The sequence below is a fragment of the Meles meles genome, chromosome X (genome assembly GCF_922984935.1).
Source record: "Meles meles chromosome X, mMelMel3.1 paternal haplotype, whole genome shotgun sequence".
NCBI classification, from domain to species: Eukaryota; Metazoa; Chordata; class Mammalia; order Carnivora; family Mustelidae; genus Meles; species Meles meles.
In genome coordinates, this window is record NC_060087.1 from 102,668,830 (window position 1) to 102,740,918 (window position 72,089).

The window sequence follows — 72,089 nt, forward strand, 5'->3', positions numbered from 1 at the left end:
GAATATTAAAACAGTTATAACTGCATTCCATATGTTTAAAAAATGAAGCAGAGACTTGGAAGATAGGCAAAAGCAAGAAAATAAAAGTAAACAAATGGGACCACATCAAACTAAAAAGCTTCTGCACAGCAAAGGAAACCACCAACAAAATGAAACGGCAACCTACCGAATGGGAGAAAATATTTGCAAATCATGCATCTAAGAAGGGGTTAATATATCCAAAATATATAAAAACTCATACAACTCAGTAAGCAAAAACCAAAACTAAACAATCTAATTTAAAAAATGGGCAGAGGAACTGAATAGACATATGTCCAAAGACATATGAATGGCCAACAGGCACTCGAAAGGAAGCTCAACATCACCAGTGATCAGGGAAATGCAAATCCAAATCACAATGAGTTATCACTGCGTACCTATTAGGACTATCATCAAAAAGACAAGTGATAACGTGTTGGGGAGGATGTGGAGAACAGGGAACCAGCCTGCATTGTTGGTGGGAATGTAAATTTGTGCAGCCAATATAGAAAACAGTTTGGAGGTTCCTCAAAAATTTAAAAACAGGGGCGCCTCGGTGGCTCAGCGGGTTAAAGCCTCTGCCTTCGGCTCAGATCATGATCCCAGGGTCCTGGGATCGAGCCCCGCATCGGGCTCTCTGCTTGGCTGGGAGCCTGCTTCCTCCTCTCTCTCTCTCTCTGCCTGCCTTTCTGCCTACTTGCCTACTTGTAATCTCTATCTGTCAAATAAATAAATCTTTAAAAAAAAAATTTAAAAACAGAACTACAGGGGCGCCTGGGTGGCTCAGTGGTTTAAGCTGCTGCCTTCGGCTCAGGTCATGATCCCAGGGTCCTGGGATCGAGTCCCCGCATCGGGCTCTCTGCTCAGCAGGGAGCCTGCTTCCCTCTCACTCTCTCTGCCTGCCTCTCTGCCTACTTGTGATCTCTCTCTGTCAAATAAATAAATAAAATCTTTAAAAAAAAAAAAACAGAACTACAGTAGTTCCCCCTGAGATAAGTCAGAAAAAATATTTAAAATATATATACAAATGTTTATATATATATATAATATATGCAATAAATATATTTTATACATTGTATAAAATAATTTGTTCATTTATTCAGCAAGTATTTATCACCTACTGTGGTAGACTGAATGTCTATCCAACATAACATCCAAATCCCTAAAACGTATGTCACCTTATGTGTAAAAAGGGTTTTTGCATGTCAGATTAAGGAGTTTGAGATAAGATTATTTTGAATTATCTGAGTGGTTCAAAAATGCCATCACAAGTGTCCCTATAGGAGAAAGGCCCAGGGAGATTACAGAGAAGAAAGCCATACGACAGAAGCAGAGTCAGAGACGTGCTATGCTGCTAGCTTTGAAGATGGAGGGAAGGGGACAGGAGCCAAGGACCTCAAGGAATGCGACTTCAGTATCTACTATTGGAAATGCCAAGGAAACTGATTTTCCCTTAGAGCCTCTGCAGGGTATGTGGCTTGCCAACACTTTGGTTTCAGCCCGGTGAAGCTGATTTCCAGCTTCTGGCCTCTATAACTGTGAGAGAATTAATTTCTGTGAGTTTAAGTCACCAAATTTGTGGTAATTTTTTTTACAGCAGCCACAGGAAACAAATGCAACTATTATGGCTAGACACTGCTCTAAGTGTTTGAGATGATCAAGGAACAAAACGAAGGCCTCTGCCTTAATGGAGCTTAAACTCTACTCTAGTGCCGTAAACAGACAATATACCATATGCATATTAAACAAGTAAATTGATATTTTAAATATCACTGAGGAGGTGGTATCTGAGCAGACTTTTAATTTGTGGTGTTTATTTAAAAAACGAGGACAAAACTAAAATACTGGATACTACCTTGTAAGTTGGGAAAGAGGTGATTATCTAAGTGTTCTAACATCCACATATTATTTGGAAGAACTGGTATTAACTTGAGACTTGTTAAACATACATTCTAACATATCAAGGGTAATCAATGAAAGAACAGAGATAGAATGTATAATCTCCAAATTAATAGTAGGGGAAAATGGAATAAGAAAATAAAATTCAATTTTTTTAAGCTGAAAATGGAGAAAAAGCAAAGGAAATTAGAACAGATAGACAGCAACCAGTAAAATATTAGAAACAAATACAAATAAATGTCACCTCAGAGATGCAAACGGATATAATATGCCAGTTAAAGGAGGTTGTCAAATAAGGCAGAAAGGGAATATCCCCCTAAAATGGAAAGACACTCCTAAAATATAAGAACACAGGAAGGCTGACAGTTAAGCAATGAAGAAATATACCAAGCAAAAAGCCAGAGTAGTTACACTAATGTAAGTCAAAACAGAATTTAAAATGCATTGTTTGGGACTGAGAAGCAAGTCCTTTACAGCAAGATAAAAGGTGGGGCACTGTAATGTTCCTTCCTCAATTTTTGATAGGTTAAAACCAAAGACAAAAAATAACAATACAGAATGTTCAAAGAACCTAGTTAACAAACTTGGTTGGACACTGCTGTGAATATTCACGTACAAGTCTTTTCGGACACTCGGAGCAGGTTTCTCCAATGTGAGGGTGGAATGCTTGATCATAGGGTTTGTATATTTTCAGAGAAGACTACAGATAGAATTCAAGTTCTGTGTACCCCTCTACCTTATTCTCCTTCACCCTTCCCCAAGAGATCACCACGATCCTGGATGTCCTGTTTATTCTAAAGCAATTTCAAAATGTACTAGTTCACATGTTTATGTGTAGCCCTTAAATATTATAAAGTATTATTTATACTTTTAAAAAAGGAATTTTAATTATTTACTTTTTATAAGTTATTTAAAATTTATATAAATGGGGGGGGCACCAAGCTGGCTCAGTCAGAAGAGCATGTGACTCTTGATCTCAGGGTTGTGAGTTCAAGCCCCACACTGGGTACAGAAATTACTAAAAGAAAATAAACTTAAAAAAATAAAACTTATGGGGGCGCCTGGGTGGCTCAGTCATTAAGTGTCTGCCTTCGGCTTGGGTTGTGGTCCCAGGGTCCTGGGATGGAGCCCTGCATTGGGCTCCCTGCTCAGCAGGAAGCCTGCTTCTCCCTCTCCCATTCCCCCTGCTTGTGTTCCCTCTCTCCCTGTGTTTCTCTATCAAATAAATAAATAAATAATCTTAAGGGGGAAAAAAAAAAAAGAATTGCTTAGTTTTAAGATGTGAGCACCTTTGACTTTACAAAACACTACCATGTTGCTTTTCCAAGTAGTTTGTGCCAATTTATATCACCACCATCAAGTTTACATTGCTGATAACTGTCATCTAGTATCGAGACTTTTCCATGTTTGCCAATCTGACGCATGTGAAATTGTACCTGTTTTATTTTGCATCCCTGTGATTAGATTGATCTTATAAATTCACTGGCCGTTGGGGCTTCCTCTTCTATGAAAAGCCTATTGATACTCTTTGCTCACTTTGAGTCTCCTGTTTTTCTGACTTATAAAGTTTGTAATGTATGCACGGTAAAGTTCATTTTGGTGTATACTTCCACGTTGTAACAAATGCAAGGTGAAATTCCACAATTAAGATACAGAATGATTCCACTGACTCTTGATTCCCTCTTACTGTCCCCTTTGTGGTCAAGTGCCTCTCCCCACACCAACCCATGCTAATCATTACTCTGTTTTCTACTCCTCATTTTGCCTATTGCACAATGTAATGTAAAAGGAATTATACCATATGCAGCCTTTTGAGTCTAGCTTTTTTCATTTAACATGATGCATAGGAGAGCCACATTACTGAATGTATTAATAGCATGTTCCTTTTATTTTTTTAAAGTAAGCTCTACAGCCGAATTGAACTCTCAACCCTGAGATCAAGAATCATATGCTCTATCAACATCCTGAGCCAGCCAGGTCCCCCAATAATTTGTTCCTTTATTTTTTTTAAAGATTTTATTTATTTATTTGACAGAGAGATCACAAGTAGGCAGAGAGGCAGGCAGAGAGAGAGAGGAAGGAAGGAGGCTCCCTGCTGAGCAGAGAGCCCGATGTGGGGCTCGATCCTAGGACCCTGGGATCATGACTTTATCGAGCCGAAGGCAGAGGCTTTAACCCACTGAGCCATCCAGGCGCCCCTAATTTGTTCCTTTAAATTGCCAAGCAGTATTAGTATTCCACTACATGTATGTACCAACCACTTGTTTATTCGCCAGCGGGACAGCTTGATTGCTTGAAGTTTTTGGTAATTATAAATGAAATTACTCCATTTACATACAGGCTTTTGTGTAAACATAAGTTTTCATTCCTCTTCGGTAAATTAGGAGTAGGATTTCTTTAACCTTAATTTTAATATGCATACTTAAAAGAGTCCCTTCTTCTGAACAGAGGCCTTACTACATTTATATCCTGAACTCTTTCCATCTTGTTAGCTTGTTTAGTGACTTAGTGCTAATCTTATTTTTACCTTCCCCAACAAAAAAAGTCTTTTTACTTTTAGTCCATGTTTATTTGAATATATGAACATTTCAACAATTAATGTGATCACCATTTCTTCTTGCATCCCACTCAATTCTAAAAAGCACATTTTAATGATCTGCTTTGGAATGATAAATTGGATTAAGTGAACAGAATGTTCTAGTATTATGACAGAACCTGGTATCTCCAAAATACATATTCTTGGATGATAGAACCTAATCATCTATTTCATGTAGGATGCTACACACTGGTCCAGAACAACTGACTTTTCTATTCCACTTCAGCTGTGAAGGAGATGACCCTCTGTTTATTACTGCCTACCTAAGAGACGAGGGAGAAGGCTAACAGATGCCCCCCTGGACCTCACTTCAAGATCCTCGAGGTTTTCATGCTACTTTCGTCTATAAACATTTGACCTGTGTATATCTAATTTCCTCTTAACATAATCAAATGAAAAATTATATTAAGCAGAATACTTAATATTTCTAAACATTTTATGAGTTATAAACTATTTTAAGAGTATTTATAAAAGTCAGACAAAAAGGGGGAAATGTCTGTGGTACCTTTCTATATCATCAAAGCTCCTTAACTCAAAGAGTAATTAGAAACAAATCTTCGAAAAATGCCAACTCCACAGCTCATATTGCAACTAGTGTTTTAGGACAGACATGAAGGTCTGATTCCAGGGAAATTTGCCCTTGTCTTTTTGGGGTGTTATCTTTTTAAAATCTAGCAAATTCCATACTGCACTTTTAAATATAGTAACGGCAGTGAAGGAGTTCCCATTTTTTTCAGACAATTATCTTTTAAAAATGTTTTCACAAGATATTAACATATCAATGATTTAAATAAATCAACAGTGAAATAGATGTGCTTAATAAAAACTGGCAAATGTTTTGTTTCAATATTTATGTACGTGTGTGTATGTATGTATTTATAGTTATCTATTTATCTACTTACTTATGTAGTAGGCTCTACACCCAGCGTGGAGCCTGATGTGGGGCCTGAACTCACGACCCCAATATCAACACCTTACCTGAGATCAAGAGTCAGACATTTAACCAACTGAGCCAACCAGGTGCCCCTGGAAAATGTTTTAAAAAGTAATTTCTGGGGCGCCTGGGTGGCTCGGCGGGTTAAGGCCTCTGCCTTCAGCTCAGGTCATGATCCCAGGGTCCTGGGATCGAGCCCCGCATCAGGCTCTCTGCTTAGCGGGGAACCTGCTTCCTCCTCTCTCTCTCTCTGCCTGCCTCTCTGCCTACTTGTAATCTTTATCTGTCAAATAAATAAATCTTTAAAAAAAAAAAAAACTTCTGGGGTACCTGGGTGGCACAACCATTTGGGTTTCCTACTCTTGGTTTCCACATAGGTCATAATCTTGGGGTTGTGAGATCGAGCCCTACATTGGACTCTGTGTTCAACAGGGAGTCTGCTTCGGATTCTCTCCCTCTGCCTCTCCCCACATCCCCCCATGTGCAAGTGCTAATAATTAAATAAAATCTTTGAAAAAATAACTCTGACATAGAAGAAGAAAATACCTTTATGTACAGCAGGGACTTTTAATCAACACAAAACAGTTAAAATACCTGAAAACAACTCACTCTTTGATAATTATTTTCAACTTAATGCCTTACTGGCTACTTAAAACTGATTTAGGAAACATAAAAGACATTACCTCTATGTCAACGGGAATACAATGTATAAAGATATAATTTGTGACAATAACCACACAACGGAGGAGGGCAGAGTTGTATAGAACAGTTTCTGTATCCCACTGTAGCTAAGCTGGTTACTAATTTATATTAGTTTGTTGTAAATTTAAGATGTCAATTGTAATCTCCTAACCACCAAGAAAATAAGTAAAATGACAGAGAAAAAAGGAATGAGAAGGGAATCAATACAGTGTATTACCAAAAAAACATTCAAACACAAAAGATAGTAATAAAGGTACTTAGAAATAAAAGATGTAAGATGTATAGCAAACAAATAGCAAAATGGCAGTTTTATCAGTCATTACTTTAAATGCAAATGGCTTAAACTCTCTAATCAAAAAAGGCAGAGATTGAAAAAACGGATTAAAAAAACATTAACTATAGTCTGTCTATAAGATACATGCTTTAAAAAAAAAAAAAAAGATACTTGCTTTAGATCCCAAAACATAAAAAATAAAAAATGAAAGAGAAAAAAGGGATAAAGGTATTGCATGCAAATAGTAAGCAAAAGAGAGCTAGAGTGGCTCTATTACTATCAGACAAAATAAACTTTTAAGTAAAAAAGTGTACAAGAGACAAAGAGCAATAATATATATTAAAAGTCAACCCATCAAAAAGACATAACAATCTGTATACATAAACACCTAACAGAGTCCCAACATACAAGAAGCAGAAATTTAAAGAATAGAAGGAAGAAACAGTTCTATAATAACAGCTGAAGACTTCAATACCCCACTTTCAATAATGAATACAAGAAGAAGGTCAATAATAGAACAGAACTTAAACACTATGTACATTCTTAAGTCCACATGGAGTATTCATTCTCCTGGAAAAATCTATGTTAGGCCACAAAACAAGTCTCAATAAATAAAAAAAGACTCAATCATACACAGGATCTTCTCTGACCACAATGAAAAACCTAGAAATCAGTAACAGAAGTGAATAGTTCACAATATGTAAAAATTACATAACACGCTCTTAAATTACAAATATATCAAAAAAGAAACCACAATGGAAATTAGAAAGTGCTGAGATAAATGAAAATACTGTATTAAAACTTAAAGAGATACAGCAAAAATAGTGCCAACAGGAGAATGCGTAACTGTAAATGCCTACACTAAAAAAATTTCAAATCGGGGCACCTGGGTGGCTCAGTGGGTTAAAGCCTCTGCCTTCAGCTCAGGTCATGATCCCAGAGTCCTGGGATCAAGCCCCACATCGGGCTCCCTGCTCTGCGAGGAGCCTGCTTCTTCCTCTCTCTCTCTGCCTACTTCTCTGCCTACCTGTGATCTCGGTCTGTGAAATAAATAAAATAAAATCTAAAAAAAAAAAATCAAACCAATAAGCTAACTTTTATACCTTAAAGAACTAGAAAAGAAGGAGCAAACTAAACTCAGAGCCAGCAGAGGGAAGTAAATAATAAGAGATTAGAGTAGAAATAACCAAAGAACAGAAAAACAAAGGAGAAAAGCAACAAAATCAAAAGTTGGCTCTTTGAAAAGATCAACAAAACAGATAAGCCTTTAGCTAGACTAAGAAAAAAAGAGTAAGCTCCAATTGCTAAAAATCAGAAATGAAGGTAGGACATTACTACCAACCTTACAGAAATGAAAAGGATGAAAAAAATGCTATGAACAACTGTACACCAATGCACTGGATAACCAAGATAAAATCAGCAAATTCCTAGAAACAAAATACTAAAAATGACTCAAGAAGAAATAGAAAAGCTGGAAGATCTATAAGCAAAGAGACTGAATAATTACAAATTTCCCTTAGAGAAAAGCTCAGGACCAGATGGCTCCACTGGTGAATTCTATTAAGCATCGAATTAACACCAATCCTTCTCAAAGTCAGAAGAGGAAACAACAACTTCTTAACTCCTTCTATTGAGAGAAAAGCCAAAGACACAAGACTACTACAGGCCAGTCAATATCCCTTGTGAATATATAATGCAAAAATCCTTATCAACGGGCTCCTGGGTGGTTTAGTTGGCTAAGCATCTGCCTGCGGCTCAGGTTCAAAATCCAGGGGTTCTGGGATTGACTCCCACATCAGGCTCCCTGCTCAGCGCAGAACTTGCTTCTCCCTCTCCCTTTGCCACTTCCCCTGCTTGTGCTCTTGCTGTCAAATAAACAAAATCTTTATTTTTAAAAAAATTTTGTTAATTTATTTGACAGAGATCACAAGTAGGCAGAGAGAGGCAGGCGGGGTGGGGGGAGTAGGCTCCCTGTTCAGCAGAGAGTCTGATGTGGGACTCGATCCCAGGACCCTGAGAGACCATGACCCAAGCTGAAAGCAGAGGCTCAACCCACTGAGTCACGCAGGTGTCCCCAAATAAATAAAATCTTTAAAAAAATCATCAAAATACTAGGCAATCCAAATTAAGCAACATATTAAAAGAATTATACACCATGATCAAGTGGGATTTCTGTCAGGAATGCAAGGGTGGTTCAAAATATGGGTGCCTGGGTGGCTCAGTGGTTTAAGCCGCTGCCTTCAGCTCGGGTCATGATCTCAGGGTCCTGGGATCGAGTCCCGCATCGGGCTCTCTGCTCGGCAGGGAGCCTGCTTCCCTCTCACTCTCTCTGCCTGCCTCTCTGCCTATTTGTGATCTCTCTCTGTCATAAATAAATAAAATCTTAAAAAAAAAAAAAAAAAAAAAAAAAAAAAAATCTTTAAAAAAAAAAATATGAAAACCAATAAAATGTAATACACCAGTTTAATAGAACAAAGGAAAAAAGCCACAGTTGTCTCAATTGATGCAGAAAAATCATTTTATAAAATACAACATTCTTTAATCATAGACAGAAAACTATGAACAGAAGGAAACTTCCTTGGATGCCTGGGTGGCTCAGTCAGTTAAGTGTCTGCCTTTCGTTCAGGTCATGATCCCAGGGTCCTGGGATCGAGTCCTGCATGGGGGTTCCCTGCTCAGTGGAGAGCCTGTTTCTCCCTCTCTCTCTGCCTGCCGCTCTGCCTACTTGAGCTATCTGTCAAATAAATAAAGTCTTTAAAAAAAGAAGAAGAAAACTTCCTCAACATGAATATTTGTGAAGCCCCCATGGCTAGTATCATTCTCAATGGTGGAAGACTGAAAGCTTCCCCCTCTAAGATGAGTAACAAGACAAGGATCCCTGCTTTAGCCACTTCTATTTGACATTATAATGGAAGCTCCAGACAGAGAAATTAGGCAACAAAAAGAAATAAAACACACCCAAATTGGAAAGGAAAGGTAAAATTATCTCTTTGTAGACAATAAAGATTCTATATATAAAAAATCCTTAAAAATCCACAAAAATATGTTAAAGCTGGCAAACAAATTCAGCAAAATTGTAGGGTATAAGATCAACACATAAAAACTGTATATGGGGAGCCTGCCTGGCTCAGTCAGTAGAGCATGTGACTCCTGATCTCAGGGTTGTGAGTTCAGTCCCACGTTGGTGTAGAGATTATTGAAAAATAAAATCTCTTAAAAAACTGCATATGCTAGGGGCACCTGGGTGGCTCAGTTAAGTATCTGTCTTCAGCTCAGGTCATGATTCCAGAGTCCCGGGATCAAGCCCATGTCGAGCCCTGCGTCTGGTGCTTAGCAGGGAGTCTGCTTCTCCTTCTTCCTTTGCCCCTCCCTCTGCTCCTCCTCTCTCGCTCACTCTCTCAAACAAATAAAATCTTCCAAAAATTGTATATGCTAGCAATGAACAATCTGAGAATATAACAGCACCGAAAAGAACAAAATACACAGAATACATTTAGCCAGGATGATTTAAAAGACTTATATGGTAAAAAGACAAAATATCACTGAAAAAAAATTTTTAAAAAAAGATTAATTCATTGTAGAGAGAAAGCACGTGGGTGCACATGAGCCAGGCGAGGGGCAAAGGGACTTCAAGCACATTGCCTGCTGCACGCAGAACCCCACCCAGGGCCCGATCCCATGAGATCATGACCTGAGCTGAAACCAAGAGTTGGATGCCCAACCAACTGAGCCACCCAGGAGCCCCTACTGAAAGAAATTTCTTAAAGACATAAAATGAGTGGTTTAAAAATGTAAAGACATTGGGGCTCCTGGGTGGCTCAGTCACATAAACATCTGACTCGATTTCAGCTTAGGTCATGATCCCAGGGTTGAGATCTAGTCCTGTGTTGCACTCCGGGCTTCATATGGAGCCTGCTTAAGATTCTCTCTCCCTGGGGCACCTGGGTGGCTCAGTCAGTTAAGTGCCTGCCTTCGGCTCAGGTCATGATCCCAGGGTCCTGGGATGGAGTCCCCCATCAGGCTCCTGCTTTTCCCTCTGCCCCTCCTCCAGCTTGTATTCTCCCTGACAAATAAATAAAAATTTTAAAAATGGTTAAAATGGAAAATTTTATTGTGTAATTTATAAACTTTTTTAAAGAAAAGGTTTTAAAAGATTTTATTACAATTAGAGGTTATGGGGCACATGAGTGGTTCAGTCGGTTAAGCATTTGACTCTTGATTTTGGGCTCAGATCATGATCTCAGGTTTGTGAGACTGAGCCCCATGTTGTTTCCATGCTGGGTGTGAAGTCTGCTTAAGATTGTCTCACTCCTGGGGCGCCTGGGTGGCTCAGTGGGTTAAAGCCTCTGCCTTTCGCTCAGGTCATGATCCCAGGGTCCTGGGATCGAGCCCCGCATCGGGCTCTCTGCTTGGCAGGGAGCCTGCTTCCTCCTCTCTGTCTGTCTGCCTCTCTCCCTACTTGTGATCTCTATCTGTCAAATAAATAAAAATAAAATCTTAAAAAAAAAAAAGATTGTTTCACTCCTCCCTCTGCATCTCCCACACCCGCCCCTAAAAAAGAAAAAAAAAAGAAAGAATTAGAGGTTATGACGGAGATGTTTTTATAGCTATAGAACTATTAAATTCTAATGTGTCTCCACAGCATATTATATTCTGTATTAAATATAAAATTTCTACACGGGACATCTGGGTAGCTCAGTCGGTTAAATGTCTACCTTCAGCTTAGGTCATGATCCAGGGTCCTGGGATGGAGCCCTATGTGGGGCTTCCCATGCAGTAGGGAGCCTGCTTCGCCCTCTCCCTCTGTCCCTCCCCCTGCTCATCCTCTCTCAAATAAATAAAATCTTAAAAAAAAAAGGTTCTACAAAAGGCAGGCTAGTTTTGTTTTTTACTATGTTAGATATAAATTCTAGGGATTGGGTTTTTTTCTGTAGTATATTTAAAAAGAATTTTTTTTTAAGTAGGCTCCACACCAGTATGGGGCTTGAACTCACAACCCAGAAATCAAGAGTTGCATGCTCTACTGACTGAGTCAGGCAGGGGCCTCTAGGGATTGCTAAATATAAAAGTATACTACATGTCTGTTCAAAACAAGAAATACCTATTTTATAATAGCTAGGAAAATAACTGAACAAAATGTTATATTTGAATCAAGTGTTTCCAGGTGAACTAATTTTTTCATTATTCAAATATAAAGCAAATTTTTGTAGGAAACTTGTACTAATTAATGAAGCATTAGCAAGGATACCATATAAAGCATAGTTATGTGTCCCATTAGTACTGTTCTTTTCTTTTTAATAAACAGTATGTTTTGGCAAATTTATGTAGACAACAGAACAGAACATGTTTATAACACTTCCTGCTGCTCACAGCATTAAACAGAATGGTCATTAAAATAACAAAAAAACAGCTAATATTAAAAAAGGTTTATGGATACTAAGATTAAAAAAGAAGCTTCTGAAAATCTTGAGACCCAGATGTCTAAGTAGAATAAACTGATTTCCTGAACTGTACACACATGTACAAGGTTAAGAATTTTCCAGAGTATGGCTAGACATCATGGTAAGACTTCAAAAGACTCAGGAACTGGGTTAAAAAAGCTTCTTGATTCCTGGCTTGGTAAGGTCCTTGATGTGCCTCTTACAGTGAGAGTCTATCGCTCAGAAGCCATATTCATAGAAAAGGAAGATCAAGTGCCATTACTGAAATAAAAGTACTAAATCTTTCATTCTTCCCTCAATGTACATCTAGTTTCACATTAACTTTATAGAAACTATTCGACTTTTGAATATTCGAATGAATGAAATCGAATGAAACAGTGTTTATACTTGCACTTGATTTTTCTAAAATATGACATTTAAGAATGGATACTCACCTTGCGAACTCCTGGGAATTTTACTCACCCTTTACCAATACCCTCCTCCACACTCCTATGGCATTACCACCAAACCACCACAAAAATAAAAAAGATAAATTTTTAAAATAACAAAACTGACAGATGTGAATTCACTAAAATCATTAGGAAGATTTAAAGTTCTATGGTTTCACAACTTTCTTAAAATGCTTGGATTTTAAAGATCTTCTCCAGAAACTTTTTTTAAATAAAAGTTTTATTGGAGAAAAATAGAACCACCACGTACACAGGGAAAAGAGCACAAAAATTTAACTGATACAGAACAACTGAAAGTCACAATTACCCAATGTTGTTTGCAATTACTTTTCAATGTCTTAAACAGCTCCCCTCAACTTTTTTTTAAAATTCTTGCCAATTTTTCAGTTGAAACAGCATCAAGTTTTCAAAAAATTAAGAGCCTCAGGGAAGGGACCAGCTTTCAAGATAACAAAAGTGACACCAAGAGTCTCCTCCTAATAGGGACCAATTCTACCTAAAAATGCCTTAAGAGTAACTATTGAGTCTTGTGGAATAGTCTATGTATCTCAGAGACCATCAGGGATGAGTTAGGACATGGACATAAATGGTCCAGTGTAGAGAGGACAAACAGACTAGCTGCATTTCCTTGTCAGATGAGTTCATGCCAGGAAACCAGGGAGAAGCTGAGAAAATAGAGGCAATGGCCGCTCAGAAAGAATTAGGAAGGCATTCTAAATACCACATATTGTTAACAGTGTGCAAGCTGATGCAATTAGAGAGAACCAGGCAATGTTTTTTTATAACAGCTGGTCACAGATCTTGAGAACTCAAGAAAACAATCAATAGTAGACACAAGAGCCAAGTCTCATCAGTCGACGGTTAGGACCTAGGTATTCTTCCAGACGCCTCCAAACAGTCAAGAGAACATACTGCTGCCAAAAGCATCAAAGCAAATCTGATTTTTAAAAAATCCAAACAAAATTTTCTGCTTCTCTTCCAAGATCAGTTCCCTTCAAGGAAAAACAAGGAAGCAAAGCAAAACAAAACAAAACAACCCAACCACCAAACCCACAAAAACAAACCAACCAACCAACACCCCACAGATGCTAAAGAGAAGCCTTTTTACTCACATTACGAATTTGAGTAACAATACTTTTGCTATGTTCCATGTATGAACAATCCTAGGACATTTCCCTGAAAAGTAGATGTCCAGTGGCTATGAGAACTCTTCAAGAAATTTTGAAAGGAGTAAGATCAGCATAATACAGATTGTGAAATTCCCAACTAGGGGGTATATGGTGAAAATAAAGGAAGACCTTTACATCTATGTCTTTAGGAAGTTAGGAGGATGAAAGGTTTATTTAGCAAAATGGAGAGTTGGGGTGCTTCCCAAAAAAACTTTGGTAGAGAAAACAGGAATGCTAAATCCTAGGAAGCTTGTAACAATCTAACAATTGGTCCAAGTTGAAGATAAAACTGTCCAAACAACATTAAAGTCTAAAGGAAATTGAAAACTAGTTGATGAATTTTTGCTCTTATTAAAATTTACAAAACACATGGGTTTTGGTCTCTTTTGCAATATTCATATTGTTTTCATTTTTAGTATCAAGAGTTGGGTTTTTCTCTCCTACCGTGTTCTTCTAGCACAGCTGATCAACAATTTTCTATTTCAGCTATTTTTATAAGTACCTGTTAATCAGAACAGTAAACAGGGCTAAGCCATATACACACATCCCATGGTCACAAACAGAACATCTTAGGATGTGCATATACAAGAGATTATGTAAGCAACTGTCCCTCTACTTGAAAACTTGTTTCCAAATAAGTATTTTTTTAAACATCCCTTTCAGTGTAACAGAACATTACTTAGTAAAATATCAATAGCTATGACAACTTATTTTTCTTTTCAAGGGAAATCACAGAACAGGTGAACAACCAAGTCCAGGGTGGTTTTTCTATTTGATAAATACATCCAGAACTCTGTACAGTAAATAAAGTTTGCATGCAGTTTAAGTATCTTTAAATGACATTTTAAGCAAATAAACCCTTTGCTTCATAATTAATGGTGTATAAGAACCCCCCCTCCTTTTTTAATAGCCATTGGACCTCTTCCCCAGTTCCAAAGAGGAATCATGAAGACCAGGTACTTTCTTAAGAATTTTCTGCACATCATACTAAATAACATGCAAAGAGTTCAACAACATTCTTCTTAAAGGTTAAGTATTAACTCTTTAAATGGGCATGTTAACCACTGAAAAAGTCGACTCAACTATTTCCATTACACTGCTTCATTTGGTCATTGGTAGTATAAAAGAAGTCAAACAACATAGGATCAACAGGTTAGTTTATCCACTGGCTACTGTGTATGATACCAAATATTTGGAGGCCAAGGTTTTATGCGATATAATTGTACTGGTTTGGATTTTCTTTATCTCTTTCCATGTAATCCCGATCAATTAAGGATTCTATTCTCTTCTTAAGATCAGCAGGCTGTAAGAGAAGGCAAATTTTCAGTGTAAACCTTATACACAGGCTCAAGCCATGTACCAATACCCCATTAAAAAAAAAGAAGTTTGGGCTCACTGACTTAATGTATTTAATCTCCCTATTTTTTTAAAGAGAAAAAGTATAATGAAAATAAAACCAGATTAAGAAATGTTTTTATACTATACATATGCTGTCACATCTTGTCATATCATTACACAATACTTTGTTACTTTCTATCTTAAAGAGGTCTTTTGAGGGGCGCCTGGGTAGCTCAGTGGGTTAAAGCCTCTGCCCTGGGCTCAGGTCATGACCAGGGTTCTGGGATCGAGTTCCACATCGGACACTCTGCTCAGCGGGGAGCCTGCTGCCCCCTCTCTCTCTGCCTGCCTCTCTGCCTACTTGTGATCTCTGTCTGTCAAATAAATAAATAAAATCTTTAAAAAAAACTAAAAAAAAAAAAGAGGTCTTTTGAGAACCAGCTCTTCTCTGTACAAATATAAAAGACTACCTTAATCATAACTTCACACAAGGAATACATCACAGTTCGGAAAAACAGAATTGCTATTTAGTTTTGCCAAGAGAGTTTGAGAAGATAAGAAGGCCCTAAATTTGGGCAAAAGCTAGTTCGCAAAGTCAGGTTGCATTTTTATAAATTAAGATAAAAACTGTACTATAGAAAACACTATTTACAAGAATGGTACGACAAATGGTCTGGTAAGTGAATTACCTCATAGTTTAGGTCTCTGTATTTCAGGTTTAATTGTATTTAAGTTTTACCTGTTACCTACTATAAACAAGTGTGGATTTTTGAATCCTACTTGTGGTTGAAAAATTGAGAAAACTTCTAACTTGCTCTCATGATTGCATTCTTAGTTCTTAGAAGACAAAATTTCACTGTCTTTTATATGTAGCCTATAAAAAGAATATAATCTTGCTGACAGAGTTTTTCATAGTGTAAAATGTCACTTGATTCAAGAAGAGTAAAGAGCAAAAGTAGTTTGACGAGGCAGTCAAAAACCAGTATTTATTTATTTAAAATTTTAAAAAGATTTTATTTATTTGACAGGCAGAGATCTCAAGTAGGCAGAGAGGCAGGCAGAGAGAGAGAGGGGAGGAAGCAGGTTCCCTGCTGAGGAGAGAGCCCAATGCGGGGCTCGATCCCAGGACCCTGGGATCATGACCTGAGCCGAAGGCAGAGGCCTTAACCCACTGAGCCACCCAGGCACCCCTAAAAACCAATATTTATTATACTGATCCTTTAACTGCCTCAGTGACCTCTTTGGCTGAAGGTGAAAGGGTTTAAGGCAGAACATAATGGTAAGAGTGTGGTAATGAGAAGGCAGTATTAGGTTTGGAGAAGACAGAAAGCCTGCCTTATTAGCATTAATAGCTACCAAGCACTTACTATAAGCCTCACAATGAACCTATGAGGTAAGTACTATTATCATCCCCATTTCACGAAACATGGTGAAGTGATTTACCTAAGCCCAAAGCTCCTGAGAACCTAAAGAGCCAAGAGTCTATCCAAACTCTACAAAGTACTTATCATCACAAAAGTTTGGGAACCTTCTTAAGAAAACTTGGAAAACGGACCAATAAAACACCACATTGTCTAAACCTCTTTATTACTGGACATTTATACTGGAGCATATCCATTTAAATGACCAATTTCAGGTTGCCAGAACAATTGCTAAACTTTTCAAAAAGATATTTGATGGCTAACTATCTGTAGAGAGTTTTTAATGGACACTTACATAAGCTAACTAGACAGAGGATTAAAATAACCAAATCTGTCAAAATATCAAAGTATTTCAAGAAGAAAAAAAGTAACAAAAATCACAAAGCTCTCAAAGGAAATGCTGTGAATGAACCTGAAAACTTCACACTCATTTAGCAGCTAAACTTTCAGGTATAAGAGCCCTTATAGTGTTCCCCTTTGTTATAGTTACCCACATATGCTAACAAAGGGGCCTTTCTGGGAGGGGGTGTCACATATAGGAGCATGAGAAATGAGTTTTGTCCCTCCAAATGGTCTTGAGGCTTTAATCTGTTTTTAAAAAGATTTGTGTCTGAAAATGTAATGTGTTCTCTTTAATATATTACAAGCTCAATTCAAAAACAAAGAAGTACCTACCTTTACTGGAAATTTCAGCTGGTTGTACACTTCCGAAACAAGAAGATTGTGGCTAAGCGTCTTTCTCATCTTCATAATTCGAACAATTGCAGCATCAATTTGATACTGTCTGTCTTGAAATACTCTTTCTGTAGTGCTTGCTTGTTCCTCAACCTATCAAAAAAGTTTTTAAACTTAGCAACTGTACCTAAAGTGAAACTTGCTTACACAAAACTGTACATTTTAGGGACATGACACCCTATTAATGATTTAAATATACTGATTTATTTTTAAAAACCTTATAAATACAGATGATGACAAAAAAAAACCTACAACAACTCCTTTCTGTCCGAATTACACTGTCCTGTACCAATGAAGTAATGCCAATATTAGTTAACAGAAAAATACCACTTAAAGTTGCCTTTTCAGAAGTAGAGATGGCTGATGGAGCATTTATCATTTACCATTTTCTTTTACTTTATCCTCAAAATCTTCTAAATGTGTCACAATCTTCTAAATGTGACACTTCTAAATGTGTCAAATACTGACCAGATTTCTGTAGGACATTAGCTTATCTGCAAAACAGTCTGACTCCGATCTCTGATTAAAGTATGGTACTAGCTAAGTGAACAAGAGTCAAACTTTTTAAAAATTAATTTTTATTTTATAATACATAAACCAGAAATGTGGTGTTAGTGATTACATTTGTTCAATACTAACAGAAATTTAGGTGTTTATGAGATAGTTTATCAATTTTAATGCTGAAACAAAAATGTCCATCTTTAGGACCTAAGAAATTAAAAGAACAGTTTGGGCTTTTTATAGACAATTTCTTTCTGATACAGCATAAATGTTTTAAAAGAACACAGTACTCTTCTAAGGGAGTATCACACCTTTGATGTGAATGTGAATAAGACAGGAAAACTTGTCTGAGATACTGACTTCTATCCCACATGAAAACTTTTCCTCATGTACTACATTAAACCTTGGAATTGAAACCAAATGGTTTCAGGAAATGCTGCAGATGTTTGTTTCTGTAATAAAAGTCTCTTATAAATTCAAATGGCAAAAAACCCCCAAAACTTCACTTTTAATCAAAGAAATACTAACTAAATCATTCAGAGATTTTACTCAGCAAGTTGGCAAAGATTTAAAAAAGAAAATATCTTTACTGCTGGTGAGGGCACCATTAAGATGGGCATTCTCACTGCTAGATGGGAGTATAAATTGGTCCAGAATTTCTGGAACACAATACGACATCATTTTTAAGACTCTTATAATGTTCATACTCTTTAACCCCAAAGAAGTACTTCCATGAATTCATCATAAAGTCTCAGAGAGATTAAGATGTAGGTACAAAGATGTTTCTTGCAGTTTTATTGACAAGACTAAGAAATTATTAATTTAATTGCTCAACAGGCATTGGTTGAATAAATTATAATGGCCATGTAAAAGAACACTGTGTGGCCATCTGCCATTTTATGAAGATATTTAATGGCACGGAAAACTCTGAAGATTTAATGTTAAGCAAAAAAGCAGAATATAAATCTTGAGTATCAGGCCCAATGGTGAACTCCCCCCCCCCCAAAGAAAACTTCAAGATCAAGTATTGAACTATATTGAGCTAGATACAGGCAAAGAAAATGTTAGTTGGTGGCTGTAGTATGGCGTAAAATCTTCTATATAAATATTTATTATGAACATGTCTAATTCCAGGGCACCAGAACAAGGAGAATGCAAAAGAGATACCGTTTCTTTCATCTGGATTTGATTGATCTTTATCCTGAAAAGTTTGTGTTTGAAATCATCATTACAAATGAACTTGTCACCATCTTCAATATCTTTGCCCTTTGGATTTTTTGCCAGAACTCTAGCTTTGCCACAGGCCAATGACTGCAGTGTTCTCCTTAATTCTCCATCCTCTGAAGAAGAAACAGTGGATTTGTTATTTGTTACTAGTTCATCAACACAAACCACTACATTCACTCCAATCTACTACCCTATCCCTCTATTAAAATGGTTTCCTTTTTCTCCCCAAGGTCACCAGTGACTTCCTCTTTGTCCTAACCAATGGCTTTTTCCCTATGGTCCTCTAAAGGCTTTAAATGATTCCATGTGGATAACTACCAAATCTTCAGAAATAACATCTCACTTCCTCCTAATTGCACATTCAAAAGACATCTCCAAGCATGCCTGGGTGGCTTAGTCGGTTAAGCGTCTGCCTTTGGCTCAGGTCATGATTCCAGAGTCCTAGGACTGAGTCCTGCATTGGGCTCCTTGCTCAGCAGGGAGACTGTTTTGACTTCTACCTGCCACTCTTCCTGCTTGTGCTCTGACAAACAAAATCTTTTTTAAAATCTTACAAAAGATACCTCTACATGGCTGTTTTACTATCATCAACTCCAATATGTCCAAAGTTTAATTCATAATCTTCCCCATAAAACTGTGTCCTCTTTCCACTTGTTAGCCTGAAACTACCAATCCACTCTGGTGTGCAACCCTGGAGTCATCTTTAACTATTCCTTCCCTTTCATCCTTCACGGACCTGGTAGTTACTTCCTTAGAGATAGATGTCTCCTCTCCATTCTCACTGGCCTCATTCTAAACTAAGCCCCCTACCACTTTATGTCTGAACTACCCCCACGAGTTTCTGGACTGGCATCTCTTCAACCTACAAACTGCCCTATTATCTATTGATTCCAGGTAAATTGTCCAAACAAGCCACTTCTATTATGTCTCATACCTGAGACCCTATAGAGCAGGTTTCATCTGCCAGATTTGCAAGGCTTTCCACGATTAGGCTCTATTCATCTTACCTATCTATCTAGCTTTGTAGCTCACTATTTGATGCTGTAGTTAAATACTTCGTGACTCCTGCCCACACGGTGCTCATTCCTAGCGCTAAGCCTTTTCTCCCACTACCTCCCCTAGCAGCTTATGCCATCTCCCTAACTAAAACTTGAAAGCCCACCTCAAATATCACCTCCTTCATGAAGGATTTCCCAATTATACCAGCCCACAGACATCTCCTGCTTCACTGAAATCCTAACACATTCCTAGTCAGCACCACAGATTGGTAACTTACTGGTTGTGAAATTATTACAAACGTCATTCCCCCCTTTCCCCATGATTATGAGTGCTGAGGAGAGGGATTATTCCTCTGTATCCCCCCAAAGCCCTTAACCTAGTGGAATGAACACAGTAGACACTGAATAATGCTTGCTAATTGACTGATTCAACACAAACCTATTCCAGTAGCCTGCTTGATCTCTTCTAAACTGAACTCCTCTCCCTCATTAAACATTAGCAGCACCAGGGTTTGGAAAAGAGAGACCTGGAGTTCTTTTTTACCCTGTTGGAGAAACAGCAGTATTTAGCCATCATTTTTTTAACATACATGAAAATTAATCAAGTATCTAATCTTTAACAGGAAAAACATTTTCAATTAGTGGACTCAGAAACATGGATTAACATTATCCAGAAAAGCCAGTATGTTCAGTGTAGGGTTTAGGTGTGATCCTACCTTAAACAGGAAGGAGGATTGGGTGACCTTTCTACAGGTCTTTTTTTTAAGCCTCATAATTAAAACAGAACAAAGAAGTAATGAAAATTAATAACTCAGCCTTGTGTGTCATTTCAGATTATTTTTCACAAGCAGCAAGAAATCACTATTTCAAATGCATTTTCAACTTGTTGGATTCAAATTAGTCATGAAAAGCTGCAGGGATTTTTTGAAATTAGATATGGGAACTGTTCTCCTTTACACCCACTCTATTCTCCAGCTCCCAGCAACAAGAAGTTTCTTGTTAAAAAGCAGCAATGAGAATTCTGCATCCTCAGGTAGGGAAAGGATGGTTGGAAGAGGGTGACTGGTTTTAGGTTTTGTAGCAGGGCCAGTTCAACCACGAAAAAGATCACATTCTTACGATACACACAGAGCGGTGAAAAGCAGTAACTCTGTCAGGTATTTAGGATAAACTTTAAAATAGCTTAAAGCTTCAAGTGAAGAGGAATGACCTCTTGGTGAGCACAGCACAACGTACACAAAATTGAATCACTATGTTGTACACGTCAAACTAATATAACATTGTATGTCAACTTTAAGCAAAAAATTTTTCAAGGAAAAAAAAAGGATGACTTCAACATCAAAGACAAAGATGAAAACTAGGCTTGGGGAACATCTACTTACCTCTTTAAATTCTGCCTTTAGTACACAGTGCCCTAGGGTTGACTGCCATTGAAGTTTTCTGCCACTATGTTTGCCTAGGTAAAATGTCTTGAAAATCTCCTGAAGTTTCACCATCTGCAAAAAATAGAATACAGCTTCATTTAAGCTCTGTATCCAGTATCACTTTTCACCATTCTTTATATTTACCTCATGTGTAATAGTTTCTGCAAGTTTTTAGTATCGGGTTTTATACCCATTAGCTCCACTGATCACTCTGATGTAAAAGATAATGGTCTCCCAACTACCAAATCTAATGGCATTAACCAGCTTTTATACTCTTTGATCTCTCTGCAACATTTAAACATCCGACTTTTGAAACATTCACCTCCAATGGCTTTTGTGCCTCCAAGCCATACTGGTTTCTTTATCTCACTATTGCTTCTACATTGGTTTCCTTCAAAGGTTCCTCTTCCTACCATATGCAAAATGTGAACCTTTTCCAAAGTTCTGTCTCAGCCCTTTTCTTCTTATTTCTACATTCTTCCTCTTAATGAGGGAGATCTCTACCCCCCTGGCTTCCATGATCATCTCCATGAAAGAGTCTCAATACCTATCTCCAGCTTTAACCCCCCTTTCTAAGCTTCAGTCCCGAGTTTAAGACAGTTCCCTAAAAGTTAGGACGGATTTACCCACTTACTCAGCAATGCAACCCTCAGGTGATAAATGAGCAAAATTTCTGAGAGCTAGACAGAATGATAGTTACAACCTGGGGAACTAAAAGAAGAGTTGGAGAAATTGGCCCTGAACCCAGAAACTTAACATCTTTAACTATGCTCTAATGATATAAGTACGAGAGTCATACGAAAAGAAAAGCAAAATATTAAAACAGTTGGCATTTGGTACTGGTGTGCTTACTGACACGGGCTTTTAGAAAGTATTTATTTTTCAAAGACAAGCAAAACAGAAGCTTTATGTATTTCTATGCTTGTAACTCAAGTCCTCAACAGCAACTCTTACCTCTGGTGGTAAATGGACTTCCATAGGCACATATGTTGGCCAATAACCCATTGTCAGGATATTCACAGTTAATTCAATATTCCCAGGTACATTCTGGTTCTGCATATACTACAATAAGATCAACACATACATTGAGATCTTAAAAATAAAAGTGCGTACATTTCATGTCATATTAATGACCCATTCAAGAAGTTCCCCATTACAAAATTACATGCAAACACTGAGCATCTTTAAAATAAAACGCAACTGGGGAGCCTGGGTGGCTCAGTGGGTTAAGCCTCTGCCTTAGGCTCAGGTTGTGATCTCAGGGTCCTGGGATCGAGTCCCGCATCGGGCTCTCTGCTCAGCAGGGAGCCTGCTTCCCCCTCTCTCTTTGCCTGCCTCTCTGCCTACTTGTGATCTCTGTCTGTCAAATAAATAAATAAAAATTTTTTTTAAATAAATAAAATCTTAAAAAAATAAATAAAAGGCAACTGTCATAAAAGGACTATAAATGAAACCTTTATCAAATATACTAGCTAATATTTTATTACAATGGCACACAAGGATCACATAACCTTGTTAGAAGCATTATTGACTTAATTTATCACTTTATGGCTGGGCTGTTATAGGTAGAATCTCATTCTCCTTTTTTTTTTTAAGATTTTATTTATTTGAGAGAAAGTGGGAGAGAGAGAGCAGAAGAGAGAGGAGGGTCAGAGGGAGAAGCAGGCTCCCTGCTAAGCCTGAAGCGGGACTCAATCCTGGAACTCTGGTACCATGACCTGAGCCGAAGGCAGTCACTTAACCAACTGAGCCACCCAGGCACCCCTCATTCTCCATTCTTTCCCCCCACCACCTGTAGTCCCCACCTTTGGAGACCCCTATGTGACTTGGAACACCTTGTAGCAAACCCCCATTCCTCACCCCACCAGCCAACCCAAGTCTCTGGTTTTTCACTTGCTCCACTGCATGTTTGCAGGGGTGACCTGAAGTGGGGAAGGAAGAAGAAGGGGAAAGGGCAAAGCAGATAAACCCTACTCTGTCACTACTATAGGACCATGATCTTGCTCTTGTGTGGTCCACTCTCAGCTATATTGCCACCATAGCGATATAGTGGTAAAGAAGTCATTACTAGGGGCGCCTGGGTGGCTCAGTGGGTTAAAGCCTCTGCCTTCAGCTAAGGTCATGATCCCACGGTCCTGGGATCGAGCCCGGCATCGGGCTCTCTGCTCCACATGGAGCCTGCTTCCTCCCCTCTCTCTCTGCCTGCTTCTCTGCCTACTTGTGATCTCTCTGTCAAATAAATAAATAAAATCTTAAAAAAAAAAAGAAGTCATTATTAAAACCCTGAGAGGAAAATGTATTTTCACTATTACCTATGCTCTTAAGTATTTCAAAACCACCTTCTACCAACATCTGCAATACTACAGATCTTGCTTTTCATTCTCAATGTCCCCAAAGGCCTTATACAACCATTCTATCACCTCTCCTCCTTCCCTACTGCCAGCTTTAAACATACCAATCACCAAAAGCGACTAAATGCTAGCAAAAGCCCTGTTCTCATGATCTAGCTATAGTTTTTCTTGTCCTGACTTCAGTCAACACATTTTATTTGTTGTTACTCTGGGTAGACATATTGGGAATAAGTTCTGAAGTAGATCAAATACATTTTGTTGGTGATTTTTTTTGCTCTAATCTGAGTATCATCTAAGCCACTATAACGTATTTACAAATACAGGTTTCTATTTATCCTCTTCAGTGCAAATCACAACAAGAAGATAACTAAATATAGTTAAGTTTGAGAAATTAAGAGTTTAACTCACTTTTACCTGTTTGAACTGAATCATGATGTCTTTAGAAAGTTCCATGTCTTTAAACATTCCTTCAAGTTTGCTGGTGAAAGCAGCTCCACATTCTATTAAAGATATTTATACATTTATAATATTTTAAAGTGGTGAAAACAAAGAATTGGATATTGAAAATGAGAAATATAAAACTTACTTTAGCATGAAATATCACAAAAATGAAAAAATCCTTACCCTAAAGTGTATGCCCCACTAATTCAGAGTCAAACTCTTTAATCCTGCAGTAACCTTATCTACTATTTAGGCTTAAGATAAATGGAAATATTTATACAAATAATAAAAACAAGAACAAAGCTTTATTTTTAAAAAAAAACTGCAACAGCTCTGGATATGTACAATAGGTTGGAAACTTCATGAGCTTACTCAATTTACATTTTCATCATATGAACAATGATTAATCAAAGAGGCAATTAAAGAGCAAAAATTAAGCCAACATTTTCCCTCAGAAATCAAAGAAGAAAAGGAACAGAAAGAATGACAATCATACCATGTTTAAGTTTGGACAGCATCGATTTTTCAGCATCTACAGATGCACTCTTCCCAACTAGCAGGCGCTTGGCTAAATCTTTCTTATAGAAGGCCTCGAAAACATCCTTACCTATGTTAAGTAATAAAGTACAACTCATAAGAGTCCAATAAAAAGTTCTGACAAAAATTGCTCCAAAGTGCTTAATAAATCACACCATTACTCCAAGTTATTTAAATTTATACATTTGGCCCAAGTTCATTATGCAACAGACATTAGAGGTAGATACTATGCTGGTTATTTCAAAAGTTCTTTGCTGTAAAGAATTAAGACTGCATTAACTTTTCTTAAAAAAAAAAAAACTTTAGTCAGATGGTGGCTTTAGCACCAATTGAAATTAAAACAAGTAGCAAAAATCAACGCTCTTAATAAATGGAATAAGTCAAAGCAGAGGCAATTAAGTAATATTCCTCAAGTACCCTAATGAATTAAATGCAACAAAAATAATACAATTTTCAATATCTAACTCCCAAATAAATTGTCCCTCCTGATTGACTATACTTGATAGTTTCTCTGCTGAGTGTTCTGTTTCAAAAGAAAAATTTTTAAAAACACTTACCATAGATAAATCTAAATATGATCATAATTTTATCCAACATTTTTTCAAGTTCTTCATCTGTAGCTTCTTTGTTGCCTGCACGAAGCTTTGAATCTACATACTTAGCTAAAATGGGGGGAAAGTTCATTGTTTAGTGACCATATTTAGGGATCATGAGTACCCATAAGGTATCAGACACTATATATACCTGAATAAGAGTGTGATACACTGAGTTTTTCAATGTTCCAGAGGTATACATGCATTTTTTAAAGTCTCTAAAGTCAAGGATAGCAAGTGACTTATTCACTGCCACAGAGCTAATAAATACCAGAGCTTGAACTCAAACCCAAGTCTCCTGGCTCCCATAATGTACTTTCCACTTCCACTATCCTGATGCATATTAAAATGGGGTAGCACTATCTTGGGAGGGGGGATAGTGTATACAGAACCATGCTGGAGTCATCAAAGCCACTGAAGATGGTAAGGAGGTCCAAGATGGCAGCATAGAAGAGCCTGAACTCACCTCCTCCCATGAACACACTCCCAGCTACAGCTACATGGGACATTTCCTTCTGAAAAACATCTGAAAACTGGATGAACTGTTCTCCACAACAAAGGATAAGAGGATCACGTCAAGACAGGTAGGAGAGGCAGAGACCACACAGGTACAGGAATGCACAACAGGGAAAGATTTCACCAGACAGGTGCTTCTCTTGGAGGAATAAGGAGTTGGTGCCTTACTTCAGGCACCCTGGCCCCAGTGATCTGCACCACAGAGAGGAGCCCCTGAAACATCTGACTTAAAAAACCAACAGAACTGATTTCCAGGGATCCCAAAATGCTAAAGGAAATGGAGAGTCCACTCTTAGGGGACCCTCTTATTGCCTGGCTCACCCCAAGACCCAGTGAAAAAACAGCAGTTTGAAAAGGACCTATACTATGTGTGAAAGATACATTTGCCGACCTGAGGGCGTATCAGCTGGAGGAGCAGGATACAGCTAATATGCTCCCTAGAGATCAAGGTGCTGGCAGACACCACCACTGCACTTTCCACATAGCCTGCTAGCTGAATTCAACAATACACTGAAAGGATCATACACCATGATCAAGTGGGATTTATTTAGCGGATGAAAGGATGGTTCAATATCCACAGATCAGTCAACATGATACACCACATTAACCAAATTAAAGATCATATGATCATCAACAGATATAGAAAAAGCATTTGATAGGGCGCCTGGGTGGCTCAGTGGGTTAAGCCGCTGCCTTCGGCTCAGGTCATGATCTCAGGGTCCTGGGATCGAGTCCCGCATCAGGCTCTCTGCTCGGCGGTGAGCCTGCTTCCCTCTCTCTCTCTCTCTGCCTGCCTCTCTGTCTACTTGTGATCTCTCTCTGTCAAATAAATAAATTTAAAAAAAAAAGAAAAAGCATTTGATAAAATTCAACATTCATTTAGGATAAAAAATCTCAACAAAGTGGCTATAGCACGAACATACTTCAACAAAATAAAGGCCATATATGACATACCCACAGCTAATATCATACTCAACAGAAAAACTGAAAGCTTTTCCTCTAAGATCAGGAACAAGACACGGATACCCACTATCTCCACTCTTATTCAACATCGTATTGAAGTCTCATCACAGCAATTAGGAAAGGAAAAGAAATAAAAGGCATACAAAATGGAAAGGAAGAAGTAAAACTGTCACTATTTGTACATGACATGACACTAGAAGAAAACCCTAAAGACCGAGGAGCTATTAGAATAAATGAATTCATAAAGTTGCAGAAAACAAAATATACAAAAGTCTGTTGTGTTTCTATACACTAATAACTATCAGAAAGAGAACTCAAGAAAACAATCCCATTTACAACTGCATCAAAAAGAATAAAATACCAGGGCAATGGATTAAGCATCTGACTCTTGGTTTCAGCTTAGCTCGGGATCTCAGGGTGGGAAAAAGGAATCCCACGTCAGGCTCTGTGCTCGGCGTGGAGTCTGCATTAAGACTCTCTCTCCCGGGGCGCTTGGGTGGCTCAGTGGGTTAAAGCCTCTGCCTTTCGCTCAGGTCATGATCCCAGGGTCCTGGGATTGAGCCCCACATCGGGCTCTCTGCTTGGCGGGGAGCCTACTTCCTCCTCTCTCTCTCTCTGCCTGCCTCTCTCCCTACTTGTGATCTCTGTCTGTCAAATAAATAAATAAAATCTTAAAAAAAAAAAGACTCTCTCTCCCTCTCTTTCTGCCCCTTTCCACTGCTCTCTCTCTCTCAAATAAATAAATCGTAAAAAAATAAATAATAAAATACCTAAAAGTAAATTTTTTGAAAAGATTTCATCTGTTTATTTGAGAGAGAGACAGAGCACAAGCAGGGGAAGAGGTAGAGGGAGAGAGAGTGAAGCAGACTCCTTGCTGAGCAGGGAGCCTAACACAGGGCTTGATCCTAGGACCCATGAGATTGTGACCTGAGCCAAAGGCAGCCACTTAACTGACTGGGCCACCCAGGTGCCCACCCTAAAAATAAATCTAACCAAGGAGGTGAAAGACCTGTACATAGAAAACTACAAGATACTGATGAAAGAAACTGAAGATAGAAAAAGAAATGGAAAAATATATCATTCTCATGGATCAGAAAACTTACTATTGTTAGTATGTCCATACTATCTGAAGTAATCTACAGACTCAATGCAATCCCTCTTAAAATTCCAATGGTATTTTCCACAAAACTATAACAAGTAATTTAAAAGTAGGTATGGAACCACAAAAGATCCCAAATAACTAATCTCGAGAAAGAATAAAGCCAGAGGTATCATGCTCCGATTTCAAACTATACTACAAAACTGTATGTAGTAATCAGTGCTCACTTCGGCAGCATATATAACAAAAACTGGAAGGATACAGAGATTAGAGTGGCCCCTTGCAAGGATGACATGCAAATTCATGAAGTGTTTCATATTTATTTTTTTAATTTTTTATTTTTTAAAAGATTTTATTTATTTGACAGAGAGAGACACAGTGAGAGAGGGAACACAAGCAGAGGGAGTGGGACAGGGAGAAGCAGCCTTCCTGCTGAGCAGGGAACCCGACGTCAGGCTCCATCCCAGGACTCTGGGATCATGACCTGAGCCGAAGACAGATGCTTAACGACTGAGCCACCCAGGTGCCCCACGTTCCATATTTTTAAAAAATAAACAAATTTTTAAAAATCCTACAGTACTGGGGGCTCCTGGGTGGCTCAGTGGGTTAAAGCTCTCTGCTCGGCAGGGAGCCTGCTTCCTCCTCTCTCTCCCTCTCTGCCTGCCTCTCTGCCTGCTTGTGATCTGTCTGCCAAATAAATGAATAAAATCTTTAAAAAAAAATCCTACAGTACTAATCAAAACAGTATGATATTAACATATAAAGAGACATACATATCAATGAATAGAATAGAGAACCCAGATATAGACCCATGCTTATGTGGTTAATTAATTTATACCAAAGGAGGCAAGAATATACAATGGGAAAAAAGCCAAGTATCTTCAACAAATGGTATTGGGAAAACTGGACAGCCACACACAAAAGAATTAAACTGGATCATGATCTTACACCATACAAAAAAAATTAACTCAAAATGGATTAGAGACTTGAATGTCTTTTTAATGGATGGATGAAGACCTGAAACCATAAAACTCCTAGAAGAGAAAACAGGCTGTAGACTCCTGGATATAGGTCTTAGCAGTGTTTTTTTTTCTGAATCTGACTCCAAATGCAAAATAAACAGAGGACTTCGAACTAAAAAGCTTCTGCATAAAGAAGGAAACCATCAACAAAATGAAAAGGAAACCTTCTTGGGAAAAGATGGAATGAAGATATCTGCAAATCATATATCCAATAGGGTATAAAGAACCCAAAATAAACAATCCATACAACTCACTTAATCAAAAAATCCATTAAAAATTGGCAGAGGATCTGAATGTCTTTTTCTAAAGACATACAGATGGCCAACAAGCACATGAAAAGATGCTCAATATCACTAATCAACAAGGCAATGCAAATCAAAATCATACTGGGATATCAACTCACATCTGTCAAAATAGCTACTATCGAAAAGACAAAAATGGTGCTGGTGAAGATGTGGAGAAAAGGGAATCCTCGTGCACTGTTGGTGGGAATGCAAACTGGTGCAGCCACCATGGAAAACATTATGCAGGTTCCTCAGAAAATTAATAGAGCCACCATATGACCGAGCAATTCCACTACGAAGATAATGTGAACACTAATTCAAAAACATGCACACCTCTATGTTCACTACAGCATTACCTACAATATCCGAGGTAGGGAAACAACCTAAGTGTTCATCAGTGGATGAATGGATAAATAAGGGTATGTGTGTGTGTGTGTTTAACAGAATACTACTCAGCCATAAAAAGAATGAAATCTTGCCTTCTGCAGTAACATGGATCTTAAGGGTTTTATGCTAAGTGAAATGAAGAAAGAGAAATAAGACAAATACTATGTGATTTCACTTACATGTGGAATCTAAAAAACAGAACAAAAACAAAATTCAGACCCAAATACAGAGAACAGATCGGTGGTTGCCAGAGTGAAGGGGGTTGGGGTGCCAAAATGGATGAAGGTGATAAAGTACAAATTCAGCTATAAAATAAGTCAGTCATGGGGATGTAATGTACAGCATCGGGAATACAGCCCACAAACATCGTATTAACTCTGTAAGGGGACAGATGGTAACTAGGCTTATTGCAATGACCATTTCACAATACATTCAAACACTGAATCACTATGTTGTACATCTAGAAACTCACATAATCCTGTACGTCAATTACATCTCAAAAAAAAAAAAAAGCCACTGAAAGACCTCGCCCATCCTTGGGGGTGTCCATTTCACACTGATGTTAAGCAATCTTAAACACTACTTATTAAAACAAACCAGACGCATCACAGAGTAAAAGGTAAAATTTGCTAAAAAATTAAAGGGTAAGTAGTAGACCAATGAAATTTCATCCTTCTGGCAGAAGACACTAGACCTTCATCACAGGGTACCTCTCTTTCTGAAATTAAAGGGTAGTTTGGTAGGGAAATCTGAGAAACACTGCTATATACCATAGCCTTATACTACACGGGCCCAGATTATTTAGCTTATTTTTGTCCTGGACGTTTGTCCTTGCAGGCTAGCAACTGTAATTTCTTGCTACCCTCTCTTGTAGCATGAAGTGTGGGGTTCTAGAAGTAGCACCCTGCCCCACCTTTAAATTGCTACAGGCTTAGAAAACAGGTATCCAGCTTAGTATAAATAAGAGCAAATAGGGTTCAATGTACTATCTTATAAAGAACACTATGTTTGACACGTGAACTTGAGATGTTCTTTACGTTGAAGGACTTATTTCTTATATCTACGTTCTTAGAAACTACCTCTTAAGCAACCCCAAATAAATGTGTTAATAAACTACATGCCCTTGTCAAAATTTCAAACTGACTGAAATTTTATGAGTAAAAGAACATTAAATAGCCGGGAAAAAAAAAGACTGGAAAAATACCTATGAGTTCAGCAGGCTTGTTTGGTCTTTTGTTAATGAATGTCTCAAATGCTTCCTTCATGGCATTGATAAATTTTTCATTTTTCAGAAAGCAAATATCAATTATATGGTCAACCTTATCTTTAAAATCCAGCAATTCTTGAACCATGGTTTTATCTTTTTCAGGATTAATTACAATAGTGCTGCCAAATGCCTAAAAAACAAAAATGACCACTTTTTAAAATTGGATTATCTCTGATGAAAACAATTCCCAAATCATATTTTAAGTAGGTATACATATTTTTAAAATTCAAAATATTAGAATAACACTGTTCTGGAAGTCTGGAAAAGAAAAATAAAGTCATTAAACATCCAGACTGATAGCCATTTTTCTATAATCACAAAGGAAGGAATGACCCCTACTGGGTGTACAGCATCACAATGGGGCATTATTATGAGCCTCCAGGCTTTTGTCCCTACTTTTAAAGAAGTCAGGTTTTAATTTTTTTTAAATGGCAATCTGGCTTCAGTTTAAGACTGAAGAAGGGAAAGAAATTTTGGACCCAAAAATGTCCTCTTTTGTCCCCCCACATTCACTGTTCTAAATATTAGAGCTAGAAATCCCATCAGACATCAATAAGATAACTTTTCTTGGAGATCTGTTACACAGCTATCATTCTCATGTTGACTGTCCTCAAAACTCCCATTACTTAAAAAAAAAAAAAAACTTTCTAACGAGTAAGAAATGTTTGCTGATATGTACTGAGTGTATAGATTATAAGACATAGGAGAAAAAAAACGACAGGTTGTTATTACCTTAATGTATTCAATCCACTGCTGCAGGAGAACCTGAACCCCACCTCGAACTCTACTGAAGAGTTGATACAGAAGAGATAAATCTTGAATTCGGTTTTCATCAAGGAGGTTATTCAAACCTGAATTTTCAAACATTTTGGCATTAAAAATAGTAAACAAAAATGCCAGGCATTTTAATGAAAATTAAGTTAAATTATTATTGTGATACTGGTCTAAACTATTACTAGTCTATGAATTTAATATAAAGATTTGTTCTCTATTAAATTCAAACAGGTAAATCACCTTTCCAAATGAAAACTAAATACAGGGAACCTTAGTTTATATAAATACAAAAACAATTCTATAATGCTCTGTGTCACTGGGCATGGTAGCTCGGATGTACAAACCAATTTGTAAAAACTGATTTATTCAAATACACATAATAATTCACTCATATGTGCAGTGGCCATACTATATCTGGCACTAATTAGTATATACATCACTGTATTTTAGAGTACTGGATATGGTCTGTAGTATTTCAAAAACCATGCATTAATAAGCCAAGTTTGAACAATATTCAATGTATCTGATTTTCAGAATGAACTAATAGTATTCTGCATTAAGGTTCTAAAATATACCATTTTATATAAAAGAAAAGATGGCTGGACAGAAAGTAAGGTTTCTGCCTCTCTCTGGTATTGTCAAAAGAAAATTCAGGGTTGACCCTTACGATCACTCAGGATTAGAAGTGCTTGGTTTTGTACGGAGAGGGTGGTTGGGTTACGGAGATTGGGGAGGGTATGTGCTATGGTGAGGGCTGTGAAGTGTTTAAATCTGGCGATTCACAGACCTATATCCCTGGGGCTAATAATATATTATATGTTAATAAAAAAAAAGTTTAAAATTTTAAAAAAATATAGCAAAGAAAAAAAAAAGTCCTTGCTTTTATACGAGTACACTTTAGTGTAATAAGAAATTCTTTTCTCTACCGTGGTCTTACAAATTAAGTCAAGAATTCCCACATTCCCACTTTTGGGTTTTTTTACTGGTGTTAGTGGACCCCTCTCATTTTCAGTTCTGGTATCTTTAAGTTAAGCCAAGAACCATCTCCTCAAAGTTTACCATTTATACACGGGGAGAAAGGGTTATGTCCTTTCTCAGAAAAGCAGACACAAGTATCAAACTTCTTAAAAGGGTAATCCTTAAGAATTTTTTTTTTTTACTTATTTGCTGCTACCATTTTAAAAGTGATCTCTTTACAAACTGGTCAATTACCTTTCTGAAGAATTGCAGTTAAGTGTTCACCTAGAAGTTGTTTTTCTACAGTAGCAATTAATGACTTCCTACAAGGAAAAAAAGTTTAGAATTACTGACATTTGACTTTCCTGAAAATTTAAAGTCTTTCCGGGAGTGGGAGGGGAACAAACAGCTTGCTGCTGCTGCACCTTTTTTTAAGGAGAGAGCACAACGGGATGCCTGGGTGGCTCAGAAGGTTAGGTGCCTGACTCTCGGTTTGGGCTCAGGTCATTTATCTCGGGCTTGTGGAACTGAGCTCCCACATGGTGCGCCACACTCAGAGGGGAGTATGCTTGGGATTCTTTCTCTTCCTCTCCCCCAGCTCTCTCTAAAATGGATAAGTAAATCCTTAAAAAAATAAAATAGAGAGATGGGGGGAGGAGAGGGAGAGAAAGAATCCCAAGCAGGCTCCACGCTCAGCGCCTGAGCCTGACTCAGGGTTCCATCTCATAATGACATCATGCATGACCTGAGCCAAAAGCAAGAGCTGGGATGCTTAACCAACTGAGGCACTCAAGCACCCCTCAAATAGCTTGTGTTATGTTAATTTCAATATCCTTATCCTATGTTTAAATGTATTGGTGCTCAGAGTTACTCTACTTATACCATAAGAAGGGGGGGCGCCTGGGTGGCTCAGTGGGTTAAGCCTCTGCCTTCGGCTCGGGTCATGGTCTCAGGGTCCAGGGATTGAGCCCTGCATTGGGATCTCTGCTCAGCAGAGAGCTGCTTCCCCCTCTCTCTCTGCCTGCCTCTCTGCCTACTTGTGATCTCTCTCTCTCTCTGTCAAATAAATAAAATCTTTTAAAAAAATAAGTATTTCCTTCCATGGTCTTGCTGTGGCTGGCTTTTCCCAAGTTTCTCTGCTTTTATTAGGAAAGTAGTTATCTGTGCTGCTTATAGGAACTCCTTGGTTGGTAATATTTAGGAAAGAAAAGAAACAGTTTCTCCTCCAAACATCTACTGAATTTTAAACAGCCTTAAGATTTCAAAGATCACATCAGGTTCTAACACAATTTTTTTTTCATTTTTTACAGAAGTAAGCTCTACCCCCAGCATGAGGCTTGAACTCATGACTCTGAGATCAAGAGTCACATGCTCTACCAACTGAACCAGCCAGGCACTCCTCTAATAATACATTTTTAAATTTAAGTATTTTATATTTAAATTTTTAAACACATACACATACACACATTAGATTTACTTGATTAAATCTAATTAACTGGGGAAAATAAAATTTGCATTGAGAAAATAATTGTTAAAAATTGAAGTACCTTAAGTGATTCAACAACACTGGTTAAAGTCTATTAGGCTAAGCATATAATACTTACTGGGTGGTCTGATCTAAGTAAGTAATAAGTCTGTCTGCTTCTTCTTCTAGACGTTTGTTAACATGGTGAAGATATTCAGGAACCTACAAAGACAGTTTTTTATATTATTGTTTTCCTCCCCATAAATCATTCAGAAAATGTCAAGTCCAAAAGATCCCGGGAGCAGCCCTGTCCAATGTGACACAGCTGAATCATATATAAAATTTTATATAGTTTATGATCCAGAATTATAGCCTTTAAGAAGAGAGAAAAGAAAGGAGCACCTAAGTGAGAAAAAAGCATCACAATGTTGTGAAGATAAATGCCAAGGGCAGCTTATGTTCTAGAATGTAAGGTCTATCGTGAGACACAGTGGATTTATTAATCATGATTTTTAAATACCTCTCTTTCCTGCATTAATTTTTGGCCTTCAGCTGCATAGAGCCGGTTAGTTTCTTCCAAAAATCGTTGTTCAAAGGAATCCTGATAAATCTGGGAGGAGGGATCAAAATAAAGGAGTTCATTTATTCAATAAATATTTATTAAACTGCCTCTATGTGAACAGCACTATGAATCTGTTTTTTAAACACCAAACTAGGAATAGCAATCTGCTCTGTAATTGAAGTTAACTTACTTGCAAATCAGAGAGCATGCTTAAAAGGCTTCGGAGTAAACTTCTATCAATTGCTTCGCCATTCCTTTCCCTCTCAATCAAGAGAAGAATGCCATCAATTGTCTTATTCTGGACTTTCTGATCACTTATAATATGAGCCCTAAATAACTCCAGTCCCATGTCCCTAAAATAAAAAATATACAGGATCAAAATTAATTGACAACAATACCACTTATAGAGAGGTCTGCTTAACTTCTCACCGCATGTTAATTAGGGATCGAGATCTGAAGCAGCAATTGTAAAAAGATAAAATCCACACATTAGATTTTAAACACTATTAGAGTTAAAGCATACAGGAAACTCATTTAGTCTTTAATGAGAACTGAAGCTAAATTCCTATCTTTCTCCATAACTAAGTTTTGTATTATTTCCTTTGGTGGATTTCTTCCTTGGTCAAATCATAAGACAAAATTAGTTCAAAGACAAAATGGCTTTCACTGTACTGGTAATGAAGGCTTAATTGGTCATTTGTCATCTGGCTTCAGTACTCAAAAATCAGAAAACTCTCCAATAATTGCTGCAGGTAAATGCTAGGCACAAGGTGGGGGAAAGAGCTCATTATACTCTTCTATTTTTGTGTTTACATGGAATTTTCCACGGCAATGTTAACAGATAATGAGCAAATTCCTGGTAAGTAACAAAATCCATAGCAATGTTAACAGATAATGAGCAAACTCTTGATAAGCAACAAAATAATGCACACTCCTAGACAGTCCAGAGCAAACTTTAATCCCCTTAGCTAACAAAAAAACTTCTTCATTAAGTTATTATATGCTCAGGGAATGTTAGCTATCACCAGTATTGGACTAGGCAAACATAACTGAGAAGGTAAAACTGCTATATACACAAGTCTAGAAGCCAAATTTGAGTTTTGGGGAGAATACTCATAGTACCACTTACTCTCTTTCCATTAGTGTAATTAAGATTTGACTATGATTTGTAACAAATTTTTTGCATTTTTTTCTTGCATCCTTACCAAATGGAGGGTAGCATTGAATTCTGCAGAACGTAAGTTCTATCCAGAAACAGAAAAATGCTTCTGATCATGATCTGCCAATAAAAAAGAAATCTATTTTTATATTTTGTTAAGCTGAAACATTTGTTCTTGATTAAATAATAAAATTGCAGGGTTTACTTTTATATATACTAGACTACTACATACAGATAAAGAAATCTACCTGAGAATATGCCCACATCATTTTTATTAAACTATTCTATTGTCTTAATCCTTGCTGTAGTTTCTAGAAGAGGGACACTTAAAATGGTCCTAAGACTTCTCTGCAACTTGAGATGTAACTGAAAATAAAAACAGGGAATTAAGGGGACACACATATAATTCTTCTTCAGTAACAGAGCTCATTCAGGGTGAAGCTGCCCTAAATTGTACATGTGTGGTTTTGGGTAGGGGGATTTTAAGATTTTTTTTTAGTTTGCAGAATATAAGGTATAAAATAAACACCAGATTAGGGAGAAAGGAAAAGGTGGTGATGTGAAGGAACTAGGCAGGACCCACCAGGTACCTTCACAGGCAATGGAGTAGGTGGGTGGGACATCCATCAGGACTAACAGACAAATACGTAACTTTTTAAAAAATGAGATACTTTTTGGTTAAGTGTGACAAAAATGATCCTAAGGTGCAAGTCATTTTAAAATGGTGGTTTCCCTATAACTTACAGTTTTAAACTAGAAAACTTAAACCAAATTAGTGTTCAATTCAGAAAAAGAGCGGATATTGAGGCATTCCCCCCCACACACTGCAAAGCTTTTAAAACTAACCACCATGTACTTGAAGAAATTTATTTAACTACAATATTTAGCTGAAACATAATACTTTTTCCAGCTTACCATTTGTCTGCAATGATTTTGCCAGCATCTATCAATTTTCTTTAGAAAAAGAACACTATCCAAAGAATCCATGAGATACGTCAAGGATATTTTAAATTTTTTTTTAATATTTTATTTATTTATTTGACAGAGAGAGAGGTCACAAGTAGGCAGAGAGGCAGGCAGAGAGAGAGGGAGAAACAGGCTCCCCACTGAGCAGAGAGCCCGATGCCGGGCTCGATCCCAGGACCCTGAGATCATGACCTGAGCCAAAGGCAGAGGCTTAAACCACTGAGCCACCCAGACGCTCCTATTTTTAAATGCTTAGTACAAATAATACAAGGAATGTAAGAGCATATTTGTCTTAAATAGGGAGCATCATACACTAAATAAAAATAGGCATGCCTGGGTGGCTCACTCAGTTAGGTGCCTGCCTTCAGCCCAGATCATGATCCCAGGGTTCTAGAATCAAGTCACTTATGGGGCTCCTTGCTCAGCGGGGAGCCTGCTTCTCCCTCTGCCTGCTGCTCCTCCTGCTTGTGCTCACCCTCTCCCTCTTGAAAACAGATAAAATCTTTAAAAAAAATCTAAATAGCACTTATAGAACAAAATGCTATTTCTTAAACTGTAAAAAAGTTTCAGGTTCCACTAAATACCTTTCAGAGTAAGTCTTACACATAAGAGAGCATTATGTTGGTTATGATTTCCCTTAGAAGATTATTTTTCCTTAAATGGAAATTTGTCAGGACAAAAAGGGTAAAGACATAAGGACATCTTATTTGCACTAACATCACAATGCAGACTTGGAACTTAAAGTTGAAAAGTCAACAACTCTTATCTTATTTCTCCAGAACCATAAGGAACAGTAATGAATCTACAAAACACAGGCAGTTGCATTTCAAGTTGGGTTAAATAGTGAGGGATAAGGAAGGAGGAAACAGATAAAAATATAGTATTTTGGGTTTTTAAAAGGATATTCTCTAAATTGATGAATTTGTGCTTTGATGTGATCTTCACAAATCTGTCTCAGCTGTTTGTACAAGTTTGCAGAAATCTTGTAGGAACAGAGATTTTCTACAGCCTGCAAGATTAAACACATATATGTTTAAGGAGAAAATGGGGTTATTGATAATTTACACCAAATTCTTAATATTTTAATATTTTACATCATTTTATTAAAAAGGGTATTTAACCATTTAAAACACAAAGTAAAGTAACAAAATATGAATGTGAGTGAACTTTTTCATGACCAATGTACCAAAAAAACCAACTAATACATTTATTATGGCTGTTCAGGTTAAGGATGGATGGAATCAAGCCAAGTCCTACCCTGTGGAGACATCCAATTTATAACATGACTACATATCAATGCTGTCTTGTTCTTAAAAATGTTAATTGTCGGGGCGCCTGAGTGGCTCAGTGGGTTAAAGCCTCTGCCTTCAGCTCGGGTCATGATCCCAGGGTCCTAGGATCGAGCCCCACATCAGGCTCTCTGCTCCGCAGGGAGCCTGCTTCCTCCTCTCTCTCTGCCTGCCTCTCTGCCTAGTTGTGATTTCTCTCTGTCAAATAAACAAAATATTAAAAAAAAAAGTTAATTGTTTTCATAAGCAGAATTCCATTCTGAGTTTAAAAAACAGTTTCACCAACTGTTTATCAGATGGATTGGACTGTCTGACTGCTACTGAGTTAAAACTTACACTTTCTTTGGTTTTCTTGGAACAATGGATTTTTGCTAGCAGTATTAGGAGTATGATGTAAACACCAAGTATTTTTCTCTAATATTTCAGGTTATGAATGTTTAAGTATAAAGGTTTGAGAATGTGTACAATTAAGTAAAAATTAATTACACCAGAAATGACTATATTTACTTCATTCTAATAGTTTAACTTATCTTCCTTTATACCCAGATCCCAAAAGAACAAACTTCAGATTTCTTTTAGTTTCTTGTTATGTGTATCAAAACCTTTCAATTTTAAGACAACACGCATGGTAAAACTCTTTGGATGAACTCTGATACAATCTATAATTCCAACTAGTAATGACTTAAATTTAACACCAGGATTCCTTCCTCTCCACAACAAAAGGCAGAAAATCGATTAAAATTGACTCTAAGGGAGGATCCAAGTTCCCTAGGTTAGTGGGAGTTTTATAAATACTTACCCACCCGGAAGTCACATTCCCAGCATGCAGGGATAGTAAACAAATTAGCAAATGCAAAGAAAGCTTAAAGAAAACCACTTATATCATTGCAGGAAAGTCACTGCACCTCATCAGGAACAGCAGGCCAATTAGATCCAGTAGCTAAGGAGGAGTAAGACCACTGATTCTCCTCTGGCCACTTTCCAAGGGGTTAGGTTAGGCCACAAATACCTAAAGGGTGTATTTATGCTTATTTCTGAGCCTTTCTGTTCACACTGGTTCTCTATGGACTCTTCCCCTTCCTTCTTTAGTATTCTTCTCATTGTATCCAATGCTCCTTTTGAAGGACTCATTTTCTCAGCATTTCTCATTTCCCTGCTTAGATTCTGTCTTTGTACTTATCTCATCCACATTTCCCACTTCAGTACTTCTCCAAGTCCCTCTTCCCCCATTCCCTTCTGCTGTGTTTCTCTTTATCTCCTCACACAAGATACCATATTCCTTACTACTCAGCTAGGTTCCACCTCTTCCAGCAAGCTCTGTTTAACTGCCTCACCAGGCACTATCACCAATCATAACACATTGACTTGTCACTGAGTCAATACTGTATCTTTTTTTAAAAGATTTTATTTATTTGTCAGAGAGAGAGAAAGACAGAAAGAGGGAGTGCACAAGCAGGCAGAGTGGCAGGCAGAGGCAGAGAAGCAGGCTCCCTGCTGAGCAAGGGGCCCAATGCAGGACTCCCAGGACCCTGGGATCATGGCCTGAGCGGACGGCGTTGGCTTAACCAACTGAGCCACCCAGGCGTCCCAATACTGTATCTTTTTTTAAATACTATATCTATTTGTGTATATCTCACCCCCAATTCCCCTTAATGAGAAAAAGACCCTATGTGCTCGTTCATGTACCCACATATTCTTTTAATGCTTTTGGAGGCTTAAACCAGGCAATATGGTTAAATATCTGAAAAACTAATGTGCTTACAACCAGCAATGTGTCCTGCACACAGAAGAGGCTTATAGTGTAAGGAGAAAACTGATCAGAAAACACAGAATTACAAAACATTGTGTTAGGTGCTATGATGAAGGTAAGCATCGAGGCAAAGGCCCTAACCCGGTCTCTTTAGGACTGGAGCAAGTCAGGAAAGATTTCCTGAGCAGAGGTAAAAAGGTGGAATCCCAAAGACCAGAGGAAAATGAAGAGCTAGTGGGAATAAGGACAAAGAGAGAATTAAGCTTGGCTTTATATGCACATAATCTCCTCCATGTTTATTTTTTTTTTAAATTTTATTTATTTATTTGACAAAGAGAGAGAGAGAGAGATATCACAAGTAGGCAGAGAGGCAGGCAGAGAGGGGGAAGCAGTCCCCCAGCTGAGCAGAGAGCCTGATGCGGGGCTCGATCCCAGGACCCTGAGACCATGACCTGAGCCGAAGGCAGAGGCTTAACCCACTGAGCCACCCAGGCGCCCCTCCTCCATGTTTAGTTAAGAGAGTTACTTAAGATGTTAGAGGTAAGAAGAAAAGCAGGAATGGGAGCATCTAAGGTGAGTCTTGAAGGTCAAACTGGAACGGAAAACTCTGGTTCTCTAGTTAGCATTGACTGCTTCTTAACATATATAGACCAGATCTAGTAATTTCCCTTCCTCAACAACCCTTCATTAAGCTCCTCAAGTACTAGGTATTAAAAAATACAAAGGACTGGGACACCGGACTGGCTCAGTCAGTGGAGCATGCGATCTCGATCCTGGGGTTGTGGGTTCAAGCCATGTGCTGGGTATTGCGATTACTCAAAAATGAATTCTTAAAAAAAATCTTTTAAAAAGTATAAAGGACTGAACCATGTGCTGCATGGTCTAATATCATTTATGTAAAAAAGACAAACTAATAAAAACACACAGTTATTTACACTGATAAAGATACTCCCCAAACTAATGTTTGTGGATAGAGGAACTAGCTGGGGAGAGGTGGGTAGAGAACAGGATGGAAGTGAAACTTTTCACTACATACTCTGTAATACTTTTTGGGTTTTGAACCAGATAAATACATTAAATACTCAAAAAACTTAAATATTCACCTCACCCAATAAACCTTTTCTATCTTCCCCACCACCAGTTTTCAGCATGGCATTCAAGGCTCAATCTTACTATTTTAGTAGTCTCATGTCTGTTTATAATCTTCCATACACACCATGATCTAAACACTTTGCTTTCCTTACTTTTTAAAGCAAGATTTGTTTGAGGCAGTCATGTGTGCCTAAAACAGGGGCTTCCAAAATTTTTTGACAAGCCACAGCAAGAAGTACATTTTATGTCACAATCTATTGTATGTAAAAAAATTTATGTAACTGAAACAAAATTTTCATGAAACTACACTTATCATTACTATGTGTGAAGTTCTCCAATTATTTTCTATTTTGCCTTTTAAAAAAATGCTGGTCATTAGGGTGCCTGGGTGGCTCAGTTGGTTTAGCGTTTGTCTTTGGCTGGGGTCATGATTCCAGGGTCCTGAGATAGAGCCCTATGTCCTGTAATAGAGCCCTCCCCCTCCCTCTCTGTAGCTCCCCCTGCTTGTGTGCTCCGTAAAATAAATAAAATCTTTTTAAAAATAACAAAAAAATGCTGGTCACAAACTACTAATTTCATGAACCTACTAAAATATAATAAGCACCTCAGGGTCAGGCCTAAGTGATCTCTATATTCCCATGGCATCCACACAGCTCTGCACACAGGAAGCAGTAACTGACTCAACAAGGACTGTTTACTAAGTAAGTACTCTGTACCCTGTTAGGTGCTAGGACGGAAACAAGAATAGGAAGGTGTTAAATCACTACTTAAAGTTTGGGATAAGCTCTATTTTATTCCAAATCTTTAAAATGCACTATTAGTATCAATTATTTTGTATCTCACTTCACACACAACTATTTGCATCAAACAGCCTCTATATAGTTTCATAAGTCTCTTAAATAAAACTTTCTTTTTACTCAAACTTCCAATCATTACTGGTAAAATACGTTGCCTTGAACCCTTCTTGAAGGTAATCAGATATAAAATAGAAACATTCTAGCAAGTTTCTAACCTTTATTCCTCTAAATCCCAGCCCCATCCCCCCAAAATCCATAAATGTCACATCCAAAAACATGTCTGAAAAAAGAAAAACATGTTTGTCTGATGCAAAGAAAACCATATACTCCAAAGAAATGTAAACATGTAGCAAATGAAATGTAAAACTATAGTTCCTGAAATTTGATGCTTTGGGGAATACAGGATTTAAGAAACAGCAAAGGCACAAAAGATAGCAACTGGAACAAGGGAACGGAAATGAGGGTGAGCAGTACGGCTAGAATAAAAAACGAAGAGGATTAAAATAAGAATTAAAAAACACAAAGACTACAAACATAATTAAACATGGTAAGACAGAAAATCTAGAAACTTTTCTGACTTAACAATAATAGACACCCAGAAAGATATTAAATTCTCATAGGGTCCTGAACTCTGGTCACTGGCCTAATGGGTTGGGTCTTATTTTTCAAACTATATGTTTAAAGAAAGGAAAGCACACCATAAAGTTTCAAGAAATGATACAGCAATAAACTCTAAATTATCTTTTTACATTTAGTAAAAATGACTGAAATAAGATACTTGAAATATATCAGAAACTAAGAACTTGCAGCAGGGAAGCCAGACATGAAATCTAATTTTTCTTTTCTTTTTTTTTTAAGACTTTATTTATTTGATAGAAGACACAGCGAGAGGGAACACAAGCAGGAGGAGTGGGAGAGGGAGAAGCAGGCCTCCTGCTGAGCAGGGAGGCCGATGTGGGGCTTGATACCAGGACCCTGGGATCACAGGACCCTGGGATCATGGACCAGAGCGGAAGTCAGACGCTTAACGACTGAGCCACCCAGGTGCCCCTCTAATTTTTCTTTTTACATCTAGTAATAGGGTTTGAGTTGGCTGAAAATTACCAAGGACTAAGAATTTGTAGTTGCACACTTTAAATTGCAAGAATAATATTAAGTACTAACTCAAAAGAGAGAAGCACTACAAAATGTGATAGACTAATCTTAAAAAAAAACATCAAGATTGACAACAATTAAGCAACCTTACAAAGAACACAATTAGCTACTCATCAATATAGAATACAAAAGAGGCGCCTAGGTGGCTCAGTTGGTTGAGCGTCTGGTCCTGGGGTCCTGGGATCCTCTCTGCTCAGCAGGGAGTCCACTTCTCCCTCTGCCTCTCCCCACTGGCTTGTGCTATCACTTACTCTTTCTCTCAAATAAACAAAAAACCTTTAAAAAGTATATAGAAGGGGCGCCTGGGTGGCTCGGTGGGTTAAAGCCTCTGCCTTCAGCTCAGGTCATGATCCCAGGGTCCTGGGATAGAGCGCACATCGGGCTCTCTGCTCAGCGGGGAGCCTGCTTCCTCCTCTCTCTCTGCCTGCCTCTGCCTACTTGTGATCTCTGTCAAATAAATGAATAAAATCTTTTAAAAAAAAGTATATAGGATACAAAAACTACTCATCGCTGCTAAGAATCTAAGTGGTCTTCTGTAACCTCTGTTTAAACCACCAGATTTTTAAAAAATAAATAAATAATAAACTACCAGATTTTACAATGGGTAATAACCTACACTGAGATGGACACACTCCTTGCTTCCAGTCTTACCGTCATCTACTTGATAAATGAGGTATTAGTAGAAAAGTTCATTATTTAAAATTCATTTCACAAAAAGCTAACCAAACAAGAGTTCCCGTTAATAATAAATAAAATTATTTCCATTAGAATTGAAATATGGACTAGGCTTGCCTTCAAAGAAAACAGCTAGAGGGGCGCCTGGGTGGCTCAGTGGGTTAAAGCCTCTGCCTTCGGCTCGGGTCATGATCCCAGGATGCTGGGATCAAGCCCCACATTGGGTTCTCTGCTCGCAGGGAGCCTGCTTCCTCCTCTCTCTCTGCCTGCCTCTTTGCCTACTTGTGATCTCTGTCTGTGTCAAATAAATAAATAAAATCTTAAAAAAAACAGCTAGACATTTATACTAAGAATAAATACTTTCATATATAAACAACCAGCCGGCTCCAAAAAAAAGGTAGCTGATTTAGTAACACTAAACAGCTACTTATATAAAGGCTGAGAACAAGAGGAAAATAATCCCAATAAATAGCCAAAATTCCAACTATTATAAGATACCACATGTAAAAAAACAAGACATACTCTTAAGAAGTAAAGGTTACTGTTCCTAGAGAGTTCTTCTCTTTTTCTATTATTTTTTTCAATTTGGCTAATGGTGCCTACTGACACATATTTGGAATATAATCTATTTATCGGCCAGCTGTTCTGGCCCAGTGTGGATTTAGAATTTTAAAACATGTGTGGCTTTAGAGCTGTATGATAAAGTACAATATCAAAATAAAGGTATCTTTTAAAAAGGCTCATTTGTTATTATCATCATCATTGATAACACCAATAAGTAGCAGACATTGTAATAAGTAGTTTTTGCAGCATTTTGTTTACAACTCAACAATCCCGCTATATAGGTTATTTTGGTCTTCCCATTTTTTTAAAAAAGATTTTATTTATTTATTTGACAGAGATCATAAGTAGACAGAGAGGCAGGCAGAGAGAGAGGAAGGGAAGCAGGCTCCCTGCTGAGCAGAGGGCCCGGTACGGGGCTGGATACCAGGACCCTGGGATCATGACCTGAGCCGAAGGCAGAGGCTTTAACCCAATGAGCCACCCAGGCGCCCCTGGTCTTCCCATTTTACAAATGAGGAAAACAAGGCTTAGAGAAGTAACTATGGCAGGTCAACTCAAAAGTCAGTGCAGTTAACTATACTACCTGTAGTCAATCAAAAACAAGCAAACAAAAAAAAAAAAATGCCCCCAAATCAAAACATTAATCACTGCCTCACATTTTAGGATTTCAAGGTTGTCTAGGAAAGGTAATTTTTTAAACTCAAGTACAATTCTCATTTAAAATCACTTTTAACGGGGCACCTGGGTGGCTCAATCATTAAGTGTCTGCCATCAGCTCAGGTCCTGATCCCAGGGTCCTGGATGGAACCCTGTGCTGGGCTCCCTGCTCTGCGGGGAATCTGCTTCTCCCGCTCCTACTCCCCCTGCTTGCATTCCCTCTCTCGATGTCTGTGTGTCAAATAAATAAAATCTTCAAAAAAGACCATTTAAAAAAATAAAAATCATTGAAAAAATGTCTTTCACTTTTCTTGCAAATGCACTCAGAACATGTACTTTTCTATAAATTAAAAACTTAGACAGTACAAGCAATCTGCACTAGGGACTTCTACGCTTAGGATTTAAAACATAACCGTTTTGTATGCACAGAAAAAGTTCTTCATAGACATATGCCAAATAAGCATTTACTTCAGAGACAGGGGAGGATGGGGGAATGAGGGGTTTGGTGAACTTTTTGTTGGTATACTACATACTTCTATAGTTTCAATTTTAGAAGACTTAGGAGAATACTTTTATCTTTTTTGCCATTTCTCTCCCTCACCTACCCCCTCTTTAGGAGAGTACTTTTCATTTACATCTCAACCAGTCAAAATTAAACAAGCACCTGAAACCCAGATGGTATGAAAAAATTTTACTCCTGTATCTTTTTATCCTTTTTTGAACCTGAACTTCCAAAATAAACTTTCCAAGAATAATCCAAAGGAGCATTTATAAAAATTAAGGTCAAAAACAACAAAAGAGCTAGAAACAAATGCTTTTGAATTTATTACAGCAGAAACAGTAAAGTACTGTGAAAAGTGCAGAGAGCAGAAAGTTAGAATGCTGATTTTAGTCTAAAGAAATGCAACTGAGGGCGCCTGGGTGGCTCAGTGGTTTAAGCCGCTGCCTTCAGCTCAGGTCATGATCTCAGGGTCCTGGGATCGAGTCCCGCATCGGGCTCTCTGCTCCACGGGGAGCCTGCTTCCCTCTCATTCTCTCTCTGCCTGCCTCTCTGCCTACTTGTGATCTCTCTCTGTCAAATAAATAAATAAAATCTTAAAAAAAAAAAAGAAATGCAACTGAACAATTTCAGGTAACAGTTCTGAAGTAGAAGAAAATGAAAAACAAAAAAATGTAAGCTATGAACACTTGAAACATAAAAGAATTGAAGAGAATCAATTTAGCAGAAAAATATTTTTGAACCCAAAAGCTCTAGAAAATATTCAAGGTAAAGTAAATAGGGTTCAATAACAATCACAATCAATATGCTATAAACAGGGGGCGCCTGGGTAGCTCAGTGGGTTAAAGCCTCTGCCTTCAGCTCAGGTCATGATCTCATGGTCCTGGGATCGAGCCCTGCATTGGGCTCTCTGCTCAGCAGAGAGCTTTCCTAAGCTCTTCCTGCTTCCTAAAGAAGTGATCCTTTAAAACAATATGCTATAAACATAAAACATAAAATAACATTATTGAAACTGAAGTTGCTGTATACCACCATACCCAAATAAACACCGTATATACACACACGTGAAGGAAAAAATTACCTTCTTTGAGGACAGTTTTTTTCCCTAAAGTGAAACGGTCTGCCTCTAACACTGCTCTACAGAGGTACTCAAAGTGCTACAGCGTATTGCTGAAGCAGCACAGGAGGGGAAGTGCACTGGCTTGAAACCTGGGCATTTCAGTGGGAGTCTGGGCACATTATTTAACTTCCCTGACACTCAGTTTCCTGATCAATGGAGGAATAGTAACTGCTACCGTGTCTACTTCACAAACAGTTTCTATAATGCTTAAAAGATAATAAAAGATAAACCTGATTTGTAGAGGACCACCTGCACTATATGAAGAAAAGCCACGGGACTATATGATCTCTTAAGGCCTTTCCAACTCTAATTCCATAATTCTACTTTTATTACTGTACAACCCAGGAGCCACAGATGCAATATACCAACACAGCCAAGTAAGGTGGGCTTCTCCTTAACAGCTTAGTACAGCTACTACCTGACACATTGTGTCACAGCGGTAATATTGTATGACATTATTAACTACGTGCTGGGCATCGTTCTCAGTGTTTCGCATGCACTGACTCGTTCAGTTCTCATAGCAACAGAAACTGGTGATCTTAATTGACTTATTACAAGTGCAAAAGCCACACTGTGACTTATGAAAGAGCTTCACTAGTGATAACATCATCTTATATTTCTATAACATGGTGCCTCAAGGGGTTTCTCACATCTTAATCTGATTCTTAGAAGCAACTCCGTGAGGTAGGTAGGACAAGTACTCTTTTCCCTGTTTTACAGAGGAGGAAACTGAAGCTGAGGAAGGTCTAGTTTCTTGCTCAAGATCAGAAGGGTAATAGCCACCAAAAGAAGATCCCAAATCTGTCTTCGGACTCCTAATCCAGGTCGAGTTTGCCCACTACCATACCACCTATGCAACTGAAATGAATAGATAAAAACTACAAATTCTGATCAATCAAACCAACTTAATTTCCTAGAAGGTACTTATCAATATGAAAAACACAAACATGGTGCCTGGGTGGCACAGCCGGTTAAGCTTCTGACTCTTCGTTTTGGCTCAGGGTCATGATCTTGGGGACGACCCCAAGTCCTCACGACCCCACTCAGCACAGAGTCTGCTTGAGATTCATTCTCCCTCTGCCCTCCCCTCTGCTCAATCGCATATACCCTCGCTCTCTAAAATAAATCAATCTTTAAAAAAAAAAAAAAAGCACAAGCTATTGGTACTCTGAATTTTTTTTTATATGAAACTGTGCTACAATGGAAAGGAACTTCTTGAAGTGGTTGTGTCAAAAATACAGTAGGACAGGGGCCCTTGGTTAGCTCAGTTAAGCGTCTGCCTTTGACTCAGGTCAAGATCTCAGGGTCCTGGGATCGAGCCCTGCTGTGGACTCCCTGCTCAGCAGGGAATCTGTTTCTCCTTCTCCCTCTGGTTCTCCCCCTACCCCTGCTTGTTCATGTGCTCTCTAATAAAATCTTTAAAAAAAATACAGTAGGGCAAAATATCATAGTGGTATGCAGTCTAAATCAGTAATTGTTCTTTTTTTTTAAGATTTTTTTAAATTTATTGATTTGGCAGACGCCTATCACAAACAGGCAGAGAGGCAGGCAGAGAGAGAGGAAGGGAAGCACATTCCCTGCTAAGCAGAGAGCCAGATGTGGGACTCGATCCCAGGACCTCGGGATCATGACCCAAGCCGAAGGCAGAGGCTTTAACCCACTGAGCTACCCAGGCGCCCCAGTAATTGTTCTTAATAGTATATTTAAACTAACCAGTTCAAGTATAGACCCATTTGTTAAGCAAAAGAAACAAACCTGAACCCCAGACTAAATCACTGGATTACAATCTGATGCCAGTTTTTGGCTAAGGACTGTCTTATAGCCCAGAAAATAAAACAAACATAAAGAACAAAAAAAAGAAACAGCAAAGGGCTACTAATAAGAAGGAGGGAGGATAAAGTATACAGAGAATATCTGCATTTCTTGAGGTCTTTCCTATAGGCGAGTAACACCACTTAGCAAGAAGTAACCTAACAGAATGACATGTCACCAGAAATTATCTTTGGGATCCGGGCTGTAGGACTCCATTATAGGTAAAACCTTGATTATACCAAGGTACTCTTCACTGTAAATCCTAAGAAGGGTCTAAGATAAACCCAATATATACCAATATGACTGTACTCATAGTTTGTCAGAATGTCAGAGTATGTCAGAATATGTAGTCTGATTATAAAAGAATACATAAATTCATCAAGAAATTGTCATTAGAAGAAAACTGTTAGTCTATATAAAGACTCATTACAAAGTAAAATTCATATACATACCACCTCAATTTACGCTGGCCGAATCTGGTTATCCACGTTAATACATACCTGATAGAGTTCTTCTAAATTGTACTTAATCGAAGTACTATTCTGGATAGCTTCCACTGCTTCTTTGAGCTTCTGCCATGTTTCATCCGTGTAGTTCTCTGGTAATTTGGGCTTATCTAGATAATATGTACAAGGCTGATATCAGAATATGTAACATACAGTAAGGAAAGGATCCATTAAGGTAAAATAATAGTATTACTGCTTTTTAAGGGTAAATTGTGATTTTTGTAATTATTACATCGAAATATTAAAGTAGCTACTGTATTTAGGCTTAGCATAAAGAATAAAATTTGAAATGCTACAATACTGTTTATGTCATTTTGACTCACCTATTAGAATGAAAGGTGAGGGAGTTTTTTTGCAATTGACTGTATTGCTTCAAAAAATAAAAATTCAAGAATCACAGATAAAAAATAACAATCTTGATCTTATTCCATCACATGTAAAACTTAAGTCAGTCAACATGAATTCTGCACCTGAGATTTAAAACGCTGAATGTCTACTATGCACAAGGCACTTTACAAACATCTTAATCTCCCTAACAATGCTCTAAGGAAGGTATTATTTATCCCTATCTTGCAACCAGGAAAACTAAGAAGACTCATTTAGTAAGGTTTGCCCAAGGTCATCAACAGCTAATGGCAAAACTAGGATTCTAATCCAAGTCTGCTTGACCCTCACATTTATGCATCATCCACAAATGGAGAGAAACATCTTCACTCAGATTTTAATTTAAACTACATCTATGAGGAGAGTGAAATTTAAAAAAATTAGAACATCCAAATGACTCCAGAACCTATGTAGTGTTTTCAGAATGGAAAGGACTCTCTTAACCCAGGCTTTAAACTTCATTGTCCAGCAACGAGTATTTTTTTAATTAAAACATCCTAATACCTTAACGATACGTTTTTAGTTTAAGAGGGAAAGAAAAAACCCAAACAAAATCTCAGAGACCAGTATGCAAATGAAATCAGGATCATAGCACATCTCTTTAAAAATTCTTCGCTATTCAATCGATACACTTTGAGTGGAACAGTGAACACGTTAGTCAATTACAATACACATTTACTTCAGAAAGGTCTAATTAAATCAGAAAGATTACAACACTTAAGAACCTGGGGATGGGAGAAGAGTGATAAGAAAAAAAGAGAAGGTTAAAAACAAACACTATAACCCTCTGCTTTAAACAAAATAAAGCATGTTCCTGATTTCCACACTAATACTGAAAACATAAGCATTGAGAATCTAATTTTCTCAATACTAATATTTAGCCACAAGGCACTTATCTGGTAAATATTACTTCAGTTCATTCATTTACTTCTCCATTTAATAAACATCTTATCATCTATTACCTACCAGTTAAGGATGCTGAAAAACTAAGTCAGAAAAATAGAAACAGTCAACAGAAAAAAGTAATTCAGCTCAATTACGTTTTAAAAACTGTTGATTTTCTATGCATCAATACATTCGTAATACTCTCAATCACGTACCTCAAACATAAAATGAACAAATTTTCCTAAAAACTGCAGGTCAGTACTTTAAAACCCATTTTAGTGAAAAAAAAAATAGATGTAGTAATTGTTCCTATCTTTAGACTAGTGGTACACAGAGTTACTACTTCTGTGTATACAGTATTTTTCACTTCCAAACCTTACCTTTGAAAAGAAATGCAGAGATCATAAATGTTTTTCTCCAAATACTGCTTACACAATGAGTTTCAAGAATATAGTATCCAACATTATCAATCTAACTATAAATCATCGAGCATGAAAAGATCACCATTGCTACCTGCATTTCTAGGGACTAGAGAATGTGGCCTACCGAAGCATAAAAATAAAAATCCCAGCAGTGCCTGGGCTCACTATGCACCTGAAATAAATAAACCTCTTTAGAATACAAATTTCTCACCTGTATAATCCAGATCAATCATACTGATTGTCAATGTTATAATAACAGATTAGATATAAGCTGAGCCAGATATCAAAATATTGCACAGAAACATTCGGTGTATGCTTCAGCACAAGAATACTAACCACCCGGGGAAAATGAACCCTCCACCCAAAAAAGGACCTCCCTCCACCTCATTGATTATGCATAAAACATTAGGCCACCTCTATACTGTTTAATATATTAACATAAATAGAGCACGTGACCGCTCAAGTGTCAAATCCTTAGTAGGTGATTATGGATTTTGGCCTTGGTTACCTTTAAAGTTCTTGATCACTAACTTCTTAGCAGAGCCAGGCTTGCTGTTAGCAAAGCTAGAAGTGGTGGCAGAAGATTTGGCTAGGCCGTTTGCGTGATGCACCGAAGCCACAGAAGAGATTAATATACTCTTATTTTTAAGTTGCTGCTGCTGAGACGTTGCAGCAGTTGGTGAAGATGAGGAGGAAGAAGAGGAGGATTCCTCAGCCATCTTCGCATCAAACCCTACAAACTCCAGGGTGTCTTCAAAACGCAGCTTCTTCTGTACCGGTACGTGGCTGGAAGTAGCCACTGAAACCCCCAGGCAGAAGGACGAGGTTGAAGGGGATGCCGAATCCCTGGGTTGTAAAGGAGGAGTGGAGGAAGAGGAAGAGGTGGAATCAAAGTCTTCTCTCTCGTTACTACTGTTACTGCCGCTACTGCTGCTGCTGTTTAACTTTCTCTTCTTGGCAGAGGTGGGCGGAGTGGTGCTGGTATTACCATCAGTGGCAGATCTGACCTCCTGAGCAGCAGCAGCAGCTGAGGGATTGGGGGAAGAAAAACCTGTTGGAAACATGAAAATAGCGGGGTCAACAGGCAGAGGAGCATCAAAAACCTACGTTTATATGCCTGCGTGCGTGTAGGAGAGAAGGTGGCAATGCTAGAGGGGGAAGGGAAGAAAGAGAGGAGAAACACAGAGGACGAGAAGGAAAGTGAAGGGGGGGCTACACCGGGGGAATGGGAGGGTTTGGGAAGGCGGATAGGCTGACACCAGGAGTGAGCAGAACGAGGGGGGAGAGCGAATGAGGAGGCAGACAGGTAAACGGCTGTGCCGTCCCCCTCCCCTGCTTTTCGGTCTCTCTCCCCCCTCTCTGCAGGAGCGACTCAGTGAGTCTGTGAGGCTGCAGCTCCTCCTCCTTTTCTCCCTCTCTCTGGGAGGGGAGATGCCGTGGTTGGGGGGAGGGGGAAGGGGGAGGGGGAGAGAACCAGGGCTTGTTATTGTCAATAGCACAAGAGGCTAAAGATGGCGCCACTTCCGGTCACGCGGCGGCGAAGGAGGGGCAGCGTCGGTCCTCTGAAGTGGGGGGTGGAGAGAAACACTGCGGGCGCCCGGGGGGCGGGGGAGCTGACTCCCAGGAAGGCGGCGGGAAAGCGGCGACTAAGGCGCCCAAGACTCTCGTGCTCCTTCGCTCGCTCTCGCTGTCCTTCCCCCTCCCTCTTCCGCTCCCCTTCCCGGGCAGCACTGTCCTCCCTTGGCCCGCCGGTAACTACCACCCCCTCCTTAACGGTCCCGCGGGGAGCTTTGCGCTGCAGCGCCCTTACCGGAAGTGACTGGGCAGACACTTTTCATAGCGCCCAGATCCCGAAGCCCCCAGGTCCGCAGGACTTGAGTTGGGGGGGGGGGGTGGGGGAGGGAGAAAAGGGGGGGGAAGAGAAGTGGAAAGGGAGGAGGGGGCGGGCTTTCGAGACACCTCCCGAGCTCCTGATTGGAGCTTTCTGAAGGCGAGGCGGGCCGGGTGGGGGGAAGGTGGCGGGGAGAAGCAGCGGGAAGAAGCCTGAAGGGGAGGGAAGGTGGTGACGGCGAGGGGCGGAGTGAGCTAGCTGGGAAAAAAGAGGAGGAGGAAGAGAGGAAGGGAGGGAGTAAAAAGTTAGGGAACCGAGAATGGAAACTTTGAAAGAGATAAAGGAATAAGGAGGGGTTGTAAGGAAAGGGGAGTAACCCGAAATGGAGGAAAACATAATCATGGCATTATGCCTGGTGCTAAGCAGAAATGTCATGTTAAAATAGAAAAGGAAAAGAAAAAGATCTTAGATACAAAGAAAATGAGTTTTTGCTTTGATTGAGCTATAAATTATGTCAAAGACACCCCTGCTCCAATATGAATAGAGCCTGAGTTTTGATACCTTTCTCAGTAATGTAGCTGCAAATCTTTTTACCTTCCTAACAGGAGCATTTTCTAAGATGGCTGGCCAGAGTTACGGGTGCATTCTAAGGCCCAAGAAACAGGAAGGTAACTAACACCTCCCCCCAACACACACACACACACACACACACACACACACACACACACACACTTCCCAGTACCAAGCCCAACCCTGATCTCCGTCATCAATCCAGCAATTTACAGGGTAAACATAGCCACTTTCACCAAATCTCAGTTCATACTGGAAGAACACATTTTAGGAGAATGACATTGGCAAAAATCAATGCTTTCTACCAATGTATTACACAAGCTCAAATTTCAAAATGGATAACTCATAAGAACAAACCTCTAAATTTGGTTAAGTTTGCAACAATAAACCTTGTAAATTTCCTGCCGTAAATTTAACCCGAGGGCATGAGGGGGGCAGCACAATGTCAAATAAAACTAGATCTAACAACCTGTTGATCATTCTAACTGCAGAAACATTAAACAGGCATATACTGAAAGAGTTTATGCCACACACTATACCCAGGTCCCTGCCATTGAGAAGCCAGTAAGGGAAGACAGTTTCAAAACTAATTTCTGTAACAGTTCTATAACAGATGTACAAAGCGCTCTGGAAACAGATGAATCAAGAGACTTGGAGGAATTATGGAATAGTCAGTTTCACAGAGGAATTGTTTATGCTGGGTCCCAAAGTGGGAATTGCCAAAAAGACAAGAGGGGAGAATGTGAAAGGCATTCTGGGCAGTGGAAATGGGCAGAGCAGGGAGTTGTGAAATGGTCTGGTCTGTTCATGGAAATACCGAAAGTGCAGTGAAGCTAAAAAGTAAGATGTCTGGTTGGAAGTAAGGAAAATGAGGCTCAAGAGTGCCTGGGTAGGGGCCAGAGCAGGTTGCCCAAAATGTAACATAATGGCATATTGATTATTTTGAATTGAAGCTACTTAGGAAGCAACTGGTGCAAGGACAGGAAGACCCACTGCTGTCCCACTGAAATCAAGAAACAAATTCCCCATAAGAAAAATATCCTCCCTGTACTATGATATAAAAAAAAATCCTTATCACCAGAGACAGAGACTTCAATGCTGAGAAAGCTGCAGAAATATTTTTCTAATTTACCTCAGTCTAAATTCTGCTTAGAATTCCCTACTAATTAAAGCTCCCAAACACCTGTTTTCTTTATCCTGTCAATTCCTCACAAATTCGTTGTCTCATTGTCTAAAATGTATAGAAACTGCCTGTGTTAGTCATTTCTTGAGGTCTCAATTTTATTATTAGGCCTTTGTGACCACATAATAAAACTTTGGGGTTTTTTCTCCTATTAATCTATCTCATGTAAATTTAATTCTTAATCCAGATGGAAGACCTTGAAGGGTAGAGGAAGAATTTTTCCTTCCCTCCTCTGGCACACAAAGCCAAAAATGTGGTCTACTCTGTACCCTAGGGTAGATAGCAAGGAGAGGAGGGAACAGGCTGGGCTAGTAAAAGCAGGGGAGTAACAGGATGGTGGGTGGTGTAAAAGAAGTTTGTATTGTATCATTTGTGATAGACACATCAGAACCCTAAAAGTAAATCCATTTTCTAGCTGTTTATACAAGCCCACTTTTTATTCATTTATTTTTAAAGTTTTAGGTCTTCAAAAGTCCTTGGTTAAAATGCAAATCCTCCTAGGGGCACCTGGGTGGCTCAGTGGGTTGAACCTCTGCCTTCAACTCAAATCATGATCTCAGGGTCCTGGGTTTATGATCTCAGGACATTGGGATTATGACCTCAGGACCCTGGGATTGAGCCCCAAGTGGGGCTCTCTGCTCAGCGGGGAGCCTGCTCCCCCTCCCCAGTCTGCCCTCTCTGCCTGCTTGTGATCTCTGTCTGTCAAATAAATAAAATCTTTTAAAAAATACAAATTCTCCTAGAAAGAGGTACCACCTTGAGCCACTATCAGCTTTGTGCTGTTTGGTGACAATGGGCTGAAAGCAAGGCTCTGATGAACTTAAGCCCTAGGGCCACAGAGAACTGTGTTAGACACTGAAAAAGGGGGAAGATGGACTACTATGTGTTTTGAATATACCATTTTGTTCTTGCTGCCTAAAATGAGACTGTAACTCTTATTCTAAAACATTAAACCCTCCTTTATCGTGTCTCATATTTCACACGATGCTGAATAACTGTAAATGCAGAGTAGATACTTATTGAATTGAATATCTCTTTGAACGAGACTAAAATAATACCATGTCTTTACAGGGGAGGATTAACTGGCTAATTTTCCAGATTTAATGAACAGGGTTGTTCTAATTTGTATAGTTATACTCCTTGGAAGGGTGTATGGCCGGGCCTGCTCATAATGGCTCAAATTGATACTTTTTCTAGAAGGATTAGCAATTTAACCAAAGACTTCTCAAGACTAAAAAAAAATGAGGCCTGTTCTAATTCATGCAATGATATTTCTTAAAGGGTATATAAAAGTACTAGATATTTTTAAAATTACAAATATTACTATAGCTGAAAGGGAATGGACAGACAGAAAACTGCTTTTGCCATTCAAAGATAAACTTTCATACTAACATATAGTTGAGAGTTAATAGTCAACTACATTCTAATAATAATAATATCTCCCAATCCAACATGATTATCTAAGGCCTTCAGTCTTCTAAGTTATATGTTGTCTCTAAAAGCACAGATCCTTGGCTCTTAAGTGCTAGCTCACTTTGAATGACCTGGTAGTCTAACTTACTATTTAAGTTTTCCATGAAATATCCTTAAATGAGTTTTGTGGAAAAAATATTTTTCTTTTTTATCTTGGCGACTAATAGTAATCTTCTTTTGCTATGCTAACAACCTTATTTTATTTTGTGCCAGGTCATTCCTCACATATTTAGCACATCTTAATATGGATATGTAATTTTAATAATGATTTTTTAATTTAACATTTAGATTTTGTGGCACAAACCAATTAGATATGACTATATGATGTGTGAGGGCCAGACCTTTGTGCCTTCTTGGACCCTTGGACCAATTTAAAAAGAAGAAAAACCTTCCATGTTTCTTTGTAAAACATCTTGTAAATCAAGAATAAAATAACTGGGCTAATTAAAACAGAAGCATATATATTCTATACACCTAAATATTTGCCAACCAACGTCAAACAAATTCTCAACATTAAAATACATTTCTCAAGGTTGAACTCACTGAAACCACAATAATCAAGACATGCTATGTAGGACACCATACAATTATGGCCATTATCAGACTAAACCAGATTGGGCACTTAACACATATTCCATATATAGAAACTTTTATCTTGTGAGTTCAACTCATACCTTAGAAACATTAATTAAACTTTACAGTGCTGCCAGATGAAGTATAGTTATTATTGGTATTCTTTTAATCAAGCAAATAAAATATGTAGCTATTTATAAAGGTAAATATACACATATAGGAAGAAATACAAAGACAGGACTAGTTTTTCTTATGTCCATTCCCCTATTTCAGCAGTCATGTCTCTAAAAAAGAATTTGACCTGTTTCCTTCTTCTGATCACAGGGATTCCCCGAGGTGCTTGATTCTGAGTCTTCCGACATCTTGGAGCAGAGGCTTGTCAATGGACACAGAAGCCTTGCTATCCACAGATGGGATTTTCCTTAAAAATAGGAGACACTGCTTGCTTAGAATACTAAAAATGTTTCTCCAGCAAGCATTGTTTAGGGATGTGTCTAGAAAACACAACTGGTGGGTGAAAGGTAGTCCATGCTCCCTATCTGTCTTTCTGAAGGACCATCTCTGAAGCAGGGAAAGACAGAAAAGGCAAAGCAAGCTGCGGTGAGGGAGCCAATGTGACGTCATAATGAGGGCTTTGTGATGCTATCAACAGCAAGGGGCGGCTAGGGGATGGCTGCAGTCAGAGCTTAAGCAAAGATGATCCAGCTACACAAGGTGAATTCACCTTTTGCCCATCGTAGAGTTTAAAGCAAGGAACTTGATAACAAATGCTAAACCCATGGTGCTCAGTACAATGTAAATAAATAACACAGATGTCATATTTTTAAGAAAATCATTTATCTTCTACATAAAATATCAACTGATGACTTACTGACTTGGGTACATCAAACATTTGAAGACTTAGCCCCTTAGTTCAGAGACTTTACCTACAGTCATAACTGTGAACCATCTGGAAAGCAGATTTAAGGACTAACAGTTAGGGCCAGGCCGTTTTCCTTGGGGGTTTGGGGTGGAAGACTAGATCAGCCACACATTACTCCCTTTGGTGCTGCTGAGCACTTGCTTATTGTGGAGTAGCTGGGCCTATTTATAACCTTCCCTTCACTTTATCAATAACTCTCACAGTCCCTCCCACCGTGCTTTAAGATTTGATCCTCCAATGGCATTTTCCTTTTCTTTTTCACAAGAGCAAGGCCATTCTAGGCTTAAATGAGTGGTTCCCAGCTCCTCTGAGTAAGAGCCTCAACTATCACTATTTCTTTTTTTAAAAGATTTTATTTATTTATTAGACAGAGAGAGATACAGTGAGAGAGGGAACACAAGTAAGGGGAGTGTGAGAGGGAGAAACGGGCTTCCCACCAAGCAGGGAGCCGGATGTGGGGCTCGATCCCAGGATGTGGGGCTCCATCCCAGGATGTGGGACTCCATCCCAGGACTCTGGGATCATGACCGGACTGAAGGCAGACACTTCGATTATCATTATTTCTAAGAAGTTCCCAGGGTGAACTACATACCTCCAAGACTGAGACCCTAGCCGTAGGTGAACTAAGCACCGTCATGATTTGAATGAGGCTCATAAGCCTAAGTACCCTTTAATGCCCGAAATTTCACAATTATTTATTCATTCCTTTTGATAAAAATAGTCTACTCCTCCCAGACTCCTTTTTTTTTGAAATGCAAATTAGTCAGGGAGGCTCAGTTCCTGACCCTTTAAGGTGAAGCCTCCTTGAACAAAGGATAATACAAAAGTCCTAAGTGCCTAGAGGTAAACAGAACTTGGACTAGGCCTTACTGATGGGGGTTGTGGGGGGTAAAGTTAACATCAAGGGAGGTAAGGTTTCTGAGAGTACATTTTGCTGAGCTCACAGTATTGCCTGGGGCCAATCCCGCTTGGTGATGACTGCATATTTAAGATCTAGTCAAGTTTATCTCAGCTGCCAAAAGCTTATTCAAAGAAATTTAAATATTTTTTTATAAGCAAAACAAAGACCAGACATTGGGAATGTAGATTTGATGCTATCTATAAATACCCAACTCTTAATTGTTCACCATATGGATGTTTCTATTGCCAAGTGCTCTGTTTTTCCTGATTCCATTAAATGTCCTTTATTCCCACCAATAGCATTATTTTTCTTGCCAATTCATTTGGTCATTCAACAAAAATGTATTGAGCAACTACTCTGGGCAAGGCATGGTGCTAAATGTCGTAAGGGAATACAGAACTAATACAAAATTCCATTTGTGATTGATTTTACAGTTTTTCAAAGCACTTTCGTACACAATCTTATTTTATCCTCATAACCACACTGAGATAGGTCAGGTGCCATCCCCATTTTACAGATGAGAAACAGGCTCAGGGAAGGAGGTTAAAATGACTTGCCAAAGACAAGAAGCACGCAGACTTAAACCAAACCCACTTTTTCTCTAAATCCAAATATGGTACTTCCCATAATTTCCGGTTTAGTAAGAAGACATGCCATAAAATTGTCTCAAGTAATAGTCAAGTTAGGAAAAGACATTCAGAGCCCCACTCACCAGGAGAGGGGGAAAAAAGGAATAAAAAATTACTCCTTTACTGAGATGACCCAAATCATAGTGCCCAATAGGAGACCAAGATTGGATTCAGTTCAGGCAGGACCCAGAATCAAGCAATGCACATTCAAGGAAACAGTAGCAATTTGCTTCTAGAGAATCAGAATCAGTCCATTCTTTGGCTGGACGCTCAGCCAATAGCTGATCTTCACCAGAGGTAGAAACCAGCTCCCTCTCTTAGTCAAATCCCGACAAACACTGAACAAGCCTTGCCTGAGGACCCGTTATGACCCACTCGTTGAGTATACAAAGACAACCCTTGCCCTCAAACAGTTCTCAATTGGCCTAGTGGGTGAGGCAGAAAATTAGAGGACAGACTGATAAAAGCTGCTACAGGAACACAGGAACACCTGCACAGCCTAGGGAGGTGGGGTAGGCTAGAGAAAAAGTGGGGGTGGGGAGTTATAAAATTGCTTCCAGAGAAAACAACAGCTTCCAGAGAAAGTAGTTCAATTTAAATCTGTGAGGGTAAGTGGGAATTAACCAGGCAAGAAGAGTGGGAGGGGGCAGGGGGCAAAAAGAAGGAAAACAGGGTACAGGTTTAAATCCTGAAGGTGAGGGGCGCCTTGGTGGGTCAGTGGGTTAAAGCCTCTGCCTTCAGCTCAGGTCATGATCTCAGGGTCCTGGGATAGAGCCCCGCATCGGGCTCTCTGCTCAGCAGGGAGCCTGCTTCCTCCTCTCTCTGCCTGCCTCTCTGCCTACTTGTGTTCTCTGTCATATAAATAAACAAAATCTTTAAAAAAAAAAGTTTAAAAAAAATAAATAAATCCTGAAGGTGAGAAAGACCAAGACATATGCAGGATCTGTAAGGAAACTAGTTTTCAGGGAATAGTTTGTCTTAACTGAAACCCATGGAATGTTAAGGAGGGAAATCAAGGCAGCATCCCAGTCTCAAACTGGTATAATAATCCTTAGGCCTCTTAGTACCAGGCCTTCCTCCTATCCCATACTTGCCGTTGGAGCTGTGGCTACTAATGATAATTCTTGTTTTGAGCCACACTGGTTCAGGAGTTGGGGGTTGGGGGGAGAGCGTGCATGGGGACAGATAAGCATGGGAAATAGGGTAATGAGAAAGAAATGAGATGTACATGTGACCACAATACTGGACAATGCTACCAGAATTCAGATGAACTAGAGCAGAATTTGAGAAAGGACAGTCAGTGGAATGAACCCAGCCAGCTGCCTATTTGATAAAGAAAGTTTTATTGGAGGGGCTTCTGGGTGGCATAGTCGGTTTGGCGTCTGACTCTTGGTTTCAGCTCAGATCTGATCTCAGGGTCACGAGACTGATCCCCGCATCGGGCTCCATGCTCAATACGGAGTCTGCTTAAGTTTCTCTCCCTCTCCCTCTGCCCCTTACCACTTTACCCTTTCTCTCTCTCACTCACTGAAATAATGAAATCTTTTTTTTAAATTAAGTTTTATTGGAATACTGCCATACTCATTCATCTACATATTTTTTGTGGCTGCTTTTGTGCTAAAACAACAGAGCTTGGTAGTTGGGACAGACCATAGGGCCAGCAAGAGCCTAAAATATTTCCTGTCCAGTCCTTTACAGAAAAAAGAAATGCTGACCTTTGCCCTCAAATATACTAAGTGCTAATAATAGATATATGAAGACTGTACGGTGGTGGCACAACACACTAAGGATTTTCTGTTCTAGTCTGTAGCACCTTCGATACAGACCTCAAAAAACAGCAAGAGAGTATTCTTTGATGGAATGACTAAATAAATTGGGGTATATTCACACAATGAAATACTACACAACACTGAAAAATTAATTACAGGGGCACCTGGGTGGCTCAGTGGGTTGAAGCCTCTGCCTTCGGTTTGGGTCATGATCCCAGGATCCTGGGATCGAGCCCCACATCGGGCTCTCTGCTCAGCAGGGAGCCTGCTTCCCTTCCTCTCTCTCTGCCTACTTGTGATCTCTCTCTCTCTGTCAAATAAATATATAAAATCTTAAAAAAAATTAATTACAGCTATGTGCATAAATCACAAAAAGAATTACATGAAAAAAGCAATAATTACAGAATATATGCAGTTGATAACTTTTTGTAAAGCTCAAAAATAAGGGGTAGAAAATATGGTAAAACCATTAAAATATAGAAGGGAAAAAATAAACACAAAATCCAGGATAGGGGATTGCTCTGGGGTAAGCAAAGAGGAGAATTTAGGTAGATTCAAAAGCATTGGTAATGTTCTAGTTCTTAGGTTGACAGTGGGTTCATGGGTGTTTGTTTTCTTATTATGCTCCATAAATTACATGTTACATATGTTTTTCTGTATGTATTAAAATTATATAATAACATTTTTAATTTTTATTATTTTTTTTTAAGTAGGCTCCACATGGGGCTTGAACTCATGACTGTGAGATCGAGATCTGGGCTAAGATCAAGAGTCAGACATCTAACCGACTGAGACCCAGGTGCCCCATAATAAGTTTGTTTAAAGTGTAAGCACCAGGGACGCCTGGGTGGCTCAGTTGGTTAAGCAGCTGCCTTCGGCTCAGGTCATGATCCCAGCGTCCTGGGATCGAGTCCCACATCGGGCTCCTTGTTCGGCAGGGAGCCTGCTTCGCCCTCTGCCTCTGCCTGTGCTTGCTCTCTCTCTCTCTCTAATAAATAAATAAAATCTTTTAAAAAAAAAAGTGTAAGCACCAGAATGCCTGTCTGGTGTAATCGGTAGAGCATGCGACTCTGTGAGTTCAAGCCTCATGTTGGGCATAGAGATTTTTTTTTTAAGATTTTTAAAATTTATTTGGGAGAGAGAACAGGAGAGGGGTAGAGGGAGAGAATCTTCAAGCAGACTTCCTGCTGAGCATGGAGCCTGACATGGGGCTGGATGTCACTGCCCATGAGATCATGACCTGAGTCGAAAGCAAGAGTCAGAGTCAGACGATTAACTGATTGAGCCACCCAGATGCCCCTGGGCATAGAGAAATCCTTTTAAAGAAAAAGGGGGGAAAGGAAGGGGTTTTTTGTTTGTTTGTTTGTTTTTTAAAGATTTTCTTTATTTATTTGACAGACAGATCACAAGTATGCAGAGAGGTGGGCAGAGAGAGAGGGGGAAGCAGGCTCCCTGCTGAGCAGAGAGCCCATCTTGGGACTCTATCCCAGGACCCTGAGATCACTACCTGAGTCGAAGGCAGAGGCTTTAACCCACTGAGCAACCCAGGCGTCCCAAAAAGGAAGTTTAATAATAATAATAATAATAATGTATAAAGACCAAGTGGTGACTTGTTGAATGCTAGAGCATAGCAGTTTGGAGAAAGAACAGCTGGGACTGATTTTTGGAACGTTTAGGCATTTCTCATGGATTCCATTGGAAACCTGGGGGAATCCCCATGCAACCTGCTGAAAGAACAGATTTTCCATGGTCCACAAGATGGGGACTTAAAGAGTTATTGTAATTGTTTATTAATTATACAAATCTGAACTTAGTTTGTAGTATTGGGATGGTAAGATCTGGAAACCTATGGGTTACTTGGAAAAGGGAACAGTGTGTACAAACATATGGATATGTGAGAAAAATCATGGCCCATTTAAGCAAATGCAGGTATTACCATGCTGTGACACTGATGTGCAGTAGGCTTTGATGGAGGGATGGTGAGAGATGAAGACAAAGAGGCAGGCAGAGTTCAGATCGTACATTACATGCCATGCTCCAGAGTTTGGATTTGATCCAGTAGGTTATGGGTAACCATTGAAGGGCTTTAAGCAGGGAAGGGAATAATATGATCAGCTGTACATTTAGAGATGTCCAGGTCTTAGGGCGCCTGGGTAGCTCAGATGGTTAAGCATCTGCCTTTGGCTCAGGTCATGACCCCAGGTCCTGGGATCAAGCCCCACCCTGGGCTGCCAGCTCAGTGGTGAGTCTGCTTCTCCCTCTCCCTCTACCTCTTTCCCTCTTTGTGAGATGTCCGGGTCTCAAGAACCTTTAACCACAAAATAAGGTGATACCTCCCCTCTCTGTTCCCCAACTAAACCCATTCCCTAAAACTAACTTCAGTTAATAGTTTGCTAATTAAAGTCTTTTTCTTGGGGCGCCTGGGTGGCTCAGTCGTTAAGAGTCTGCCTTTGGCTCAAGTCAGGATCCCAGCATCCTGGGATCAAGCCCCGTATTGAGCTGGTGGTCGAGCCCGGCGTCGAGCACCAAGTCAGGCTCCCCGCTCATCGGGAAGCCTGCTTCTCCCTCTACCATTCACCCTGCTTGTGTTCTCTCTTTCTGTCAAATAATAAAAATCTTTAAAAAATAAAATCATTTTCTTTTTAAAATATTTTATTTATCTATTTAAGAGAGAGAGCCCAAGCAGGTGTAGGGGCAAAGGGAGAGGAAGAAACAGACTCTCTGCTGAGCAGGGCGCCCAACGTGGGGCTCAATCCCAGGACCCTGGGATCATGACCTGAGCTGAAGGCAGACATTTAACTGAGCCACCCAGGTGCCCCTAAAGTCTTTTTTGATACATTTAGCAACATACTGCTTTAAAAAAAAATAGATCATACTTACATGAATTGTTCTGTGACTTTATTTTGCTTACTATTATATCATGGACATCTTTCCTTGTCAGTATACATAAATCTGCCTTACCATTCTTAAGGGCAGCATAGTATACTATATATGAATACACATACTCCTATCACTTACAAAAATCTAGCTATTGCTTTATTGTTTCTTTTCTCCCTTTCCTTACTGGATTGACTGAATTTCCTTTTTACCTTTTTTTCAACTATTAGTAGTTGCAAACTTCTACACACTAAATTCTATTATTGGTTGTCTTTCAGTTTTGTTAACTTATACAAATGACTTACAAACACATTCCTGTAAAAAAGATATATAGAAGAATATAAAATAAAAAGTCCCTTCACTGTTAGGTTTGGTACCTAGCATTCCTCAGCGTTTATGTACATATATTTGTATATATACAAATAGGGAGCTTTGGTATTTTTTAATGGTATCATTACTGTAGATTTGGCTCTACAATTTGCTTTTTAAACTTAATATACTTTGGAGATCTTTCCATGAGAGTACATAGAAATCTCACTCTCTTTAAGGGCTGCAAACTATTTCATAGTAAAGACACACCATGCTTATTTAACCACTCTCTTATTTTTGGATATTTGGTTATTTCCAGTTTTTTTCCACTACAAATACGCAGCAACGAACATCCTGTAATATAAATCTTTATGCACGTGGAAAAGTATTTCTGAGGATATATTTGAAGTAGAATCAAGGGAAATTTTGATAGATTGCCACCTTACTTTTCAGAAATGTAGTACATACACTCTCACCTTCAGAACGACTGCTGATTGCCCACATCATCAGCAGCACTAAATATTATCAAACTTTCAGGTTTTTTGCCAAAATAAACATGAATTCATTCTCACTGTAAACAACCATGACAAAGCAGAAATGCTCTCTTTATCACCATCCTCTCTCCAGAAATTTATTTCCACCTTGCTATTAATTTTTCATATGAATAGTTTCATTGTGCTTGATTTTCTTTCTTTCTTTCTTTCTTTTTTTTCAAGTTGGGCTCCATGTGGAGCACAAGGCAGGGCAGTAACTCAGGAGCTTGAGATCAAGACTTGAACTGAGATTAAGAGTCAGAGGCTTAACTGACTGAGCCATCCAGGTGTCCCAATTCTTTTTTTTATTAAGTAAGCTCTATGCCCAAAGTGGGACTGGAACTCACTATCTGAGATCAAGAGCTTCGCGCTCTACAGACTGAACTAGCCAGGCACCCCTTCCTAGATGTATGCTTTTTTTTTTTTTTAAAGATTTTATTTATTTATTTGACAGAGAGAGAGATCACAAGTAGGCAGAGAAGCAGGCAGAGAGAGAGAGACGGAAGCAGGCTCCTGCTGAGCAGAGAGCCCAATGCGGGACTCGATCCCAGGACCCTGAGATCATGACCTGAGCCGAAGGCAGCAGCTTAACCCACTGAGCCACCCAGGCACCCCCTAGATGTATTCTTAACAATTATTTGTATTTAACTCTGTATTTCACTTTTACTAGTTCATTTACTCACCATTATCTTCTGAGATGGCTGCATCATCATTCGCATTCCCTGATTCTGAGGACTGTGACATAATCTGTCCGTGACAGGCTACATTATAAAACAGAATTCATGTTTACAGCAGCCCACTACCATATCTGATCAGTGTTCTGGATTCATTGACTCTGGTTTCTCAATCAATTGCATCCTATTTGTTTCATAACTTCAAGAAAATCCTACAATTTTGGCCAGCTAATCACACCCTTACCTGTTATCCCTTATGGTTACAGCTCTAATATTTAGTTTTCTAATTTCATATAGTGCTAACTTAGGGGGGAAAAGCACAATTATTCAGGATAACATCTTAAATTGGAAATCCGCCACGCCCTCTTAAATTACTATGGCTGGTGCCCCCCATTCACTGCCCACCCCCGTCCCACACCCGGGCGGCTTCAAGGCCAATGGACTCCCATCAAGGTGTCCTCTTGCTATTTCGGAGAGTCTCATTGATCTCACTGCAACCCGAACCAGGTCTCTATCTTCTATATTGGCCTCTTCATCAGGCTATAGAGCCAAGGTTGTTGGGGTCCCCGCCCCATCGTGGTCACCACCTGGCTGAGAATTTTCTCTGCAGGTAACCATGGCTCTAACATGCTTTTCCTTAACTTCTCCATATCACTGGTGAGTAAAGGCTATAACTTCTGTAGCAACATACCTCTTTTAAATGTCGGGGAATAACGAAAAGAAATACAGCATAATAACTTAAAACTGCCAAAGGTGAGCCTTGGCTTCGAGTCTCTTTGCTCGAAGACAGAAGGATCTCAAGCCAGTCAGCTCCTAAACGATACCCTCTCCGCTTTCCACCATCTCTAAGGGGCTGTTTAACTCACCGTCCCAGGACCAAGAGAATTTGCTGTGGTTATCGCCGTTCCATCTATTATGATTGGAACCCGCCAGCTTGGAATATGTAGGACAATTGGCCACCAACAGCCGTTGGTCAAGCTAGCAACTGGTGAGCTTTCTTCTGGCTAAGTCCTGCCCACCCAACCTGGAGTTCCGGTGTGTTTTACGGTTTTCAAGGAGACTCATCCTTGATTGACAGCGGATCTGACCAATCCCTTCAGGGAAAACCCCACTCACGTAACAGGGGCCTAGTTGGCGCCAAAAGCGAAATCAGAAAACTCACTACGTGTCTGGTACTGATGCATTTGTCAACCAATTGAGCCACCCAGGCCGCCCGCTGATATTGATACATTTCTTAAAGTCCCGAGTTTCTCTGTCTTTAAAAATACCACTTAGGGAACATCAGCAGGCGAGCCAAGGTTCTGTGCAAAACCTACAGCGACTGAAATCCTGCCTCTCCGCTGGGTCTCCTCTGACACCACCTCAGGTGTGGGGTGAGGGGAGGGGGCGTCAAGCTCCCCAGGTGGTCTCCCCTGAGGCGCAAGGGGTGGGGCAAGTGGGTAAGGATGGGAGCCTCTTTACAAACCGGCAAGGGTGGACGCCTAGACTCCCCACTCTGCTTATTGCTGACGTGGATGAGGGTGAAGCCATAGGGTTTTTTTTCCGTGGCATTTGGTTAGAGGAGATCTATCTAAAATTTTCTGTCTTGCCAGGTCACGCCTTTCCTGGTCCTTTGTCTAGAAAAACCAAGGCCAGCCAGCCTCAGCCAGCCTCGGGCTCTTGATCTTGGGGTTGTGGGTTGGAGCCCCAGATTGGGTGTGGAGATTACTTAAAAATGAAGTTTAGGGGCGCCTGGGTGGCTCAGTGGGTTAAGCCGCTGCCTTCGGCTCAGGTCATGATCTCAGGGTCCTGGGATCGAGTCCCGCATCGGGCTCTCTGCTCAGCAGAGAGCCTGCTTCCCTTCCTCTCTCTCTCCCTGCCTCTCTTGTGATTTCTCTCTGTCAAATAAATAAAATCTTTAAAAAAAAATGAAGTTTAAAAAAGAAGAAAAGAAAAAACAGAATTTTGTGGGGGCTTTATTTGTCTCTGCTGGTTGTTGTTTCACATATATCTTTTTCTACTCTTGTGAATGGAATAGGTTTTTTTTCTTATCTCTATTTCTGTTGTTGTTAAAATAAAGTTATTGGAATGTAATAATAGAATGCTTATTATAAAATCTAGGTGGTGTGTATATTGGTATTCAAATTCTTTAAACTTTTCTGTACATTTGAAAATTTTTATAATAAATGATGGAAAACAAAACAAGAGGGAGTTATTTTATAATACTTCAAAAAAAAAAAGAAAAAAACAAAAGCTATGGGATTCGGTATATTTATCTTACATACCATTTATATTACTTAGGATTCTTGTTTGCAAGTGACAGAAACCCAAGTTGAATAAGCTTCGGGAAAATGGAGTTTATTGGCTTCTGTAACTGGGAAGGACAGGACAGATCTCAGACACACCAGGATCCAGAGACTCAAATGGCCAGATTCTCAGTCATCTCTCCATCTCTCTTCTCTGCCTCTCTCTTCTGTGTATTGCCTCATTCTCTCTCTTTCATGTTGTAGAGACATGGAAACCAACTGCTTTGGGGTCACATCCTTACAATTTAATATCCAAAGAAAAGAGAAAGCTAGTTCTTTACCTCTGATTTGGATTATGACAAGGAAGGTCTTATATCTCTGGCCTAGGACACATGCCTACCCCCTTGGAGCTGCCACTGTGTCTAGCACACGTTGATATTATGATTAACCCATCCTGGGTTAGGTACACAGCCATGTGTGTGGAGGGTGAATGGGGCAAGGTACTATCATTACCTGTCCCACCAGGACTATACTGAAAGGACAGTGAAGGAGGAAGAGCTCTCTAAAGGAAGAGGAGTGCTATCACTAGAATCAGGGAAGAAAGAATGTTGGGCAAACCAAAACAGCAGATGTCCACTCTACAGACTTCTTAGTTGTAATAGTTTATAAATTGCATTTCTTGGATTCTCAATGTATATAATCTTATCATCTATAAATAATTATTCTTTTTCTCTTTATTCCTTTTAGATTTATACAACTTATTTCATTTTCTTGGTTTATTACATTTTAGAACCTTCAAAACACCATAGAGGACATCTGTACCTTATTCCCGAATCTGATGGGAGATAACTTGGTCATGATGCTTACACATGGCTATTTGATACTCTTTCCTATGTTTAGAAAGTTCTCTTCTATTCTCTTGTACTTAGAATTTTTAGGGGCGCCTGGGTGGCTCAGTGGGTTAAGCCGCTGCCTTCGGCTCAGGTCATGATCTCAGGTCCTGGGATCGAGTCCCGCATCGGGTTCTCTGCTCAGCAAGGAGCCTGCTTCCCTCTCTCTCTCTCTCTGTCTCTCTCTCTCTGCCTGCCTCTCTATCTACTTGTGGTCTCTCGCTGTCAAATAAAAAAAAAAAAAAATTTAAAAAAAAAAAAAGAATTTTTAAAAAATTTTTTTAAAAATTTTATTTATTTATTTGACAGACAGAGATCACAAGTAGGCAGAGAGGCAGGCAGAGAGAGAGGAGGAAGCAGGCTCCCTGCTGAGCAGAGAGCCTGATGCGGGGCTCGATCCCAGGACTCTGGGATCATGACCTGAGCCAAGGGCAGAGGCTTTAACCCACTGAGCCACCCAAGCGCCCCTGTACTTAGAATTTTTAACAAGATTTTATTTCTGTATTTGGCAGAGAGATCATGAGAAGGGAGGAGGGGCAGAAGGAGAGGGAGAAGCAGGCTCTCTGCTGAAATGGGGCTCAATCCCAGGACCCCAGAATCACGACCTGAGCCAAAGGCAGATGCTTAACTGACTGAGCCACCCAGGCACCCCTTGTATTTAAGAATTTTTATAAGGAATAGCTGCTGATTTTTATCTAATACCTTCTGGCCATCCATTGACAGACAAGACTACATAAAATAATTTTTTTTGTAAGAAGCAATATACAGAAATCACCTGAAAACTGTAAGGGGGAAAAACTGGAATGTAGACTCCACCTTCCATGAAACTAAGGGATACGTGTTACATGAAAGCATAACTTGTGAAAATGGGAAGCCGGTTGACAGGTTAACTGAATGATGCTAGCTAGCACTAGCAGAAGCACTCACAGTGTAGTATGGACTGTTCTAAGTGCTGCACATACGTTACTCCAGCAAAGAAGTTTATTATTTGTAGAAAGTGAACCAGAGAGAGATCTGGATGCTCATGATAGAGCTGGTTCTGCTTGTGAAAGTTACCCAGGTTGGCTAAGTGGGTAGGTTGTGGGGGCAGGCGAGGGAAGTGGCCCTCTAGCATGGTCAGTAGAAGCCTTGTCCCTAGTTCCTGGGGATGACTCCTGGAGAGGCCTAGTGGTGGCTGATGGTCTCTGAGGGCTGTTAGTGGCATTTGCGTTAAAGACCACTCCTCCTGATGCTGAGAGTGGATCTGTCTCCAGAAAGAGGGCCTAGTCTTTAAAACCAGAGTTCTCCCCCAACTGCTGGAGGCATGATCTCTGGCTACTCCGCAATGTAGGATTTGCAAGGGCTTAGGGAAGTAAAAAACCCGTCTCTTGGAGCAGAGGGTGGTGGGGAGCAGAGGTTGTTGGCGCAGGAGGCCTACTTGAGCTTGAACTTGACCTCTCAGCCCTGTGGGGGTGGGTGGAATTGGGAGAAGCCCCAGAGGGTGGAGGCTTTGTCTCTGGGCGATGTAATTGACATTAGCCGAGGCTACCATTTGCTCTGCAGGATATGTCCTGCACAGGGTGCATATTTGAAGGTGTATGTGGGAGGAGGGTGAGAGGAGCCTGTAGTCTGCCAGCCTTGGGCCCTCATGCAGGAATGCCCCTATCAGCAGAGAAAGGCAAACTTTTTTACAATTGGCCTATCCAAAGGGGTGCCATTTTCTAATTAATTTATCTGGAGGGGGCACTTTTGTGTGTGTGTGCAATTTTTCTACTCTGAGGGTTCTGACTGCTAGCGGCCAGCTTGGCTCTCTCAGAAGCACTGATATGCAGATACTAGGTTTCTAAATCCTAATGGGCCTTAATCAGTAGTCCTGAGTAATCAGAAGCCTGGGCTGCAAGAGGCTGTTTCCCCTTGTCTCCCAGAGCAAGTCCTAGCCACTCTCCTTGCCTCAGGCAAATTGACATAAGAAAATTACTTTGGTCAGATTAGACTAAGAGGGCAGCCATAGGCACTGGTAACTTCATCCCTATCTTCTCTGCCCCAAATCTTTTAAAAGGACCGAGAGTGGTGTAATTAAAGGAAAGTGTACCATCAACAGTTCAGAAATTGTGAAGAATCCCTTGAGGATAGAATCAGATGTAGTCATATTGATGAGAGGAGGAGGAGCCCTGTCTAAAACATGCAAGAAAAAAACTACTGGAGCAAATGCAGAGAAAATCAAATCTCAGAATGAATAGAAAAAGCGGTGGGAGGGGGGTGGTCCTTCCAGTCAATTAAGGAATTGCATTCAGAAAAGAAGGATCAGCTCGGCTAGACTTTCACAAAATATACAAAGAGGGAGAGAGAGAGAGAGAGAGAGAGAGAGAAGCTCCTCTGGCCAGGAGAGAAATACCCTCAAGTCCTGTGAGGATTCAGGGGAACAGAAAGACTTTCTATCACCTCAATACCCACCCACTTTAAGGTGAAGCCTCCGGGGGCGCCTGGGTAGCTCAGTCCATTAAGCGTCTGCCTGTGGCTCAGGTCACGATCCCAGGGTCCTGGGATCAAGTCCCACATTGAGCCCCACATTGAGCCCTACATTGAGCCCTACATTTAGCCCCACATCGGGCTCCCGATGCTTGGGTGGAGAGCCTGCTTCTGCCACTCCCCCTGCTTGTGTGCTCTCTCTCCTCTCTCTCTCTCTGGGTCAAATAAATGAATAAATAAAATCTTTTTTAAAAAATGACACCGAGGAGATAGATATTGGCAGGCTGTGCAGGGCCTCAGAGGCTATGCTAATGATTTGTGTCTTTATCCTAAGCACAGTAGGGATTATTGAAAAGATTAAAAGTGAAAAAGACTATTCTGTCTGTAAAAGGCATTAGATGAGGGGCAAACATCAAGGCAGGGAGCTCAATTAGAAAGCTACAACTACATTTCTGGTGAGAAAAGAAGATACCTTAGTGGTGGGGAGAGTGGTAGACATCGAGAGAGAAGAGAGCTTTAAGGGATGCTTAATAGGTGGGATGTCTGGATGGCTCAGTCGGTTAATCATCTGCCTTTGGCTCAGGTCATGATCCCAGGAGGGATCAAGTCCCACGTGGGGCTCCTTGTTTGGTGGGGAGCGTGCTGCTCCCCCTGCTTGTGCTTTCTCTCTCTCTCTCTCTGACAAATAAATGAATAAAATATTTTTTAAAAAGAAAGAAAAGAAAAATCCATAATTGTTAGTAGCATTGGTAGCACTCTATGGTCTAAATACATTTTTTAAAAAAGATGCTTAGTAGGCAAAATTGATAGGGCTTTAGGACGGATTGTGCATGAAAGTAAGAGAGAGGGGTAACATGGCAAAGATGACTCCCTGGTGTCTGGCTTTTGCAAAGGGATGGATGATGGTGCCATTCACTGAGATAGGGAACACTGCAAGAGGACCAGATTATTGTTCTTGGCTTTTAAGGGGAAGAGGAAGAGAAGAGTTTGGTTTTGAATATGTTGAATTTGAGGTGCTTTTGAGACATCCAAGAGGAGATGTATAGTATGCACTTGGATAAAAATGTTTGGAGCACAGAGAAAAACTGGAGATACAAATTTATGAGATATATGAACAGCTGGTAATTGAAGTCCCAGATTTGGATGAGAATTTATTTTTATTTTTAAAATTATTTTATTTATTTATTTATTTATTTATTTATTTATTTAACACACAGAGAGAGTATAAGCAGGGGGAGTGGCAGACAGAGAGGGTCAAGCAGACTCAATCCCAGGACCCCAAGATTATGACCTGAGCCCAAGGCAGCTCTTTAACCAACTGACCCAGCCAGGTGCCCCTTAATTATTCCTGGTGCGAGTGCAGAGGGAGAAGGAAAGAAGCAGGCTGCATACTCCACGCAGAGTGGACTCAGGGCTTGATCCCACAACCCTTGAGATCACGACCTGATCCAAAACCAAGAGTCGGATGCTCAACCGTCCGAGCCACCCAGGTAAGGTTTTAAAGTTTCTAAACTTTAATGTTTTTATTTTTATTTTTTAAAAGATTTTATTTACTTATTTGATAGATCACAAGTAGGCAGAGAAGCAGGCAGAGAGAGAAGGGGAAACAGGATCCCCGCTGAGCAGAGAACCCGATGCGGGGCTTGATCCCAGGACCCTGGGATCATGACCTGAGCTGAAGGCAGAGGCTTTAACCTACTGAGCCAACCAAGCGCCCCTAGACTTTAATGTTTTTACATTTAAAGATTTTTAATCTCACCCTGGATGAGATTTTAAAGTGAGAAGAGGGGCTAAACTAAGTTGAATGTTAGCATGTAGTGGTTGAAAAAAGGAGGATAAGGAGGAACCAAAGAGGTATGAGAAAAGCAGGGAGAGTGATGTGTCAGATAAACCAAGGAAAGGGAATATTTCAAAAAAAAAGGGAATGGCCGTGTGGAGATTCCTCAAAAAATTAAAAATAGAACTACCGTATGATCCAGCCAATTCCATTTCTGGGTATTTACCCAAAGAAAAAACAAAAACACCAGTTTGAAGAGATATATGCACTCTATGTTCATTGAAGCATTATTTTTAAAAGATTTTATTGATCTTTACACCTAATATGGGGCTCAATCCACAGCATTGAGATCAAGAGCTGCATGCTCCACTGACTGAGCCAGCCAGGTGCCCCACTGGGGCATTATTTACAACAGCCAAGATATGGGAA

At 39.4% G+C, this 72,089-nt stretch overlaps 1 protein-coding gene and 1 non-coding gene across 3 annotated transcripts; one reads left to right on the top strand and one right to left on the bottom strand.

The window, feature by feature from the left end:
- Positions 1-13,813: 13,813 nt before the first annotated feature.
- CUL4B (cullin 4B) lies at positions 13,814-52,005 on the bottom strand. 2 transcript variants are annotated; one of them, XM_045994959.1, is made up of 21 exons: positions 51,887-52,005; positions 50,585-51,127; positions 48,380-48,495; positions 37,375-37,478; positions 36,419-36,488; positions 35,550-35,623; positions 34,535-34,697; positions 34,303-34,392; positions 33,922-34,004; positions 32,573-32,640; positions 31,319-31,437; positions 30,524-30,716; positions 25,013-25,117; positions 24,415-24,525; positions 23,892-23,977; positions 22,081-22,188; positions 21,085-21,198; positions 20,142-20,247; positions 18,645-18,817; positions 16,917-17,069; positions 13,814-14,785 (listed from the first exon to the last, which is right to left on the bottom strand). In XM_045994959.1, exons 1-21 carry the CDS (start codon positions 51,912-51,914, stop codon positions 14,690-14,692), a joined length of 2,703 nt encoding a protein of 900 aa, XP_045850915.1. In that variant the 5' UTR covers positions 51,915-52,005; the 3' UTR covers positions 13,814-14,689. The 2 variants fall into 2 exon arrangements, with proteins under 2 accessions (XP_045850915.1, XP_045850914.1); XM_045994958.1 differs by having other exon boundaries at positions 23,886-23,977.
- LOC123935696 lies at positions 27,846-27,949 on the top strand. Its single transcript, XR_006816975.1, has one exon. It is a non-coding gene; the product is annotated as a U6 spliceosomal RNA (small nuclear RNA).
- Positions 52,006-72,089: the final 20,084 nt, after the last annotated feature.

Coding starts and splice junctions, on each gene's coding strand:
- CUL4B (XM_045994958.1), bottom strand. CDS start 51,914: ATGAAAAGTGTCTGCCCAGTCACTTCCG. Junction 51,128..51,886: donor TGTCTGCCCAGTCACTTCCG/GTAAGGGCGCTG, acceptor TGTTTCCAACAG/GTTTTTCTTCCCCCAATCCC. Junction 23,978..24,414: donor GCTGTCCAAACTTAAACATG/GTATGATTGTCA, acceptor TATCTTTAATAG/AATGTGGAGCTGCTTTCACC.